Consider the following 67,440-nt stretch of genomic DNA (forward strand, 5'->3'; position numbering starts at 1 on the left):
CTGAAACTGATACCAACTGATGCGGAAACCCGAATCTAGACACAAGAGAAACACAAATTAGAAATAAAACGAGAATAAATAAAATTAGTTAAATAATAAATAAATAAATAAATAAATAAAAAGGATAGATTTGCCCTGTGGAACCCTTGGTTAACTTGTAACCAAAAACGCCAATGATTTAGCAGCTCCCTATGAAACCCCTAGAAGAAGAACCTCTAGAAACACCGATGAACGGGAAAGAAATTTGAATATTTGCAACTCCGAAATACCCTCAAAAAGTAATAAACTCAAAACTAAATAGTAAGAGAAGAATCACTCTACTCTAAAAAATTTGCCTCACACAAATTTGAAAAAAAACAAATACTATTCTTTTTTTTATTCCTCCCCCAATGTGTAGAAAACAAGCCTATTTATAGGTAAATTATAAGAGTAATTGAATCCTAATAAAACTCTTTAAAATTATCTAAGAAAATAAATAAATAATAACCTAACCAATAAAATTACTTAACTCATAAATGATGTGTCCAAACCAATGACAATTAAGTAAATAATAATATACATAAAAGATTAATCCACCAAATTTATGAGCTTTCACTATTTCAAGATTGGTCCAGTGAATTGCATTCTCGTATTTGTCAATGTCACGAACATGATGAATTAAATTTGTAGCAACAAAGTCTTGGACAAAAGCATTCATCTTTAATTTTAATTGTCGTGCCTTGTTTCGAGTAATTGGACCACTAAGAAAAACATCCCCTTGAGTGTCACCTCCTTGGCTCGTATCATTTAATAATTAAAAGTTAAATTTATGCCAAGTTATAATTCGATTATATCTATACTGTTATCAATATAAAAAATATATAAGATCAAATACATTAAAACATATCATTTTATTTAAAAATTAAAAAAACTATATGTAATTTTAATAATTGTATAAAAAGAACAAATATAATATTATTGTGACCCCGGAGCCCATACTTAATTGATTAAGCGAAAATATCGATTCAAAATATTATTTTAAATCAATTATATATAAATTATAAATGTTATGAACTATTATTTTTAACCGGACCCAAAACCCTACATCAACCATCACCGGAGCCTCATCGGCAGTCTCAACGACCACCCATCCAACACCGTCTCAACCACCATCTCAATAACAAATTATACACGATAACTCCACAAAATTATTTTGAGATTTAGTTAATCATTTCAAAATCATTCATCGGTTGATGATGAAGAATGTGAAACTCGAAATCAAAAGTAAAGCCAAATTTCAAACGAAAGTACTAGAACTCCATAGAAAGACGACCGTTTACATAAGGATTTTTGCCGAGAAAGCAAATTCCAAAAACGGATACCAAACACTAGATCTAACCTAATTTCACAATCAATCAAGTAAATACAAACAATCTAAGCTCTTTCACCTCTAATCCTCCTAGCAAGCTGGATATCCTTGGGCATGATAGTAACCCTCTTAGCATGAATTGCACACAGGTTAGTGTCTTCAAACAATCCAACGAGATAAGCCTCCGCCGCTTCTTGAAGTGCAGCGACGGCGCTGCTTTGGAACCTTAAATCAGTCTTGAAATCTTGAGCGATTTCCCTCACCAGCCTCTGGAAAGGAAGCTTCCTGATCAACAACTCGGTGCTCTTCTGGTATTTACGGATCTCTCTCAAAGCCACGGTTCCTGGCCTGAAACGGTGAGGCTTCTTCACTCCGCCGGTCGCCGGAGCGGACTTACGAGCGGCCTTCGTGGCTAGCTGCTTCCTTGGAGCTTTTCCACCAGTCGACTTCCTAGCTGTTTGCTTTGTACGAGCCATTGATGTGATGATTTCGAGATTTGACAAAATCTGTTTGATTTATGAGAAATTAAAGTAATTTTCGTAGAGAAATTTCTTATGGTCGGATTTGGATGGTTTTAGATTATATATATAAGGGGAATTCTGAAGCAGCGGGAAAAGTGAAATTTTTGAATTTTGTGCTTTGCGATTGAAGAATTTTAAACGGATGAATCGAAACCGTAGAGTAGTTGAGTTATCGACGGCTGATGAGTTTTGTAAATGTCGTGATCCGTGTGCGATCGAAAACGACCAATATGATTCGTTCATTCCAAGCGGCATTGTAAGAGAGGATCTAAGCTGTCCATTTACTGAATCATAGATCACAATCCGTGGGATGTCCAGCTAGGCAATGGGAATATGGGATTTTCAGTCTTCACCTTTTACATAATTTTCTTTAAATCTATTTGAATTTATTTCACACAACAATTTTAATTCATTGGAGGAAAATATTGATCCTAAAATTTTTATTGTGACTTTTTATAATTTAAAATTTTAATATAATTATTTAATACTATTTTATATTTTTATTTTTTTAATTTTTAAATACTACTTAGACAAATTTGGACATATAGATATCAATATTCAAATAAACTTTGACATTGATTTGTTTAAGTTTATTCTAGATTTTAATATTGATTAAGTCTTAACTCAAATTGCATAAATAATGTTGTCAATATAAGAAAACGTAGATTTGAGGGTGTTCGAGTGCATTATCCTCTAATTAATGGATTTAGAAATGATTATTAAATAGTTTTAAGTATTATGTCAAAAAAAACATATAAATAAAAATAAAATTATTTAAAAAAATCCAATTTTAATTTTTTATTATCTTTTATAGTTATACATTTAAAACTCTACTAATTTTTTGCAATGCTACATAAACAACCATCGCTAACATAGACCACCGAGACAACATCAAAATGATTAGCTCAATGAATATTAATGGCCAGATCAAAACATAAATGGCCAACAATGAAAACCGTTAGTAAAAGAAATTAATTAATGCGTATTTAGCGTTTGGAAGAATATTTGATACACAGTCGTTATATAAATCTTATGTACTATTAATAAATAATAAAATTATGTATTATTATTGAATTAAACAAACAAATAAAAGAATATATACTAGTAATTTTATTCAAACATAATTAATATAAATAAATATTAATAATTCTCGAATTTAAGATATTAAAGTTAAAATTTTAATATTTATTTATAATACATCTATTATTTATAAGATGTAATGTTATTATTAATCAATTATACACATAATTTACAAATCAAACAAGATTCAAGTCAAAACCCTAACAAAATTCTAAAACGTAACAAACAACAAAGCCTCAACAGCTGCCGACAAAATCACTCCAACCGCTGCCATTATTTTAAGGGGGAAAAAATCCTTCCCTTCACTATTTATCCATATGAAATTTACAGCCAATCAATATAATAGACTAAAACAAATTTGTTTATAATAATTCCAATAAATTCCTTTGAGGTTTGAATAATATGATTGTTCAAAATAAATTTGTTTACTGAATATGAAGAATGTCGCATTCGAACTTCAGAATCGCTTCATTTGCAAATTTTAGAATTTATTAAACGTTGTTAGCGAAAATTCTTAATCACAACTGGAAATGTTCAATTTACTAGCAATAAAATTTAGAAGGTATAGATAACTTTAAACAAACGAAAATATTAAACCTCCATTGAAATACACCTCCGTTTACATAAAGATTTTGCCGAGAAAGCAAATTCCAGAAACTAAATCCAAGATCTAGATCTTTCTAAATTTTATAATCAATCAAGTAAATACAGGCAACCTAAGCTCTCTCACCTCTAATCCTCCTAGCAAGCTGGATATCCTTAGGCATGATTGTAACTCTCTTAGCATGAATTGCACACAAATTAGTGTCTTCAAACAGTCCGACAAGATAAGCCTCCGCCGCTTCTTGAAGAGCAGCGACGGCGCTGCTTTGGAACCTCAGATCGGTCTTGAAATCTTGCGCGATTTCCCTCACCAACCTCTGGAAAGGAAGCTTCCTGATCAACAGTTCAGTGCTCTTCTGATACTTACGGATCTCTCTCAAAGCAACAGTTCCTGGCCTGAAACGGTGAGGCTTCTTCACTCCACCGGTCGCCGGAGCGGACTTACGCGCGGCCTTTGTAGCTAGCTGCTTCCTCGGAGCTTTTCCTCCGGTTGATTTCCTAGCTGTTTGCTTGGTACGAGCCATAGATGAGATGATTCGGAGATAAGAGGTAAAATCTGTTTGGCTTGCGAGGAAATTAAGAAATTTTCGCAGAGAAAATTCTGATGGTGGGAGCTAATTGATTTTGGGTTACATATATAAAAGGTGGAAGTCCGGAGCAGCGGGAAATGTGAAAATTTTGAATTTTGTGCTTCGTAAGTAAAGATTTTTAAATGGGCAAATCTGAACCGTAGATTTTGTAAGTTATCGACGGTTCCTGTGTTTATCCATGTGCGATGGAAAGTGCCAATAAGATTCGTTCTATTAAGCGGTTTTTTTGTTAAAGTTTTGGCTCCTTTCAATTTTTTATTGTTCGAGGAGTGTAAGAGAGGATCTAGGCCGTCCATTGACTAAATCATGGATTGCAATCCGTGGGACATCCAACTAGCCAATAGGAAAACGGGATTCATCCGCCACCTTTTTTTTTTAATCCAATTAGGTGGCATAATAATTTTTTATAATAACTAATGACGACCATAACAACAAAAAATAATTTAATCTTTAGATTAAAAATAATAATTTTAAGTCAAATTATTGATATCATCAAATAAAAATATTTATGAATATTTTTTTTTGTCGATTGAGTCTTAGCTCAATTGACATAAGCATTATTGTCAATGTAGGAGGACATGAGTTCAAATATGTTAAAAGGCATTAACCTCGTATTTATAAGTTGGGGAGCGGTAATGATCTTTTAAGTCTTTATTGTTTTATACCGTTAATAAAATAATAGTACTATTTAGCAGATTTCTTGCGTGACGGTATTTCTAATCATATGTTGTTTTAGAAAATTAATTGTCATTCACTTATCTTTCCATACTAGTCAATATGTTTAAAATCTATCAATTAAATCATCTAAGTAACGTTTTAAAATTTAAATTTAGATTTGACTTTAGACTTTGTTGACTTGAGACAGTTGTTAAGTAATAAGTAAGTTATGAACAAAAGTGACTGTGGAAGTGAGCACTCCTACAAGCACTGCGATAGCACAAAATAAGGGATAACAAAGTTTATTTACGTAGTTTGGTTTCCCTACGTCTGTCAAGCTTAATTTAATGAGAAGAATTCACTATCTTTAAACAATTACAACTAATGAACCTAAACCTATCACTTCCTAGTGATGATTCATCACTCTTGTGCTTTCGAAGACTAGATCTCTCGCCACTAAATTCTCTCCCCAAGAACTTAATCTATGAAAACCGTGACACAACTTTTATAATCTCAAATGCACTCTCACAAATAACGGTCATCACATTAACAGACAAGTTCTCTTAATTAACTAGTACAACAACCTATAAAATTCTCTCAATTAATATAATAAACAACAGCTAAAATAGTTGGAAACAATATTATATTAACAACCAAGGTAAAATGGACTGTTGGTAGATAAGTCTTCAATGTTTCGATCCAATCTAACTTCCTTAATTTAAGGGATTCGATATAAGTGATCCGATTCGATCTTCAAAATAAGTTCCTCCAAGTGATATGATTTTCGTTTATGGACTTGATTCAGTCCATAATATAAACTTAATCCAAAGATACTGTTCAATAAATTAACGATATTCTAAATATCGGAAGTTGTTTTGTTGTAGTGATTAAGAAAATGGACATTTAAACACATTGCAATAACTTCAAATATTTAAAAAGTTTTCAAATTTGGATGTTGTGACGTATAAAGATTTAGGTTTCATCTCTAGCGACCACGTCCTTGTCTCCTACTTTACTTTTTTTTATAAAAATTTATTATACAATTTTTTTTAAATATTTAAATTCAAATTTTCACTCAACTCTAAATGTAAATTAGATTTTAATGCGCACAAAGTTGACCCTCGACCCTCAAATTTAAATAATTATTATCAAATCAAATAGTTTAAGTTATTGAATGAGTCAAATTTGAACATCTCGAATTTAAATCCAATAACTCGAGCAGCATAAGTGTTCTTGCCTTGGGGCAATGAAATTTTTCTATTGCAAGGTATTTCACGAATCAAAATATAGAGCCAGCTTGAATCCCATGGGCCATAGAGGAGATATTTCTGAGTTTTTCCTTGAATGAGCATTCTCTATCAGAGTTGCTAAGCTTGCCTAAACATAACACACGATTAGCAGTCTCTCGTACTTGACATGAAAGCCGAAATCATCAAGATCTTTCCTTTTAGTTTAAAGTCAGCCTTCGGGGGCTCTTCAACTTTGAGTTCAACCTTGTTTTTCATCTTCCCTCCCAAAAGGTGTTAGCCTTGTCTCCTCGACATGTATCAATTAGGCAATGGAGAAAATTGCTTCTTTAAAGGTGGCTTGAATTGGCTAGTCTTTGATTATCAAGGGGCTATCTATTGTGGAGCAGGGTCCTTGATTCACGACAAGGAGTTTGTCATCTTCCTTCTCAAAGATGAAAATGAACTCAATGGAGCCATCTGAAGGCCAAGCTCGGGTCAGAATGCTTTCCAATTGCTTAATCCTAGGTTGGTTTTTTAAGGACAATCTTTCTAAATAAGGGGAGTGTCTTTCCATCCGCAGCTTGTAATCCCATTGTTTCAAGTTCATACACTAATAATAGTTCTGAGGAAATGGCATCCGATGTGTTGAGAATGAAACTAGGCTATATAGAAGAAAAGGGACAGTATGGTGGTACAAAAGAGGATTACCCTAGAAAGAAAAAGACTTACACCAAGGGATGTATGTAAATTGATGGCACAGCTGAACCAAAAGGCTAAGGGCTAGAGGGTGAAAAGAAGTCAAGCGACAAAGGTAGTACCACCCCTTCTGAAGTTCCAAGATCATCATTGTATGGAACACAAGGGGTCTAAATGTTCCCTTAAACAATAAAGAAATAAAGAAAGAATGTTAAGAGGGGTTAACAAATTGTAGGTGAAAATCATAGGACTCTTGGAAACTAGAGTTAGAGAGCATAATGTTACTTTAGAACACAAGTTTACACACAATAAAAGTACCATAAAAATCTTTGTACTAAGACTTGAATTATATTTTAGCTTTATTTAAAAAATAGTAAATTAATCAATGTAAGTTAAATTAAAGAGCTAATCAATTCTTCTATTAAAAAAATTCTATTTTTATTCTTAAAAATTAATTTTATACATCAAAATAAGGTATACATCACACACTATATCTAATTATCTGACTATTTTGTCAACCATATTTAACAGTAAAAATAGATAAAAAATAATAATAAAAGAAGCCAATTTGCTATTTAATTCAACATATACTAACAAATTTACCTATTTTTTTAAGTAAAAAAAATAAAATAAATTTAATACGACTCCTATTATAAAGACCTTCATGGTCTTTACTGAAAGAATTTGGCCACAATAAATTCGCAGATTGTTGATCTTGATGTTGATCATGATGTCTCTAACTAGCTGCCCACCCATTTTGTGGATTCTAATGAATCTATCGCATTTTCTTATCTATCTTATCTATTGTTTATGGCAATAACAATAGTGACTAGTGAATTTTGTATAGGACAGGCTACAGGCTTTGCAACTAGTTAGCATTGGTAATAACCTTTGCGGCATTATTGCCTTCCCTACCAAGTTTGTATTGAACCCATGGACCATCCTTCCATAAGTCGACTCTTGCACTTTTCTCTACTATCACCAGGTTGAATTATGATTTGATTATGGTAGGAGAGCTTCGCAATTAAGGGGCAATACTATGAACCTGTAACAGCACTAATACAACATATTCAACAAGTTCTGTTAAAACATCGATTAAAACTTCATTGATACTAAGATGTGCTAAAAGAACAATTCAAGATTATCCTTTTTTCCTCAGTTCATAAGAAAACATAATAGGACACAACGACATTTTTTTAAGGTCGAATACTAAAACACCGGCTCAATAGTGGCACGACTTAATCAGTCAAAGCCTCTAAAGGAGCGACCACCACATTCCAAGAGGCCCATCACACCGAATATGAGTTACGTAATATCTTTAGATTAGGAGCTTCTCAATGGCATCCTGCATTTCACAAATGAAGAACATAAGCAAATGCAAACGGCCATAAGTTTTATAATGGAAGAAGTTTGTTTCGGAAAGGAAAGTATACCTTGAGCTGTTGTATTTGCGATTTCAACTGGCTTCCTTCATTTGATGTGACAGAGCATGCGATTACAGGTCTTGTGACACCGCATGCTCGGCCAAGTGCTTGCTTTGAAGGAACAAATACATATGGGACATTCTGCAGGAGTTCAAACAGAGAGGTTATCATTGTAATCTTTAAGCAAAAGCCATTGGAAAATAATTTTTCCTCCATGGAAAGGAATCAAAGTCATGGCAGTCTATGTTTGTTTCCATAATAAACTTTATAATGAGCTATATGAACCATCAAAATATCATAGGAATGCTTCATAGCTCAAGAATGGAAAACATGTCATATAAAACATAGAGTGCAATAATCTTATGTTAAATTCCTATGTCATTTACTCTTCATTTTTTCTTGAAATACCCTTGTTCAACACTCATTTCCAATGCATATCCAAACACGAGTACGGGTATATGATCTTCCAAAATCCATCCAAATACAGGAAAAAACTTGAAATAAATTGGGTATACCCATGTTGGATACATATGGATATATATACTCACTGATTCCTCAGCCTATATTGGCTCATGCTTTTGCAGAAGAATCAAAGTTCCAAATCCATAGCTAGGGACATTACTAACTTGAAGCAATCAAACTATTTGTCAAAAAAACTCTCAAAGTTACATAATTTGCAAGACCGGTTCCTGTAATTAACTCAAGAAACACAACAAAACATTATACAACCATTAGCATGTCAACCATAAACATGAAACAAGCAAAGGTACGCTCCAAAAATGTTCAAAATCCGGTTATTTCATATAGTTTTATGCACAAACCTTTAGCTACCTTCTACTATCATACTATACTGTATACATTACATAACAAGAAAATAAACGAAAATATCATAAATAAATCCCATAAAACTAATTTACCTTATCTTCAGCAAGCAAAGGAAGATGCAAAAGAATCTCAAGAGGCTCAGTATCGGCAGCCATCACAACAAACTCCGATATACCTCTGTTAAGTGTCTTAGTAGCTGAAACCCAACAAAATAAAGAAACCCCCGTATCAGAACACAACCACAAAAAAAAAGGAAAAATGGGTATCGTTCCAAACCTTCATTAGCTCCCTTTTTGAGCTGCTTGTAGTTAGCAGCTTGTTGAACGAGATCCAAAATCGTGGTCGTTAATTGAGCATCTGCTAAAGGGTATGCTTTGGGGTTCACTGGTTCTCCAGTCTGCAAAAAATAAGACGCCAATTTGGGTTAATGCAAAGAATAAATATCAATTTGGGTTAGCAAACATTAACCGAATTGAGAGATAAAACGAAGTACCATTTTTGGTTTGTGAGAGACGGCTAGGGTTTTCTTTTAGAGGTAATAAATTTAGGGTTTAAGAGAGTAAGTTAATGCAAAGATAATCGACATGATTTTATAAGGTGTGTGAGTCGGGTCGGGTTACATGGTTTATGCCCATGGATCTGACCCGCATTTTTTCTTTGGATTGGGTCTGAACTAAAAGCCCAAATTAGATTTGTCCACATGTAGGGTAAGAAGAAATTTGTTATAACCAATATGTTCGGTTAACTCCATTTTATTGGTTTAATTGGTTATTGTCTGGATTATGATTAAGGTGGGTTGTCTTAAAATTCATAATTCGATTTTTAATTTAATATAATATTCTTAATTTTAAATATTATTGATATAAGATGGAGACTATGGTGATTTGAGATGATTTATTCGATGGGTGGATGAGAGAGAAAGATCTAGTCCTATGTCCTGAGTCATCTTATATTCAACACTGTAGGCCAACTTACTTCTTACTGCCATGGTTTAAGCTTTAGGCTCCATAGACGGAACTATGCATTAGGTATTAGGGAGGGGAGGAGAGAAAAAACGCATGCATGGAGATTTTGTCTATCGGAGGTTCAATAACATATGAAAAGACATTTAACACTAAAAAATAATTTAAAGAAGTCCATTACTAAGTCAGCCTTTCTCAAGGCGTCACGTGTTGTTTTATTATTGGTTTCGCACTTTTTAGAGCTCAGTTGATCTAATGATATCTCTTTCTCTTAGATATTAGTTGTTATTAGGGGCGGATTTAAAGGGGGGTTGGCAGGAACCTCGACCCCCCTAAAATGAAAATTTTCATTTAAATTTTTTATAATTTATAAAATTTTAAATTAGTAATGATAAAATTATACTTTACCCCCTCATAAATAATAAAAAATAATTTAATCCTTTAAAAATTATAAAGATATAATTATTAAAACGGAAAAATTACGATAAAAATATATAATTTAATTTCAGTCTTTAAAAATTTCTATGTTCACCTCTAACCTTAAGTTGTATTTTTGAATCCACCGCTGATTGATATGTAGAGATCTAATTTAGTAAGTGCGATGTATGTATGGTTGTTATCGAGGTAGAGAGTGAGAGCATGTAGTGGGCTTGTGATGTAACCAAGGAGGTCAAGTAGTCAATCATGAGGTCGAGGGTTGGCTCGTGATTTAGGGCCTGTTCGTGAGGTACATGCAAAAATTAACAAATTAACAAAGCCCTGAAAGACTCAATTGGAATATGCTAAAATTTCATAACAGTCTAAAATCTGATTACAGCAAGTTTATCAGATCAAAATACACAGATTTTGAATTTTTTTTAATATCCCAAAAACCCCAAAAGCAACCAAAATCTGGTAAAGATTATATATTGCATATTTCCCTGGAAAATCAACTAAAACTGTCTTTTAATTCATGTTTATGCCCCAATCTCTAAACCATCAACTTTGGAGGGATGTTCAAATCTAGTCCCAGCCACTGGCAATAACCGATCCGTAACCATACGCATATTCGTATGGAGTGGCGGCAGCATCCGTGTAGAGATAATCGACATTACTGGTTTTGACAGAAGGATCGGAGTAAAAGTTGCCACTGCTAAGAAAAGGTTGAGCATTGACACTTGCAGCAGCATGGTAACCATCAATGGCAGGAACAGCATAATTATCATTGTAATTGCTTGAAGATGCTGTGCCTTTTCGGAAGTCGTAGCCACCAAAATCGGGTCCACCGTGTCTAACCCAACCGCCGGCAGAGTGATTCTCAGCATGTTGGACTAGCCAAGATGGAACTTCCTGGTTTGATTCCTTCATTAATTCAGTCAATGACTTTGCTAGAGGCATGTTCTTGTCGCTGAAGAACGCGGTAGCCAGTCCACATCTCCCGGCACGGCCGGTCCGACCTATCCGATGCACATAATCATCTATGTTTTTTGGCATGTCAAAGTTAATAACGTGTGCAACATGAGGGACGTCAAGTCCACGTGAAGCAACATCAGTAGCAACTAGTATTGGAGTAGCACCACTTTTGAAAGATCTCAGAGCTTGCTCTCTTTCCTACAAATTTGAAAGATCAATACATGTTACGTTACTCCAACTTTTCATTACCCATCTCCGACAACATTAATCCATGCCATATCTGGACATGAATATAGAGATACACACCTCGAAATATGCATAATATAATTAGGCATATTAAGAAAGGTAGGAAATAAGGTATGAAGCTAACCATCTGCACTTTGTCACCATGCATTGCAATGGCTGGAAAACCGTTCCTCGATAACCAATGTTCCAATTCATTTGCGCCTCTCTTCGTCTCCACAAAAACAAGAGTTAAAGCATGCTGCAAAACATTAAAAAAGAATCTCTTTATCAACATGTTTAAACATAAAGGAATGCATTGGTGGTGGCATTGCTTTAAAGCCTGCAGAAGGGTAATTGTCAGGACCCGAGAATACCGGTGATGATGAGGCTCCCATATGATGATGACATTCAACTTAATATAACATAATGAACATTGTAATGGCAGCTGGAAACATTACCTTGCTATGGGGGGTTGCATTGGACCTTTGAGAACGAAGAAGATCCAAAAGATGGCTTCTTTTGTCCATTTCTTGAACTAATTCAACTCTCTGGACAATCAAATCAGTGCTGGAACCAACCCTTCCAACAGCCAAAAATATATAGTCCGAAAGGAAATCGGAAGCAAGTCTCTGCAAAACAAAGGTTGCATGAAAACAATTGTGCCAAACACGAGTATGTTCAAGTTTTTTTTCAAGATTTCTATGTATTTGGAGAGTCTTCAAGGATTATATGCATCAAGCATGGATACTTCAGCTAGGTTACTTAGATGCACCGAATTCGAGTATGTTCAACTAGGAGGGCCTTAATTCAAAGACCATGTCCCCTTACTCACATCAAGATATGCTTCAAACATGTATACTTCATACTTCAAGATTACCATGTATGTATCAATTATGTTACATGGACTCGTGTGCAACAGACATACTTGAACTTGGATGCAACAAACATGAATATATTCAACTTGGAGGGTCTTAATTCAAGGACCATATCCCCCCGTACTCAAATCTGGATGTACTTCAAACATGGATACTTCATACATCAAGATTACCACGTATCAACCATGTTACATGGACTCGAGTGCAAACACAAGTGTGTCCAATTTTTTCAAGTTACATGGACTTGGATGCATCAAACACCGATATGTTCTTAATTCAGGGACCATTTCCCTATACCCACATCTGGATATAGGTTCTAACACTGACACTTCATACATCAAGATTACCATGTATCAACTATGCTATATGGACTCGAGTGCATCAGACATGGATTTGTTAAAGTTTTTTCAAGATTTTTATATATTTAGAAGGTGTTCAATGGTCATATTCCGATATCCAATGAAAAGCAAATAGAGGCATAGAATTAAAACCTGTATATCATCTGGGAATGTAGCACTGAAAAGCATGGTTTGCCTTGTTCCAGGTGGAGGCATGTCCATTTGCTCAACAATCTTACGAATCTGAGGCTCAAACCCCATATCCAACATTCTATCTGCCTCATCTAAAGCTAAATATTTTAACATCCCAAGTGAAACCCTTGCTCTCTCAATCATATCCACCAACCGGCCAGGTGTAGCAACCAATATATCAACACCTTTTTCTAAGCTTCTCAACTGAAGAACCAAAAAAAAAAAACACCAATATTGTGGCCATTGCTTATCAGATCATACAGAATGATCGAACCAATCTGATGAAAATGAATAATTATCAAGACTCAAAGAAAAAGCACCCAAATCCCCTTTTTCTTTATCTATATTACTCAGTTTACGATGTTAAGTTTACCTATATATGTGCATGCATGTAAGTATGTATATATGTGTATATAAAGAATACCTGCTGATAAATAGGAGTCCCTCCATATGCAACAGAGATTTTAACACCAGTCATATCAGCAAATTTCTTTGCCTCTTCGAATATCTAATAACACACCATTAAAAAATAAAAATAAACAAATGATTAAAGAAAGGCAATATTATTTCTTCATAAATAAAAATAATATAATATTTTCACCAACTCCAAGTAAGAAAAAAATAAAAGCAAAGATCTCACCTGACAAGACAACTCTCTGGTAGGAGCTAAAATAAGGGCAAGGGGACACGCCACCGCCGCACTTCCGCCACCGCTACCACCACCACGACGACCGGAAACCAAGGATGGGTCCTTTAAAACCCCAGAAATGATGGGAAAACAGAAGGCAGCCGTTTTGCCTGATCCTGTTTGAGCACAAGCCATCAAATCTCGACCGGCTACCGCTATGGGTATAGCGTAGCGTTGTATTGGCGTTGGCTTCACGTAATTGCACCTCCTTATATTTTTCTTCAAACCATCCCCCAAACCGATTTCCGCAAATGTCGCCACCGGCGGCGGTATGTTGTCGCCGCTCGCTTGTACCGGAATGTCCTCGTAAGCTTCCAAGTTGTTGTTAGTCTCGTTTGTTCCTTCTAACGCGTCGTCAATAACTTCAAGCTCGTCGAACTTTTCATCTTCCCAGTTCGGGTTCCGGTGACCAGCGAACCGTGGTCCACGGCCACGGCCTCGACCGCGGGTGGAACGAGCGGGTTGGTGAGAGTTAAAACGTGAGCGAGTTAACTCAGGGGTAAGAGTAACATTGTCAAGAAAGCCAGCATTGTCATTTTGAGGTCTCAAATGGGGAGGAAGGTACCTTGGTCTAGTTGGGCGAGTCGGTTTCCAAGTTGACTCAGGAAACACACCATTCCGAGTCATCCTTTTTTTCGTTTTCACCTTCACCTAGCTTAAAAGAAACCCAAAAAAACCCCCAAAAACTCAAAAACACCCATGAAAGCAATTTAAACGCAGAGAAACATGATGAAACGAAAAGGGTATCTTGATTTATATAAAAAAATAAGAAGTTAGCTCTGGTTTTCTTTATTTGTTTCTTTCCCAACAATGAAAACAAATGAAAAGAAAAACACTGTAAAGAAACTCTAATGAAACTCTCTGTTAACTCTCTCTCCACTGTCCGCTATTTAAAAGGGTACTGAAGGTGGAGAAAATGGTGGATTTACGAGAACAGAGAAAGGAAGGGTTATTATTATTTTTTATAAACGTTCCATTTCCATGTGAAGAAGGGGTTACGTGGGAGATGAAAAGAAACAGAGGAGGGGTTTATAGAAAGGGGAGGGAGAGAAGAATGCGAAAACTGTAAGCCTTTTTTTCTTTTCTTCTTTTTGGTGAAATGAAATATCTATGGAGGCTATCCACGTTTCGAGGTACTGTTGATTTTTGTTCATTTCATTTAAAAGGTATAATTTTAATTTTGGTCCCTATACTATGCAGTTATTTGCATTTCGAGATCTCGTTGGTTGTTAATTGCCAATTTTTGTTCTTTTCATTTAAGAAAATATAATTTTTATTTTGATCCCTCTTTTAGGCAGTTATTTGCATTTCGAGATCGTATTGGTTAATAAATGATAATTGCTTATTTGTGGTCTTTTTTTCATTTACAAAGGTATAAGTTTGATTTTGGTCCTTCTATTATGTAGTTATTTGCATTTCAATATCATATTGGTTGATAATTGCCTGACTTTTTTTTAGGTGATAATTGCCTGATTTTTTATTTTTTATTTTTTAGGTTTAAGGGTGAAAAAAACTGTCAAACTTAAAAAAAAATTAAGCCTCTAATTTTTTTTACATTTAATTGGGTACTTGAAATTTCAAAATGCATCAAAAAGACTTCAAACTTTTTCAAAAAAAATATTTTAGCCCCTACTCTTTTTTTCACTTAATTGGATACTTAGAACTGTCAAAATGCATCAAAAAACTCATTTGACCGTTGAAGTTAACCACCCCTAACATTTTCAATTAAAGCCACCACATGTCACAATCACGGCATGACCTGTGGTAAAAAATGATAAAAAATAAAAATCAATAAAAGTTATTATATTTTAATAAAGATATTAAAATATTAAAATTATAAAAAAATTATAAAAATAGTAAAAAAATTATAAAAATTATCATACCAAAAGAAGCATTTTATAATTTTTTATAAATTTTATTGATTTTTATTTTATTAACATTTTTTGTCACATGTCACACTGTGTTGCGACACGTGATAGCTTTAACTGAAAAAAAAACTAGGGGATCGTTAACTGTAACGATCGTTAAAGTTAGTTGTTAAATAGCCTTTTTGATGCAATTTATAATTTTTTTTACATTTTTTATAAAATTTTGCAATTTTTTACGCTTTTTTTATTTTTTTTCTAATTTTAATAATATTTTAATATTTTAATATTTTTATTAAAATTTAATAACTTTTATAACTTTTATTGATTTATTTTTTTATCATTTTTTTTGTTACATGTCATGTTGTAGTTGTGACACGTGATGGTTTAAATTGGAAAAAATTAAAGACGGTTAACTTTAAAGGTTAACTATTAAAGTTAATGGTCAATGAGTTTTTTTGATGTATTTTGGCAATTTAAGTACCCAATCGAGTGCAAAGAAAACAGAGGCTTAATTGGTTTTTTTTTTTTTATGTTTGAGAGCTTTTTTGATGCATTTTGAAAGTTCAAGTACTTAATTGAGTGAAAAAAAAAACAAGGGCTTAATTTTTTTATTTTTTTAAGTTTGAGGGTCCTTTTTATGTATTTTAAAAGTTTAAGTACCCAATTGAGTGAAAAAAATAAAGACTTAATTTTTTTTGAAAATTTTTTAAAATTTTTTACACCTTTTTATTTATTAAAATAAGGATTAAATGCCAAAAATTTTCTCCTCAAATAATTGAAAATCAATAAAATATTGCACTCAATTAATGTTTTATTTGAAGTTAGCAATTAATTCAACTTGTAAAATATAGTTTTTTTTTCCAAGTTTTGGATAGGTTGTTAAATGATTATATGGCAACCATATTCAATAGCTATTATGTGTTTGAAATTGAATTTTAAAATTTAAAAAATTAATAGTAGAATTAATTAAAATTATCAATCATGTTTACTAGTGTTTAAATTGCATAACAAGTGCTGGGTGTAATGGGATAACACATTGCACTTTCAATGGGAGAATTTCAGTTTAAACTTTAGTGATGACATTGTTAAAAGAGACAACTACAAGTTTTAAAATAATTATTCTTCATGTACAGTAAACAAACATAAATGTACATGGGTCATATAAAAAAATTACATATTTAAAAGCAACACAAAAGCAAGTTTCGTCAAAGGTAATATTTTATTATAGTAGGATATCGTGGGATCGTTTTTAAATCAACAACTGTGGTTGAAAGATAACAACGAGAAGAATATAGTCGCTTGATCAAGCCATATCAGAAACTAAAAAATTATGTTGGTGACTTGAAACCTGTTAAATAATTAACGGATGTGTTGTTTTTTTCCTGAAAATCAGTTTCTCACATTTAGTATTGAAATAGATTAAATTAGTTAAAATGTAAAATTACATTTCTCTATGCAAATTTTTTATGACATGACTAACGATGAATTGATATTTCTTTTTCTTATTTTTTATTTCAATCCTTAAATTTTAAAAAATCTCATAACATCTTATTATAATGAAATCTTTAAACAGTTATTACTTCAAAAAGGAATTTAAAATTGTTTACATTAGTAAAAGGATGTTTTTTTTTGTTATTTTTAATATTTATTTAACTCCAAAAATATTTTAAAATATTTCGTTATAAGTTCCGATCATATCTGCTTTTTTAGACACAATGTCTAGAACAACCCGTAGTCCCTCCTCAACCTATAAATAGGACGATAATGCGCTTTAACGCATCAAACTCACGTCCTCCTACATTGACAATAATACCCATGCTTGTCGAGCTAGAATTTAATAGATAAATCATTTTAAAATATTTAAATCCAATTTAAATTATTCTACAAGTTAAATTGATTAAATAAAAAATATATATATAAAATAAAACGTGATACAATTTTTATTTATTTTGTTTATATAATATTTATGTTATTTAATCAATCGTGCCATATAAGGTATGTAATAATTTCATGCCATAATATGTAATCTAAAAATGGGTAGTTGAAAAGAAGTATGAAAATGACCTGAAAACCTTTTTCTTAAAAAAATAAAAACAATAAATAAAAAATAAATTGAAAATTTTACTGCCATCAATATGCCAATTGCTATAGCACATTCACAGCTACCCGCTTGAATGAATTAGATTATTGAATTTCGATTTGATTGATTTGTTGAATTTAAAATAAATAATCATTAAAAAATTATAAAATTAAAAATACAGTGAATTTTAATTCAACTGGATTAATTGTTGATTCGTTCAATCTGTATCGGTTCATGAATCAATCAATTTTGTCTTTATTTGAATTGATATTTCAATTAATTTTCGACCTAAACGACCAATATATCCAATCATGAAATCAATGAATAAGATAATATATAAATTGTCAATTATATTCAATATTGTTAAATTATTAGTAAGTTTTACATTTTAGTTAATTAACTTAAAAAAATAATAAATTGATCAATGAACTGTTCAAAAGCTTTTATTTAAATCATTAAACTGTTAAGAGGTTTTCTTTATAGCAAGGTCTAAGCGGTGATTCAAAGATTGGTATGGTGAATTAGTATCTATTGATAAGTAGAATAACATACCCTAGATCTAAGTCGATGTGACGATCAGTGTCCCAAATTAGAGAAAAAATTGTTTGAATTTTGATTCGTAGATTCATAATGTTTAAAGCTATTTTATGAAGAAAAAAAACCTAAACTCAGGAGAGAATGGGGAAAAGAACTTTCATTGATGCAAATAGTGTGGACGAAGAAGATCATATAACAACGAGCGTAATGATCCAATAATTTAAATGAAAATATTTGAATAGTTCAATGTTGAGTGACCAAAACATAAACTCACTAATAGTTTAGTGACCTTCTATACAATTTACCCTTATTTAATTTAGAAACTTAAAAAAATCTATCCATATCGTAATTACGTAATTTTCTACCTCGTAAATATGTTAAAAGTATTTTATATTTATATAAATTTTAACATGTTAATAATTTCTATTATTAAATTTAATACTTGATATATATACATTTGTATCATATTTATATTTTGGAATAATAATGGCAAAGCACTGCAACAATCTAACTCCATCCAGCACGTCTCTTCCGTCACGAGTGTTGTTCCACCAAATCATATGGAACATGAAAACTAACCACTCTTACTAAATTGGTTACTCCGATAATACATCTATCACTTATCATTTATACACTGCAATTTATTCAATTTAAATCACGTTGTTAATCTAATAAAGAATTAACGAGTGACAAATTAATCTATCATGAGACAATATATGACAAGAGAGGTCAACACATATTTATATCCTCGTGCCTTGAGCAAGTGACTATCTATTCCACTAATGCATACTTTCTTCAAACCCCAAACTTATTGTTATCAGGTTCATTGTTTCTCTCTCCTTCTAGCTTAATCCCTACATATTTATTTTACAACTCTATGCCCAAACAAATTAAAATTAATTTTGATTTTCCTGTCACTTTTCAATATCAACAATTGGTATGATGAACGAGACAAATATGACTTAGACTTAGAATAGAATCGAAAGTTCTTATAATTGAGCAACTAATAAAAGACACATTTACGATTACATCAGTAGCGAAATAGTGTATCCAACCATGAATGTAATGAAATATATATGATAAAAATTATTACCATCTTTAAAAAGTACAAAATGCAGTAAATATTAATCATTACTTTAAGACTTAAATGCTAATAGAATTATCGCAAAATAATTAAAAAAATCAATTTTAATCATTATTTTTCATTACGCTTTTTAAATTTTTAAAAATTTTAAATTAATAACATAATATTGTACTTTAATTACCTTAAAAATAATAAAAATTCGATTTAATTTCTCAAAAATTATAAAGATATAGACCATTCAAATGATGAAATTATATTTTTATTATTATAAAAAATAAAATTTAATTCTAGCCCTCCTAAAAGTTTTCTACTTTCGGATGATTTCGTGACAATTGATACGAGATTAATGTGACAAAGAATATGATATGATCGCTTAATTAATTTTAATATTATTTTATGAAGATTTAATTAGTTTTTAATTATTTTTACAAATTTTCAGCATTTAAACGTAAAAAAATAATAAAAAAATATAATTTTTTTACGAGGACATTTTATTAATTAAGCCTAAAAATATTCCACAAAAGTGGTAGAATTAATTAGCACCCTCACGAAAAAAAGAAAGTGGTCTCTTTCGAATATTGCCCAAAAGCTTAGCTTTTCAATACATAAATCTTTTAAGAAACACACGCCAATGGCAGCAACGGAAAAACATCTGGGCCACCATGGATGTGGAAGCAAACCAAGCTAAGCAAATTATCAACGACAACAACAACGACTGCGCCAAAGTAAACAGTAATTCGACCATCGATGATTCAATCCCTCACTCTTCTCTCTCTGTTGATACAGCACTTCCTTTCCCCCTTATGTCCCCTCGCATCATGTTCGTCTTCTCTTCTCTTTTCTCCTCTGTTTTTTTTAATTTTCATTTCGAGATCTTAGTTAGGCTTATCGTAGGATTTGATTTTCATTTCTTTATAGGCCGGATCTTCAATTATTATTTATTTTTGAAATTTTCACTTCGAACACTTAGTTAAGCTTATCGTAGCATTTGACTTTCATTTCTTTACATGGCGGATCTTCAAATTTTTTTATTTCTTGGCTTTTTTTTTTAATTTTCATTTCGAACTCTTAGTTAAGCTTATCGTAGCATTTTATTTTCATTTATATGGCGGATCATCAATTTTTTATTTCTAATTTTCATTTCGAACTCTTAGTTAAGCTTATCGTAGCATTTGATTTTCATTTCTTAATATGTCGGATCTTCAATTTTTTTATTTCTCTCTCTCTTTTTTTTTTAAATTTTCATTTTGAACATTTACTTAAGCTTATCGAAGCATTTAATTTTCATTTCTTACTTAAGCTTATGGCGGATCTTCAAATTTTTATTTCTCTGTTATCTTTTTCCATTTCGAAGTTCGAACTTTCTGTTAAGCTTATCGTAGCATTTGATTTTCATTTCCTCGTATGCCGGCTCTTCAAATTTTCATTTCTTTGTTTTTTTAAAGCTAAAGAATGACGTCATAAGTTTCGCATTCATCATCATGATTGTTATTGTTATTATTTGAGTCTTATTTGCTGGTTAATGCATTCTTGCAGCGAGCTGTGTAAGGATCTGTTTAGGAAATGGGCGAAGTTGGATGATTCTTGCTTCTCTGTCGAGACTGTATCCGGTGGCATCACAAATCTCCGTGCGCACTTTCACTTTTTTTGGTGTTTCTTAGATATATGTAGATAAGTTTGTTAGATAGTTAATTTATTAGCAGAGATCTGTGTTTCTCAACTCAATTTCCTGCTTTATGTGTTTGATTGACTTTGTGGTAATTTATAGCCTAAGAGTGAATAGTTTAATTTAATTTAATGCAGTGCTAAAGGTGTCTGTGAAGGAAGAAAGTGGAGATAATGTGGCTGTAACAGTTAGATTATATGGACCTAACACAGAATATGTCATTGACCGTGAACGTGAGTTGCAGGTATTTCCCTTTGCTTTTGGCTACTAATTGCCTTTGGTCAAAATTGCACATTTCAGCTTAAGGATATTGTGTGTATAATACTATGTTATTTTGACTCGAGTGTGAGTATACAGTATGGATATGTATCTGACATGAGTGTTCTTTTTCTCATGTATTTATAATAACATTAGAGGGCATATCCTTGTACTTAAAGAAAAAGGAAAAGGTGAGGCAAAGCAACAGTATAACCTTCAAATTGCTAAAATCTTGCTTTAAGTGTTATGTTTCCGGGGGCTGAATCTTCTTCAAGAATGTTTTGGTCACCTTAGAAATCAATGACCTAATGGAGAAATATCTAATTTAGCCAAAGGAATTGTTGGCTTATGATTTTGTTAGAAATAACTTGCTTACATGCGCATGATTAAGGCGGGTCAATGATATATTATATAATTTTCAAGTACAACAGAAATTCAAAATGATACTATTGTATGTCTTCTCGATGTACTTACTAACTAAATTCTTTTTGGTTTCATTATGGCCACCTTTCTAGTCAAGCTTTTTCGTGCCATTCTTTACTTCATAATTCACTGATTTTAATCATGTGTAGGCGATCAAATACCTTTCAGCTGCAGGATTTGGTGCCAAGTTGCTTGGAGTTTTTTGGAAATGGCATGGTTCAATCATTTATAAATGCGCGCACATTAACTCCTTTGGGTAAGAATTAGAGAGTTCACCTGTGGGAGTAGCACTTGCATATGAAGTTTTCTTCTTTGGACATTAGCAATTAGAGAGGGTTTATGCCTTCAAGCATATTAATCTCATGTTCCATGCTGCCAGCATCTTTATGAAAGTTCACTGCCTCCTTTGAAGCTTTTTATTGTTTTCTTTATTTCAACATTATTGATACCTGGCCTATTCTCATATTGCAGTTATTGTTTGGTCTACAAGCTCTGTTCTGATACAATTTTAACATATTGCTTGGCAGACATGAGAAAGCCAAAGCTGGCTGCTGAAATCGCTAAGCAGCTTCGTCGATTCCATCAAGTGGAAATTCCAGGTCCTAAAGAACCTCAGCTATGGGTTGACATGTTCAAGTTCTTTGAGAAAGGTTCGAGAACCAACTTCTTCTACATGGTATTGTTTAACAGCTTTTGCCGCTAAAAGAAATTTGATATGGGCTGTCTTCCAGTTGCAGCGGCTTCAATATGTGTCTTCTTTGTTTTGTTTATTTCCAAGTTTTGGCTTTTAAGAGATCACTGTTTGTCTTGACTGATTAGAGTCTGCTATTGCCAATGGTCTTCAGTAACGTGAGGCTCATTTAGTTTCTTCTCAAGATTATTACCTAGCAGGAAATGGTGCGTCTCTAATGCTTGGTGCCTTCTATTGCAGCATGTGCGCTCCGGTTTGAAGATCCTGATAAACAGAGGATATATGAGACAATTTCGTTTAAGGAAGTGCATGAGGAAGCTACACAGCTGAAGGTAAGATTTCCATTTTACACGTAGTCGATTCTTCTGGTGCCGATAAAGGGAAGGTGTTACATGTTTATTGTCTCCGAGAATTTTTGCTCACATGCTGTTCGGTTTGATTTCCGATTATATGTTAATTCTTGTAAGATCAAGCACTTTATCCCTGTTTATGAGAGTGTCTCCTGATGATGGACCAGGAATTGACAGAGCTTTTCAGCGCTTCAGTGGTGTTTGCTCACAATGATTTACTTTCTGCAAATTTGATGCTTAATGACGAACAAGGTATGCAATGATAGTTCTGCATACCTATAAGTTGTCCCGATATCTTATTGAATGTTGACTTTTCCGTTTATCTCATCAATGTGCAGATAAGCTCTACATAATAGACTTTGAGTACGGGTCATACAATTACAGAGGCTATGACATTGGAAATCACTTCAACGAATGTGCAGGCTATGAGTGTGACTATAGCTTGTAAGCTACAATTCTTTGTGTTTTATTTTGCAACAATGATGAGTTGTGTGGATTGGCACCTACTAATTGTTGAAAATGGTTTTACCATAGGTATCCTAGTAAAGAAGAACAATATCATTTTCTCAGGCATTATTTGCAACCCGAAAAACCATACGAGGTAAATAGGATATTGACTGTGTGCATTTATCGTTTGTACAATAAGTTTGTTTCACAAGAGTGCCTCTGAAATAGAATATATTGTCATGACCATAGTAGGAGTGAGGATGAAAAATTTGTTAATCTAATGGTGTTACCAACCAAAACCATTTGATAAATAAATTTTCCATCTGCACTCTTTACCATCTATTGTACCAAGCAAAGCCTAAACGCACCGTTACTTGCCAGAGGACTCTTTGAGTTTATAATAGATGACACATCTTGTAGCCTGATAATAGTAGATATCTAATTTGGTGTGTGTATATATATATATGCTGCATTTCTGGTTTGAAAAAATCTCTACATTCAAAGCTCCATTGTTAATCACAGGTATCAGAAAAAGATCTTGAGGATCTTTACGTTGAGGCAAATACATTCAGGTTAGCTTCACACTTAATTTGGGCTTTATGGGGGCTAATCCAGGTACTCTTTATTCCCACAGTTATCTTTTCAAGCCAGAGAAACCGTGCTATATATCTCAGTCTCATCTTCCTTTTTTATATTTTTTCCTGTTAACCATAGGCAAGGATGTCGCCGATTGATTTTGATTATCTTGGTTATTTCTTCTGGCGGTACAACGAATACAAGAAGCAGAAGGAGAAGTGCTTCTTCCTTGCACAGTCTCACTTATCGGGATCTCGAACAGTATAAGATTGTAAGTTTACACGCTAATAACAAAAATTCTGTATGTCTTGGATTTGTAAAGTGTCTCGATTCCATTTGTTTGTATTATTGCAGAATTATTTTATATCCATTTATAAGAAACAAAATCAAGAAGACAAGATTGAAAGAACTAAAACAAATTTCTAGGTTATCCTAGTTTAGTTGAGCATTTGTCTCAAACCATGTTACCAGGATACGAGTTTGAGTCCAATACTGTTGTATCTTTCAGAAGTTTATTCATGTATTTAGATTTCAGAGGGTCATATCTCCGTACCTATGTCGTGAAATATGTTAAGACACAAGTGTAAGATACAGATACTTCTAGGATATGAAGAGTCGGAGCATTATAACTCTTAGTGTCAAGTTGGTACAAATTGTTGGCAATTCCGTTTGATCATCTCCGCGTAACGGGATTGAAGCTTGGTGTGTTCATTTGTTTATTGTCAGCTTTGTGTTAATTTGATTTCAATCCGACTGATCTTGTGGATTACATTAGCAGTAGTTTAGCCTCACTGAAGAACCAACCCTAATTCATGCTTTTGGTAGACTTGGTATTGACAATTTGAGTCAATGATGTTCGAAAGTGTTGTGTTTATTTGTCATCTTACATCTATGTTGTGTTTTTCCGTATCATGTCTGGAATTGTCACGTCTAACTAATGAGTTTACCACGGAAAACTTGTGCTTGGGTTCATTGTTTGAGCTCAATGGCCTGAATATGACATTTTGGAGTACAGATTGCTTTAACATTCGACTGCTAATTCGAGCATTCATTACATTAGAATGCAAACAGGAAGGCTCATTAGAAAGAGTCATTGGCTCAAATCATTGACGACAGTTCATTTCGAGCTCTGACCCGAGTTCAAGCTTGAGTACAAATACAAGAATCTAGCTTAAGCCCTAACAAGGCAAAATCATACTCAAATGATTGTATTTCCTTTCACTTTTAAAGAGGCAAAGAACAAGTGAATAAGCTGCCTCTAATGGCTCCGTATCGTATAAATGAGATATCTGTGCCTCTAAGGGTGCGTTTGGTTCGCTGTATTGGATTAGAGATGTATTGGATTAGAGGTGTATTGGATTAGAGGTGTAATAGCAAATCAACTGTTTGGTTGACTGTAATGGAATAGAGGCGTAATAGTAATATTGTGTTTGGTTGAATGGAATAGAGCTGTAATAGCATAGTGGAAAAAACTAAAATGACTAGAATACCCTTAGCATAAATTTGTTTTGGTAAATGATTATTGTTATTGTTATTTAAATTTTAATAAGATTATTATTATCAATAATAAATATTTTAATCATATTTAAACATAATTATTATTAAATATATTTTAATTAAAATATATAATTTAATAAAATTCTTAATAATTACCAGAAATTTGTTTTGGTAAATTATTATTGTTATTGTTATTTAAATTTTAATAAGATTATTAATATCAATAATAAATAATTTAATCATATTTTAACATAATTATTATTAAAAACATTTTAATTAAAATATATAATTTAATAAAATTCTTAATAATCAATATTCTTATATAAATTTACTAAAATCATAATATATGATACTATAAAATATAATTTAACATAATTATTATTAAAAACATTTTAATTAAAATATATAATTTAATAAAATTCTTAATAATCAATATTCTTATATAAATTTACTAAAATCATAATATATGATACTATAAAATATAATTTAACATAATTATTATTAAAAATATTTTAATTAAAATATATAATTTAATAAAATTCTTAATAATCAATATTCTTATAACAAAAATTCAAAGTAATTTCCGACGGCTAAAATGTTAAGACTACAATTGTAATAGCATTACATGTTAGATCAGTAAACCATATAATAAAAGTATTGGCATATCAAACACTGCCTAAACCATGGAAAAATGACAAAAAAAAGTAACTGATTCCAAAGTATCTTAACAAATAAGCATTCTGGATTCACAACAACTACCACAGGCAAATGCAAAGATGGGAAACCCCCAGTTGGGAATGAGAAGTCATTGCTTGTGCATCTTCCATTTGCAATGTATTGTTTGGAGCTTGTTGATATACTTGAACCAACAATAGGACCATTTCCCATGGCTTTGGTTGAGTACACGTTCATGTTACATACTTTTTTGACTTTCTTCTCTTGTACCTTTACAAGTTTGAAATGACATTAGAAGTACCCAACAGGATGACAAGGTTAAATTTGTAGATTTGCTATGTTGCTGCTTTTGGGATATTGATATTCATTGGGAAAAAATAGTGGAGTTATCACAATAATAATTTGTGTATAACTTCATAACTGTAAAATTCAGAATAGAAAATATGCCTTTACCTACCTTCCATAACTTTATTGTTCTGTCATTTGTCGACAAAAGAAAAAGAGCACCATTAGATGACTGGCACCACCTAATTTTGTTAATTTTCTCCTCAATTTCCAAGCTCTTCAGATAGTCAAACTGTATTAAACCAAGGGAGTACACGTTTTCAATATTCAAGTCCAGAAAGTTTTTAGCATGTACTCCCAATAATCATTATGTTTATGTCTACCACAAACCAAGCATAAATACCTCAGGTTCGTGGCTTTGAAACTCTGTTTTATAGCGAAACTCAGGATGCCTATTGATTGGATAATCCATCTTCTCTAGATCTCTTCGATGTCCAACATGCTACATATTATAAAACGGTATGACAAAGTGTGAGAATAGAACACCGGAGAATCACAGTAAGTGAAACAAGCAGGTTCAGAAATATTAAAAAGAAAAATGGTCAGAGAACGTACGTCTTGAGTGTCAGTCCTTTCAAACAAAACCACCCGACCCCCACGATCACCAATAGCAAGGTGATCGCCATTTCTATTGAATTCAATTACAGATATGATATCAACTGAAAAAGAAACAATGGCATGTAAATGAAGTGAAAAGAGAACTCATAAAGAATGATTTATTCCTAGTGATGACAATTGAGAACTCATCACATCGCATGCATCAAAAAATGACAACTTAAAGATCACACCTCAGGTTTCTCCCACATTATGCAGTGACAAATAATTTGAAGATAAAGATCCACGACACTTTAAGACATACAGATGCTCCAAATTTAAGAATATTAAGTCCTAATCTTCCCAATTTTATGGAGGTTAAGCATGTAGTAATTGCACAGTTCATTTTTCAACATTTCCTCTATTTTTCTTTTGTTTACTTTTGCTTGGTGATAATAACCCCAGTCATACGCCCTATCTAATTGAGATATACTATCCTATCAGTTGAAGTTGCATCTAGATAATGTAACTGGCACCAATAATCTTCGCATTTTATAGTTTTTATTGAAGACATTTACAAATTTCAAACAAGGAAAATATGGTCTTAAACACAACATTCCCTGTTAAACCAATCCAAACAGCTTTGAATAATCACTATGAAATCAATCATGGTATTACCCAATAAAGAAAAAAATGAGGTGTTCGAATAACATAGATCTTTAATTCCCTTTAAACGGTTCTCCAAACCAATAAAAATTGTACCAATACCTTATCCATTTGAATTTACATTCTATCTTAGTTACCATTATTTTATCTAGATTTTAGGTGAGTATCGAATATGAATATGCAAGTATACTCAATTTTCTTGAAGATCATATCCTATAGTTATGTCCAAATAAGTATCAAATACTATCAGATCCACTCTCCAAACTCCAGCAAACACAATTAATTTATTTACTTTGCATGATTCAAAGCAGGAGGTGGTTTCCATTCAATATGTCTTAATATGTACAATAACAATAATCCATCAACTATGTATATAAACATTATTGAATCACATTACTAAGAAACTAAATAAATAGGAAAATAATGCGGTGTATAGGACGATTTGTAAGATTGCACTTTGTTCTAATATTTCTAATTTTATTACATATATATTAATTTTTCTGATGATTCTTCAATTGAATTTATACAAACAAAGAGAAAGAGATATCACTGAATCACCGATCACGTAGGGTTCATTTAGAACAAATTCGAAACACACTGTTATGGAACAAAATAGAAAGCCAGAAGAAAAGCAGAAAAAGAAAGGAGGACAGAAACAACAGAGAATGCAGAAGAAAATAGAAAAAATAGAGACAAAATAGCAAGGACGAGGAGAAAGGAAGAAGGGAGACGAAACAGATTTAATTCATCAAAAAAGTCTTAAAAAAATACATAAAGAGGATTCAAATGAGAAACACAAATAACTATCGTTTGAATCGAACACAAGTTAGATAACAAGAAAGCATAAAAACAAACTGATCAACCAATTGATCAACCAAAATCAGCAGCAGCACAATGAAAGCAGTGTAATAGGGTAATCGTTCAAGATTCATACCTCAACAAAAACCAAACGCCGAGACCGGAGAGAAAAAATGAAGCAGTAGATTTCGGGTAAAGAAATGGGAGACCGAGAGAGAGAATCGGTAAAGAAATGAGATGAAATGATGAGGACAGAAAAAAGAGAGGGTGGAGGACGATTTCGGGTAGGGAGGGAGGGTAAAACAGAGACTTGGGGAGGGAAGCCGGACGTACTCGATTTGGGAAGGGATTAGAGAAGCAGGGAATTTGGGGATTAGGTCGGGATTGTATTACGCGCGTAATACCTATTACAGCGAACCAAACGCCGGAATAGGGGCGTAATGTAATAGGCGCGTAATCGGGGCGTAATGGATTAGCTAATACACTGAACCAAACACGCCCTAAGTTATATAAATTTGGTTTAAAAAATCATTATTGTGTCGAATTTGAACTATAGGACGAGTTAAAATTCAAGTAGATTTGATCAACTGCAGCAGTAGTGCAGCACCTCCCCTTAAACATTGTTTGTCCTAGGGAGAGCAATTTTCAGTTTTAATAAACAAAAAACTGATCCATTCGGTTTTGAAATAGTCAAATGAGGTAGGTTTATCGATTTTGATCTCAATTTAATTGGTTAATTCAGTTGGTTATTAATTTTTGAATCTTCAAATCAAACTAATCCAAAGGGTAGACTTAATTTATATTATTTTAAAATCATTTAAAATATATTTATATTTTATATTATATAATACATATATAACCATGTAAAATTAACCCAATAATCCTAAATCCAACTCAACAACTCAAAAGTTGATTAATCGAAAAAACCGACCAAAACAAAATTGATTTGGTTTGGACAATTTTTTCGACTGAAGTTATTGGATTGATTTTGCTCTCCCCTAATTAGCAATATATACATATATACATACATGTATCATTGGATGCGAGATGAACACCATTACTTAATCATTTTCAATCTGTTTGATAATTTATGTTACCCGAACTCGGGGCAAGTGTTAGATACAGATATGTCGGTATTTCCAGGGTGTCAGATACGTATGGATACAAAACGAAAAATCTGAATAATATAGCATGTTGCAACTAAACAACAAAGGGAAAATGAATGATAAATTCACACTGTAATATGAAAACCAAACTCTTCATTGTAAAGGACAATGCTATCCTATCACTCAATGATGTCTCAATATCACCAGATGAACACGACAGCTTCAAAAGTAAACGATACCCGGAGCCTCTGTATTTGATCATAGTGTTTTGAAAATCCTAAGATTCAATAACAAATTGCATCAAAGCATCATCGAGGAGGCAATTTCAACGTAAAATTGGACTGGTCAAAGTTGACTCATCATCGGCACCAACTAAGGAGCTAGCATCCATTTTTTACATTGCATCTTCGTGTAAATGAGTACTATGTCTTTAAACCGGATCACTTAATCTATACGGAAAGAATCATTTTGCTGCCTTAGGGTCTCGATCATTATATGAGGGTATACAACTACACCGGCCATAAACAACGTGAACTGCAGAAATACAAAAATCATAATTATGCCGTTTCAGCAAGTGAAAATAACAAAATAAATGATGCAAAACGTACCAGAAGCGGAAGGGTCAAGAAACCCCAAATAGGCCATAAAGCAAAGCAGAGCCTGTACGGAACAAAAAAATGTTAGCATAAACGTGAGAAAAAAGACGTATTTATGCCACCTAACAAGTCTTATCAAGAAATAATACAATTGTTTCCCTTACAAGCAAAACGAGATAAGTCCGAGCAAGGTAAGAAATGGCAAAGCATTTATGCTTAACAACTCCCACTTCTCATCGAATCTCCTTACGCTCCATGTTAACATGCTCATGTAAAAGAAAATGGCAACGTTCAATACGGTGCTAACCAAGCCAAGGTACAACGGCATTCTGCAGAGGAATTAAAGACTATTAAGTTGGATCACACCCGTGAATACATATATACATGCAGTACTGTTTAGTAACCCTAAACCGAATATGAGAAAAAATAAAATCATTTGGGGCAAGCTACAAACGGAGCCGTCGTTGCAGCTCGTAACAACAGCATTATCGGGAAAAGTTAAGCCATCTTGGTAATGAATGCATGCATATAAAAAATAATCATGCTATCACAAAATTTACAGAAACCATAATAAATCAGAAAGACACAAAAAACAGTCATGTTTGATTCAAAACATCGGAGATAGCAGGATAAATGTTAAGAACCGTATTTGCTGCACAGGCTTACACGGTGATGGCATGATGCTAGTAAAATTAAACTAAGCAGAATATTAACAAACTAGATAAAAATCTATTTCCCTTTAATTTGTCTAGAGTTACATCCATCATGGAGCCCCAGGTATCATCACACGCAAGGAAAGCACATGGATTATTATAAACAAATAAAAACAGAACAAGTGATGTCTATATATCATCAATCCATCATGCAATTATCAACTGAAAGCTTTCATCTCAAAGAAATCATATAGATAAGAGTGTTAACATATACAATAAGACTTTATTCAATGACATATACGATAAAGCGAAGCAAACACCATTCATGCACAATGAAAATACTAAACAAAGCATACGTTCAACAAAGTACAAAGCACTTCAAATGGATACTTGGAGCGTAATTCAACTTGTATTTCAACCATTTTAGAGGTTCAAGCACTTAAATCAAGTGAACCACCATTTCCAACAATCTAAATAGCCCTTTGAGACATTGAAATTATTGGTTTTATTTTCAAATAGTTTCTCCCATTGTGGTTTACAATTATAATCAGATCAATAAACTCCAAGCTAAGTTGCTCGGACTATTCATTCTACTTGTGTCTGACACATGGATATAGAGATATTATACCGAATCGGACACTCACACCCAAGTGAGTCCAAGTAACTTATCTTCCAAGCATTTTGAGGTAAAAGTACCATGGAGGCCCAGTCAGATTGCATTTTGCCCCTTCTATTAAAAAAATGAGCAAATTAGTCTTAGGTTAGATTAAAGAGCAAAATGGTCCTTTCTATTAAAATTTTTATCCATTTTTACGGTAAAAAACTGCGTGATTGACAGAATAATCAAAAAGCAACACGCGACGATCCATGTATACATAATTCTAAATGTACATGGACCAATTTTTAACAATAGAAATTGATGGAATTTTTAACAGAATGAACGGTTTGCTCTTTGATCTAACCTATTTTTGCGTAAAATGAGCAAAATGCAATCCGACTCTTAGTACAAGGGACTCTTCGGTACTTTTACCAGCACTTTCACATTGAAGCAACCAAATCAAACATAATAAAGGACCTTGTAAAGTGCCATAAATCATATTTAAAAACATGATATTAACAATTATTCAACATACAGAACAAAGATTCAACCTTCATAAACACACATAACCAACAACAAAATCTCATAAACCATACATTAAAAAAAAACAATAAGACTAATTTAAACCACAAAAAAAGGGTAAATTCAATTCAATCCAATCAATTTACCTTCTAATTCTTTCATCATGCAACAATAGATATATCAAATTGGAGTGCCTATCACCAAAGTAGATAATGAACAATGCTGAAGCAACCCAAAGCACATTTTCCAATACCTCAGTCCAAGTCTTAGCTCTTGGAATTGAAGGTGAAAATGGTTGTAACCTTGAACAAGCATCATCTTCAAGGTCTTCATTGCTTGATGCATATCCTTGACTATGCCTTTGCCTCATGTATCCACCACCAACTGGTGTCCCACCAGACATTTTTATTTAATCACAGTCTAAAACAAGATTAATCCCTCTTTTTTCAAGAATTAAAAGAACCCCACTTTATGGAATTTGGATTTTTTTTTCCATAAAGAATCTTACTGTTAAACCCTACTCTAAATGTCAAAATCACAATCTTTTTTTGAATTGAATTGGAATTTGAATAAAAAAAGAAACCCAGAAGGGAAATGAAATTATTCAAGAAACCCAAAGAGAAAATCAGAAAATTTAAGGCTTTTTTAAATCATATAATAAAATTCAATAAAAATCTTCAAAAATAATGAAAAAAGAAAAAAAAAACGAGATTTGCTGCAAGCCGATCGACAAACCCCACAAAATCTCAAAACCCCAGATACAGATTCAGCTTCTCTTCAATACCCAAGTAACAGTTTCCTCTGATTCTAGTCATCAATGCCAAAGAAAACAAAAGCGGAAATGGTGTACTAATAAATAATAATAATAACGATACTTTGGTTTTTTAGGTAAAATTATGGGTCGTTTTGATGACAAAAGAATTTTTTTTTTTTGATTCTTTTAGTTGTCTAATTTAATAAAAATAACTATTTTAATCATTTCTTTAACTTTTTTACTTTTTTAATATCTGAATTTTAAATTTAATTAATATTAGCGTAGCTATACCACCTCAGTAAATTAATAAAAAATATTTTTCCATCTATTTTGAATGATTGGATAAAAAATATAAATTCATAAAAAGAGATGAAAGTTGTTCTATTAAAAGCAAGTTTTTTTACACTAATAGATAATTTGTTATATTATTTTCTTTAATTGATAAAAATAAGGTTTATTTTTCAAGGGATAAATATAAAAATATACATAAATTCGATTTAAATAGTAAAATTTTTAAAATCATTAATTATAAAAATTTATCAATATTAATATAAAATATATTTTTTATTTTTTTGAATAATGAAATGAGATTTTAGATAGGTGAAATTAAAATTTTTTAAAATCGAATCATGGTCTAACACATGAATAATTGTAGTGGCTATAGGGACAAAGTCAAAAAGTACAAATCATGGAAGTCAGTTCTGTATTGGTACCACTTGTATCGGATGGAACATTCTGTCTCAGTAAAACAACGGAACCCTTAACCTTAAATTCTATTTTGTTGTAAATTTTGATAGGTATTAAATGTTTAGTCATATTTCGATTAATTTCGTCTCTTCCACTTGGATTTGAAGTATTTAGCGGTACCAAAGCAAGAGATTCGATTAAAGCTCTTATTTTTTTTCTCTTTCGCCTTCCGTATGCTCGACATCAGTAAACCACTCTTAAGTTCTTGAACTGCTCGGAAGAAACCTCCTCACTACAAAAGAATTTGGTTTCTCACAAATTTTTTTATGACTCTTAGCATTGAAACCGCGAAAAGATAGAGATTGTGGTTAATATTTTATATTTGAAGTTTATTTAATTTTATTCGCCTAATGTTTTTAAATATATTTTATATATGTATATTAAGTTTTTTTAAATAGCAATAAATCTGAAATGATACATTGAAATAGATCAATACCAGTATGTATCAATATCAATAGAAAAATAATATATCTACCGATACGGTATTAACTACCTTGATACTACAGATAGAGTCTTAGTCCTTACAAAATTGTAAAAATTTTATTTTAATCCATTTAAAAATTCTAAAACTATAAGTTAATATGATAGTAAAATTACCTTTTAATTTCTACAGCAGATAAAATTTTAGTTTAATCTCTTTAAAAATCTTGAAATAATAAGTTAATATGATGGTAAAATTGTACTTTGATCCCTTTAAAAGTTTATAAGTTAATTTTAGTTTTTAAAATAAATTTTTGGGTTCTTTTGAAGAACATACCAAAATAATTTTAGAAATATTACAAAAATTGGTGTAGTAATAATGTGGTCTTGAAACTTTATTAGAAGATATCGTTTAATTATTTAAAAATAATTTTATATTAACATTAGTATATTATTATAATTAAATTTAAATAAAAATAAAAATTATTATTATTATTTTTTAAAAAATAAAACAGAACAATTAAATAAACTAAACCAAACCGAAATCGAGCCTAACTTTATTTTATAGGTAGGCCATGAACACCTCTAATTCAATCTAATTTTCTTCCCATTGTACACAAGCAAGAAATTAGAGCAATGATTTACACTACAAAATTTATGTTCAAACCACATGATAGTCTCATCTCTTTCAAATCCTTGAATGGCTCTCTGCATGTTTCAAAACTGGTACACCATTTGCTCAGTGTATCAAAGTTCTTTGAGTATGCCAGTTAACTACATGTCGAAAGAGGGTTATACGTTACGAAAAACGAATACGAAAATCGGGCTAAGAAATACGGTAAAAATACGACAGTAAATACCGGTACCTGTGCTTGTGAATGGTCTTTAGCTTTACCACCACATATGTGTTCCATCATCCCAGGTGGACCACAAACCTGAAGAAACAACCGAAAGTGATTAGGCTGAAATGAACACGGACCCGGACGAGAGCTGGAATGATGGTTTATTAACAGGGTCGGAAAACCGAAGCCTCTGCTTGTTGAAAATGATATCAGTTCTTCACCGAGGCAGAGCAAGAAACGGCAAACAATGGGAGCATGTATTTACTATTACTTGGATCCGAAGTAACGTTAAAGAAATAGGTTCCATGCACAAATGGTTGAGATTTCAGGATATCGAGAGCAGCTTACGAAGATAAGAGTATCATCACTAGGACCAGGTAAGCCTTTTGTGACCATGTCCTTTGAAGTGTAACGGGTACCGCCTTTCCATTTCTTCGTTGGATTGTCCACAGTGTAAAATACCTGGGAAATATCGAAAACGGAAATGGAAAGAAACAAGTTACTATTTAAACGAAATGTCTACCTCCAGAGTGACTATTTCGTCATGACAATAATCGGTACCTAGAGATTTGGGTGGCCAGCTTCGAGTATATCGAGCTTCTGCTTCAGCAGTATATCATCTGGTGAGACATTGGCATAAAGCAGTGAAACTTGTTGGATCGAAAGTCCGAACCATGCTCAAATTCGATCTACAATAAGCGCCATACATACATGCATGCATACATACATACATACATATATATACCTGAGTGTTGTCATTAGGATTCTTCACAATTGCGTCAATAACCTGAAGCATCGGAGTTATGCCTGTCCCTCCTGCAATCTGGAAAAACAGCACCATGATTGAGTCCCAACGGAGATTGGACATATTTATTTATTGAAAGCAAGAAGAAATGCCGTTACTACATCAGATTTTGTACAAAGAATCTAATGCTTTCGAGTTAAGTGTACATTTTCCATACAGGTTTTGGTTCTTCGAGGGAAAATAAACCGAAAATCTAGAAAACCAGCTCTAACAATGCCAATGTGTTTCTTCATATTGGTAGGGTATCTGAGCTTTTCAATGGGCCTGCAACAGATAAATGCAATTGGTTTAAATATGGGTGTCTTGAGAGATCTCTACGATAACTACTATATGTAAATACCTACCCTTTCACTTCAAGTACGTCGCCCGGTTTTAAGGTAGCAAAAATCTGACTCATTTTCCCTTCTGGATAGACCTGCAAAGTTTGTTTTTACAAGCAGTTTGACAAAGCAATTCACATGGCTTGGTGTCGCAAATACGAGACAAGGACATCTTTGGAAGTGTGAACTGATACGAGGACAAAGAGGTGAAGACGTAGGCATTTATTGCCCCATATCTTTATTAACAAGTCAAAGTGCCCCATAGCATCTGGATCTGATATAGGAGTATACCTGATAATCGATGTTATTCCGATACGAATATATGAGCAACTAATATATGTTAACTTGCAGAACAAGCAAGTTTAAATATGATTTTGCATGCAGAAACCGTATCTTAATCTTTCGATTTCTGCATCAAAAGCAAGTTCGACTAACGAAAACAAATGCATATAATCCTTGTATCTGGAGTATTTTCATACGAGACAAGGCTTTTAGAACTTATATTCCCTAACAAGAAGATGATATTCACCACACACACAAAAAAAAAAAAAGGAAATGGGACTTTGAACGACTAACGAATAACCGATTTAGACAATATCAGACATGAAAAGGGAAAGTCTAAATCAGACCATTTACGAGTTCAATACATAGGCTAACGGTCTTATGACGTATTTTGTTTTTCCTTCAGCATTTTGTCCTAATGGCGCCCTGCAATAGCAAGAATGCATCAAAAATACTGAATGTAGCGGCAGGGTACTTCTAAGTCTCACCTAATACATCCTCTTAAATGCAAAACCGTAAGGATTCAAAATAAGAACCTTCGGTCCGGTTTGTAAGAAGAGAACATGCCTTGTAAGGATGCATGCAGCAACATCTAAACCCAATTTAGCAGCAGGATCAAACGAAAACCTGCCATTTCGAGAAGAATGTTAATAACGATGGTAGGCGGTATCTTGCACAAAATCGATGAGAGCTATCGAAAAGACCCTTAAGTGCAAAACAAGGGTATTGCATATGGCAAGTTACTACATATATATATGTATGTATATATAGATTAAACCATTACAACATGTGAAAAAGATCGGTTAAAAAGAGAAATATACCTGAACAAGTGACTGTTGTGACTAACCCTTGCAGTATCTTGCAATTCAAGCCACTTATCGGACTTCAAAGCTGAAAATTGCATAAAAGATCTCCTAAGTCGGATCAAAAGAAACCAAAGCAAGTTTTTTGACACGAGTACTTGGATATAATTCTTTAAAGACCCTCCAAATACATGGGAAAAACTTTAAAACATCGATTTCATACACATTCCAGTACCTTCAAGTATCATAGAATTTAATGGTTCACAAATAATGAGCAAGTCTAGTAAACTTGTGCTCACCAACTTTTGGACCCGTCTCCTCATTGATTTGATCTAGATGACCCTACATATACAAAGTAACAACAAAGTTGCTCAATTAGGACACAACAATTGTAAATGAGTTCATATCTGTTCGCGAATAATCGTAATAACATTCGTTATGTCCGCAACTATGATAAACTAATAGAAAAATGCATCCATGACTGTCAGGGGCGTAAATAGAGGTAGGCAATGGCCTTCACTCCAAAGATGATAAATAAGCTTTTTAATCTCTTTGAAAAGAACATTGTTCTGGCTTCGCCTCGAACGACTAGAGTCTAAATATGCATTTCGATATTCTAAGCTTCCTATAAAACAATTCAGAGTCCTACATACATTGCAACAAAGATACAAATCAACAAAACCCAGATTATAATTTAAAAAAAAAAACTCACCAAATTTGACTCTGATTCTGATATATAGTAGTAAGTGGAGAATCCACCAGCCATAGCTGTAATTGCTGAGAAGCTAAATACAGCAGAGCCAGACTTGGGTTTACCTACAAATGCAGTGTTGAAGGAAGCTGAAGTGGATTTGGCCATTTTTTATTTTTATGTCCATTTTACGGTCGTCCATGTTTGAAGTCTGTGATTGTGACGGCTCTTTCCATGTTTAAAGTCCGTAACTGTGACTGTTCTTTCCAACAATATCGTCTCTAAGGTTCGAACATAGGTCCTTCCGTTGTAGTACAATGTAACTTATCATTGCACCCATCCATTTGTCGGTAAATTCTTTTATTAGTCATGCTTGTTAGGTAAATTACTTCATTAGTCATCTGATTATTAACTTATTTTTAATTGATACAATATCACATTTAGTCCTCAATATTTACATATTCTATCAATTTAATTCTAATTCTAAATAATTCAACAAAGTTAACCCTCTACATTTATAAATTCAATCAATTTGATCCTCAAACACATTTTCATCATAAATTGGAATTGATAGAATTAGTAAATATGGAGGGTTAAATTTTTTTTAATTCTTTAGAGCTAAAACTAATTTGATATAATGTGCAAGTGTTGAGAACTAAATATGTTATTATACCAATTAAAAAAGACCACATTAATTGAGGGTGACCAAAACAGAACCGATTGAAAATATTAGTGACGAAATTAAAAGTTCTTGTATTTGGTGGTCAAACAAAAACACGATAATAATTAGATAATTAATGGTGTAACTTTACCCTTTTACTTTTTATGTCTTTGACTCTCGGTACTTAGAAGTCATAAGGCCTCCATTAAATTTAAAGTCAAATCAGGTTCGAACCCTGTTACGAGAACAAGCTCTTGCACTGCTATATTTTCCATTCATAAGATTCAAATCCAAAATTTTACTCTCAAAAGAGTATCGAGTATGTAAAATCTTATAGATATATGAAAAGGGTTTAACATTTTGAATATATTAATATCATATGTTTATCCGTATTCGACAATCCTATGTTCCTTCCGTCGTCTGCAACAGTTGGTTCGTGTCAATTACTCTTGGTGAAAGCATTTGACAAGTTTGAACTTCAAATCTCGAAATCTATAATCCATTTACTCGTTCGCAGGTGAAAGCGATTATACGAACAAATTTATCGAGAAAAGACATCTTCCGAGTTGAAGATGAGGTGAACACTTATATAATCAGTTGAACTCTAATACACAAACATTGTAGAATTCCCAACTCTTTTCTAAGATCATGACATCGAAGTATTAATAATGGTGATAAACTGAGGGAACCTTGAACCCCGAATGTCGATTATATGAACAAAGCAGTCATACTTTACAGGTAGGAATATCCAAAATTGCTTTCTTATCTGAAAGGATAGAAGGATAAACTTGCCTTTTAACAGACGCACTAGAACGAGGCATACGGCGGATCTTCTGCAGCTTTCGGAAGAGAATTGGCACGGCTATAGTTTCAAAACAAAACCGCTAGGCGGTTTTTTCATTTGAGCTTTGGCGCCGGTTGGTGGATCTTGATTAGCCCAGGCCGAGATGAGATGATGGGTGATCGCGAACGGTCCCGGAACAAACATGGGAGCGAATTCCCCACTTTTCGCAAGATAACCTGCCGATGAACTCCATCGCTTTTTAACTCCTTTGATCATCTGATCTACCTTAGCTGCAGCCAATCTTTGCGCCTTCTTGTATTCGGCAAATCTCAATGCCTTCCTTACATCTTCTCGGCTGTGCCACCGAGCATCTACGTAGACATAAAGTTTCACTGCTATTATGATTTTAAAACCTAATCAAACAACTGCAAACGACATTACATTTCAGCATGTTCAAGTACCTTCTAGTTCTTCCTTATCCACATTTATTTCGTGAGATTTCGCATATGCGAAGAACCCGACCATCAACTGGCATGGAAGACTATTTGGACCAACTGAAAACAGATCAGATTAGTAAGTTCAAAAAGTAACAGGCATGAATGCGGATAAAAACAGGATAGAAAATACAAAAGAGAGAATTTTCGAAGACCATTTTCAGACCGGATTTAGTCCTATGGTAGCCTAATGTCCGGCTGGATTACTAAACTACCATCGGCGTATAAATGGTTTGCCATTAAGTATTACGAAATACAAACATCATATGACAACAGAAAACGGAAAGCACGTTATGCATATAAACTATCTTTGCAAAAGCAATACCGGGCCATGGCTGAGAACTATGATAGACAACTTCTCCAACTTCGATACCCGTCTCTTCATACGCTTCTCGCCTCACCACTTCTTCTAAGCTTTCCCCTGGCTAAAGACAATAGAACATATCAAGAATATAATCACGAAAAACAAGCATCTTGAAAAAGAACTTGGAGAGTTACCAGAGCAGGTTACCTCGATGAATCCGGCTAAGCAACTCCACATACTAGGTACGAATCGGGACTGTCGACCTAAAAGCACACGATTGTTTTCTCTATCGATGACCAACATAATTACAACCTATATTGGTCAAAGAAAACATTAGTTAGAAACATCAAAGAAACAACACCCTGTGAATCCATTAGTTAACATTTTCAAAGTTCTTAGCAGTCAAATTCCGCTATTAGTCCTTGCACCAAGTGTAGGGACTAAAATGAACCAATTCAAATAGTATAAGAACTAAAAATGACCGAATTAGAGAATAAAAAACTAAATCCACAAGGACTAATAGCAAAATTTGACCATTTTTAGCATATAATCAGGATTTGCCTTACTGGATCAAGACGAAGGTAAACAATCCTTTTGCATGGTTCATTGAAGCTTCAAAAACTCTAAGGACTAAAACTGACCAAATTTAGAGTACAAAAAACTAAATCCACAAGGATTAATAGCAGAATTTGACCATTTTTAGCATTAAATCCACAAGGATTAGTAGCAGAATTTGACCATTTTTAGCATTAAATTCACAAGGACTAATATCAGAACTTGACCATTTTAAGCATAGAAAGAGGATTTGCCTTACTGGATCAAGACAAGGGTAACAATCCTCTTCCATGGTTCATTGGAGCTTTCAAAAAGAATAAGAACTAAAACTGAGCAAATTAGAATACAGAAAACTAAATCCACAAGGATTAATAGCAAAATTTGAGCATTTTTAGCATTAAATCCACAAGGATTAATAACAGAATTTGACCATTTTTAGCAATATAAGAGGATTGGCCTTACAGGATCCAGACGAGGGTAAACACTCTTTTTGCATAATTCATTAGAACATTGTTTCATTCTCCCAGCTTCTTTGGGCACTGTTTTATCACCACAATGTCCACAAAATCTTGATTGATTATGCCATTCGAGCAATGCCCTTCCCTAATAAAAATATTTAACAAAGCTTTCAATGGCATCAATTCACTTATATGAACACTAAAAATTACCAAAAAAACATGATGCAATTAATGAATAAAATTACTTACATGACCAGCAATGGCTAAATCACCCATAACCCACGAATCAGTCCAATCAGTAGCCATCATCAGTGTCCTAAGTTCCACAAAGCAAAGCTGTTTCCTATTACTCAATTCAGTAGCCAACTCACCATTTTCAACCACATCCATAGCCCAATAAACAACGTGTTCTTCAGCTCTTGAGCCTAAATAAACCAAAGATGACTCAGTGAGTTGAACCCCGTGTTTGCCCAAGATGGTTTTACAATCAGCTAAATCGATCCACCCAAGATGCCAACTAGGTGCAACACCATCCTCCTCTTCGATAGAAGATGAAACCAATGGCCTGCCCTTTTTGAAAAGCAAGACCTTGAAAAATGGGGAATTTGGAGGGTGGGTTTCTGGGTTTTGGTGGAGATGGGATTTGAGGGACTCAAACGATGAAGAAAGAGAGAGTGGGTCATGGAGTTTAGGGGTTTTGGATCTTAAAGGGTTGCCTGCAAATAGATGGGAATTAAGGCTAATTGCCATGGCGGGCGACCAAAGAAGAAAAGAAGATGATTACAAAGGAGCTTTGGAGTGATGAAAATTCAAAGTTCAAACTTGCCCTGTTTCCGAATTTATTAGTTAACAAAAATTAATAATAATAAACCGAACTTTCCAGGAAAAGATGGTATGAAAGTGAAGTATGTATTTTTATTTTAAATTTCAGTATTTTTATTTAAAAAATTAAATTTAAATGAAAATTTTGAAATTTAGAATGAAATTGTTGATGTCGTATTAAATTCTAAAATTTAAAATAAAATTATAGATTTAGTCTCTATATCTCAATTTGATCGATTTTAGTCTTTGTATTTTTTGAATTGATTAATTTTAATCTTTGTACTTTTCGAATTTTGAAAGCTTAATCTTGACCCAAAGAGTACTAATTAAATCTGTTTGGTTATATTCAATCACTAGTTTTATACCGTGCATACAGTTAAATTTAGTCCATATTTTCTAACTAAATCATATTAAGTCTTAATACGATTCTAATTTAATTGAAATTTTAGCGAGTAATATATAAAATTAACAAACTGAAATGACATTACATATACGATAATATAGAAATTAAAAATATGAAATTAATTTAGACTAAATCCGTAAGTTAATGGCAGAATTTACCTAAAATACCAATTATAAGGTTTATTTGTTATTATTTTTGAAATTTATTTATTTTTAATTTTTAAGAACCGACATATTTAATTTCGTATTTATCGACTTTCGAGAGCCCAAACCAATAAAAGTGAACACGAAAGGCTCTCGAAAGAGAGGTTTGCCTATATTTTCTTCCCCTTTTCAAATCCCTAATTACCCAAATTTGAAATCTTTTAGTTCTTAAATTTCGAAAAAGAAAAAAGGTTGGATTTAGTTTTAAGAATAAATATAAGCCTCCAAATCTAATCGGAAGTCACTTTGTTGAAGTAGCTGGTAATTACTTAATTCAAAAAAAAAACTCTTAATTTTTCGTTTTAATTCGCGTTTCGAATGGTCTGATTTTGTATCCTATCTTGTTATTCCTTGATCGGGTTCTCGATTAAACTGTGAAAGGCTTTTTTTGGGTGGGGAAGGTTTTGAGCTTGATATTTTTTGTTGTATTCGAAGTTAATTTTATTTGTTAATTTTGGTACTGGAAATTTAGTAATTGAAGAGCTTATACTGTGAAATGTGAATCTAAAGTCCTTAAATCTTCAGTCCTAGGCGTCGGGTTAATCTTGCTTGGCCGGGGGGGGATGCTGGAAAATATAATGGCGGATACTTTGTGGCCATTTTGGGGTTTCATGTTGGCCGTGCTTTGTTTATGGATATTTTGATCTTGTTCTAGTCTTAAAGAGAGTAGTATGACTGACCCAAATAAGCAAACACATGGAAAACAGCATTAAGGTTTTTCAAATTGCTGAATTTGGTTTAAGGACTGGTGAATGAGGAATAAGATGTTGCAAGGAATGTTGAGTTAGCTTAAGATATGGTGCCATATAATGCTGTCAAAAGTGGGATGTTAGGGAGAGTTTGCATTTGAATGGAAGTGTTTTAGGCTATTTTAGTTGTTTAAATCATGTAGGGTTTTTTTGTGAACCAATCTAGTGTCCGGTGAGTTCAATTGAAGTTCTTATAATGTGAAATGTGAAGTTAATTCTTTCAATTTTCATTGTTATAATTGGTGGGTATTTGAGATAACATTGTTGTTGAGTTTCTGTGCCTAGGATTGATAAGTTCTATATCACGTCGAGTTACTTGTTTGGCCAGAAAATAAAGATATGTTGGACTATGTAATGGCGTATGGGCATTTTGTGTTTTATGTCGGAAGTGGCTTTGTTTATGGATATTTGGTCTTGTTCTAGTCTTAAGACAGTAGTATGACTGACCCAGAGAAGCAAACTTGAAAAACAGCATTATGTTAATTTTTTCTAAAAATTGATTTTGAGCTTCAATTTGCAATAGAGACCTATTTCCTGAATTTGGTTTAAGGCCTGGTAAATGTGGAATAAGATGTTGTAAAGAATCTTTAGTTAGCTGAAGATATGGTGCTATATGATGCTTTGAAGAGTGGATTGGAAGGGAGTTTGTATTTGAATCGAAGTGGCTTAGGCTATTTTTAGTTGTATAGGATTATTTCTTGAACCAACCTGGCTCTAGTTTCCAATTGGAGTTCTGAGAATTTATCCATGGTTAGGGAATTTTGCTCGAATTATTTAGGAGACTAATGTTTGACCTGATTTGTCATTGCTATATAATAATGATTTTGATGTGGGGGGAGCAAATTAGATTATGTTCAGTATAATCTTTCATCGGAATGTTATTAACTTGGCCTGGCATTAATGTCTTGGTCTTAAATCGGGTTAGCTTAATTTTGTTGCTTATGCCATTGGCAGCCAATGGTGACTTTCTTGTTAGCTGTTAGGGTCTAGTTCTTACAATGTTAGCCTTGTAAGGATGATGTCATGAGAGTGGTCACTGTTCTAAAATCTAATTGTAATGGAGTCTTAAAATAATCTCTTTTACAATTTTAACTAACAAGATCAGTCCCTTCTATAGAGCCGTTGAATGTAGGCTACTTGGCCCATAGAGTTTGTTTTGTGTGACATCTATTTGCTATTGCTAGACCTTAGACAATGTTAAGATTAATTTTAAACATATGATATCCTCCCCCCCTTTTCCCTTGATCATCTATGATATATTTGTGAGGTTTCTTTTAATCCATTCTCATACATTGTATCTTTGGGTTTCTGTTTTTTCTTTTATTCTACTCATATGCGTCTTAGCTCATTTCGTTTTCTGTTGAGTTTTATCCTTTTGTGTATAGCATGTAAAAATTAATGTTGATGTTTTTCTTTTGTGCTGGTACATTAGAGGTTTCAACATGCCAAAGAGAAGAGAGCGTTCGGTGTCTTTTGATGGGTATCAGAGATCTCCCTTTCCGTATAGCTCCAGCTGTAGTCATCGATTTTCACCGAAACTCTCTTCAGAAATCAAGGAAAATCTAAAGGAATGGGAAGAAGCCAGGTGCCCTGTTTGTATGGAGCATCCACATAATGCGATTCTCCTCATATGTTCTTCCCATGAGAAGGGTTGCCGTCCATACATGTGCGATACAAGTTATCGCCACTCTAACTGTTTCGATCAGTTTCACAAGTCATTTATGGATTCCTCAGCAACAACACCACCAGATCCTCAACTAGAAGAAGCTCAGCTTGTAACTAGAACTGTATCACCAACGGCAGCTGCAACTCTAGAATTAACTATCACTGATTTGCCGGAACAAAGAACCGATGAAGGGCCCTCCACCCCATCTATTGTCTCACTTGAGAACCCAGTGCTGTCAAAATTAGTGTGTCCTCTATGTCGTGGTCAGATAAAAGATTGGGTCGTTGTAGAGCGAGCTCGCCAAGTCATGAATGCTAAACCTAGAAGCTGTTCTTCTGAAACATGCAATTTCGCTGGTGCTTATAAAGACCTAAGGAAGCATGCAAGACTCGAGCACCCTGCTGTGCGCCCATCAGAGGCTGACCCTGAGCGACAACGAAATTGGAGGAGGTTGGAACGCCAGAGAGACCTCGGGGACTTGCTTAGCACACTGCAATCTTCATTTGGGGAGGAAAGGGCTGATGATTACAACAGCTTGTCAATTGACGATGGAAGTTTACTTACCGTCTTTTTCCTCATTCGAGCATTTGGACCAGGGTCTAGCTGGTCCGGCACATCAAGGACGAGAGCTCAATCGAGTATTAGGAGGAGATCGACAAGACACTGGGGAGAAAGTTATGATGGGGAAACTGGATCCATTGGAGATGAGGACAATGATGAGTCTTCTTCAGATGGTGGTTCGTTTTCTTGGCGGCGGCGGCGTGTAAGGAGACGGACAACTCCTGACAATCAACAATGACTACCATTCCTTGCAGTGGCGTCATGTAAGGCGACAGTGGTTTGATTTCTTGGCAGCGCCATGTAAGGGATCCTTTTTGTCGTCCAAACATCGGAGTTTCAATCGCAAAGTGTTTTCCATGTTCATATTAATCTACATCTTGTAGTTGTTTGCTTTGTTCGTCTTCATGGCTGTAATAATTTGTTTCTCATTCAACAGCAGTTGAGGGATAATTGTTTCTAGTTCATTTGAGAACTGTTATGATATTCACGTAAAGATTTTCATTGAAATGAAGTGTTGATTGACATCAGGTCTAGATTCGATCATGAATACTCCTTTTACCGTGTTTGTGTGCTGGGTTTGGGAAAAAATATCATTGATATCGGCTGGATTTGGGTAAAAGTATCTTGAAGGTCATTGTATTAAATGTTAGATTGTATTTTGCCCATTTTACTAAAAAATGAGTAAATTTTTGTACATTAAATTAAAGAGCAAATTGATTGGTTATTTCGTTAGTCATGTTAGTTTTTACCAATAAGATTGGATGAAATTTTTAACAAAAAATATCATTTTGTTCTTTAATATAATGTACAGAGATTAATTTACTTATTTTTTAGAAAAGAGGGCAATGCAGAGTCTTTTATGGTGTTTTTATTGTTAGATTTATGTATGATATTGGTATACTCTATGTTTGCCCAAGCTTGACTCAGCTCGAAATACAGTTCTAAAATTTTGCCTAAATTTATTTTAAGTTTGCTTATATTATATTTTCAAGATATATATTATTTTTAATTTAACATTTTAAATAGTTTTTTATTTAAATTTTAAATTTAGACAATTTAACATATATTTTTTAATTTTACATTATATTCTATTATTTTATATTTAATTTTATGTGATATAGATTACGTAATATATAAAATAAAAATATTTTACAAAAATATATAACATGCTAGGTTAGCTCGAGTTTATTTTGAATATTGAAACTCAAACTCAATCATATTTTAAATAATCTTTTTTTTTTGGCTAAAACTCATTTTTAAGCCTCATTCTTTTATTCAAATAATTTCATATTTTAAATGTACTCTTGAGTTTAGACATAAATCTACCTTTCACAAAAAAAAAAATATATAAATTTACGCTTACTAAGATTTGAATCTACACTCTACACTATATAAGTCATTTGTGGGCTACTATTTTACCACTTAGGTCGGGTACTACACTCTATTGAACCCACTACCTCTTTAGGTAGTCTTAGGCACTCAAAACTTTTGTCAAGAGTTGAGAGGTAATACTTAATACTAGCCTGTCAAGAAGTCCACTTTGAAATTCTTTTCGGGAGGAGTTGACTTTTCCCTCAAACAAAGTATAACCACAAGTTCAGATTTTATAAATAAAAAAATAATATTGTGAAAGATTTATTCTCATTAAAAAATCTAGCTCGATGAATTTTATGGAGAGCTAATGTAACAATCAAGCTCCACTCTTTCGTACCAAAAGAAAGAAAATCCCTTGCGGTAAACGTTTTTGTGCATCACATGCACATGCATTGCCCCCTTTAATTCCATTCCAAGCTGCTAATTTTCAGCTAAGCGAAATACGGTAACCGTTGAAACAACATGCAAATAAATAATTAATTAATTACAACTTGTATTTATGGGTTAATTACACCATAAGTACTCAAACTACATCTCAAATTTTAAATTGTTTTCTAAAACCACAAACTGTTTTAATTAAATCTTCAAAGTATTATATTTGTATTAGTTAAAGTCTTTGCATCAACCCGACATCAATTTAAGCGTTAAATGTCGATTTAAATCTAAAGAACATAACATCTTTGGAAAACACCACTCTAGCTAAAAGAGTGTTACGAAATAACACATCTAAAGTAGAGATGTATATGGGTTGGATAAGATTCGGTTTGGGTTTATGTGTGATATTAGTATATTTTATGCTTACCCAAATTTAATTCGGCTTAAAAATTTACCCAAGCTCATTCATATTTGTAAATGACTAACTCAATGCCGTCTTAGGCCCGACTATATTAGTTTTAACTTGATATTTTAGATGATTTTTTATTAAAATTTTAAATTTAGACAACTTAACTTATTTTTTAATGTTTACATGGAATTCTGTTACTATATATTTAATTTTATGATCTAAATTACATAATATCTAAAAATAAAATAAAATATATTACAAAAGTATAAAATAAGTTGGGCTAAGCTAACTTTGAACCTCGTACTTTATGCTTAGGCAAGTGACATGGCACACGGACATATCTAATCTCAAGTCTTAATACGTCTTTTCTATTAAATAATTTCTAACGAAAACAAATAATGTGACTAAAATTTAAAACTATTTCTTTTATTTAAAAACACGCTAAATTAATTCATGTTGTCAATACGACAACTACATGCATAAATTTTGACCACATGTTAGATATGCTACATTATTCAAGGCCAAAGTCGTACAATACTAATACTTTTATAACCCAATTAAGTATTTAAAAATTTAAGGATTAATTTAGAATTTAAGCAATAGTTTGGGATGAATAGTAAATTAACCCATTATTTATATCATTACTTGGATCTTGAAGCAATGCCAATTTCAGTTTCCAATTTCCAGCTGAAATCCAGGCTTTGAACAATATATATATATATATGCATGTATAAGATCTTTTGTTCTTCAATTCAATCCACGCTTTTTTTATTTTATTTTTATCAACGGTGAAGAATATGCAGAGATCATCGTCATTATCAAACACTAATCGGCTAATCTCCGACGAAATCTTCGTCAACTTGCCGCCGTCTACCATGGCAACGTGTCAACTTCTCAAAGCCACCAGACATCCGACGATCGCTTACCGGAGTACGGTGATCCGATCACCGGGACTAACAAAAAAGAAATTGCTTACAATCGCCACCACGACATGACGGGAGAGAAAGTGATTCACCTAATTCCGGTCGTATTGTTTCTTTGTGCTTTCACTCTCTGGTTTTTCTCTTTACCTGCAGATAGTAAAATATGATCGGAGAACGCCACTAATTGCTTAATTATGTAATATTTAAACGTTTAAATTATATGGAAAGTCCCTATATTATGTATTTTTGGTATATTTAGTCCCTCCATTATAATTTAATTTTTATATATAGTTTTTTGTACTTTTCCAAATGTGTATTTTTAGTTCTAATACCAATTTTCTTTTCAAATAATTTGATGGGATTTATGATTTAAAACATATAGTGACGTGGCATGTGTTCTCTCTCTCTTTTTTAAAATGCGTAGGCAGGTCCTTGGCTCCTAATATGGTAAATCTCTCATTTAGTCCCTTCAAAATTGTGAAGTGATAAGTTAATATAATGATAAATTTACACTTGAATATTTTAAATTTTATAATTCATTTTTGGTCCTTCCTAAAGCACTTGTTTTAATGTGTAAAAAAATGTTTCATTGTAAAAGAAATGTTAATATGTATATAGAAAACAATCCCATGTTTTTAAATGTAAGTCATATCAAATTATTTGACAAAATTAACACGAAAAAAAGTTAAATTTACGAGGATTAGAAATGATAAGTTCAATTATTGTACGACTCTCTGCTCGTCCTTACTCCGGAGTGGGTGAATCATGTTGAACTCCATTAACCCTTTTGTGTATCAACATATATAAATAATTTGGTAAAAAAAAAACCTTTCTCAAATTTGATATTGAGCAATTGGTATCTTTCAAGAAATTTGAGTAATTTAATCTTTGTTAATTTCGGAAGTGAGTAAATAATGATAATTAATCATAGCGTTAATGTTTTTCATCAATTGTACATATTTTCATTGGTAATTTAGTCCTTAAAGTTTACAAATTCTATCAATTTGGTCTTGATTTAACAAATTTAGCCCCAAACATTTACACACTCTACCGTTTTGGTTGGTTTAACAAATTTAACCCGCAACATTTACACATTTTGTTAACACTTACACAAAATATACGAACATCAAGGGCTAAATTTGTTATGATATCAATCAAATTATCTACAATAGACAACAACTATTAACTCAGTGATTAATAGTCTTTAGTTACTCACTTTCGAAATTAACAGAGATAAAATTACTTTAATTTCTTAATAGAAACTAGTTTGCTCAATATCAAAACTAAGAGAGATGAAATAGCTGTTTTTACCAAAAAATTAAAAGAAAACAAACCACACCCAACCTCTAAAAAAAGTCTAATCCAGGCCCATAAATATACATTCATTAAGGAAAAATAAAATGTTAAAATTTAGTCCCTATACTTTTCAAATTTTAAAATTGAAGTCCAACTATTAACATTGTTAATTTAATTTTTTGTTAAATTTGTTGCTGTAACATTTTGGAATAAAAAAATCTCACTTGATAGCCATGTAATTAAAAAAAGATGTTCTAATTAACTTGAATTCAACAAAAAAAGAATTTAACAGGATTTACAGTTGGACTTGAATTTTGAAATCTAAAAAATAGAATGACTAAATTCCTGAAAATATAAGTATAAGAACTAAATTCCTAATTTTTGAAAAGTACAAGGACTGTAGGAAAATTTTAACCAAAATAAAATCTGATATTGGTGTAGTTGAGGAAGCATTAAAGAAAAGAAAATGGCACAGGTGGGTTTGTCACTGAAATGGGCAGCATATTTCCTGAGGTGTCATTCCTTTGGTCACCTATATATACTTCAATTTTAAGACAGTCTGACTCTGAACTATCAATCTAAACTATTTTATTATTTCATGCATCATTCATATTTAAATAAATTATCATTTTATTTTAATAATACAATCATATTAGTACACCAAATTTTAAACAATCAAAAAAGTTTTTATAATTTTAAGTTAAAAAGTAGAAATTTTGAATTTTTTTTTATTTTTTAGAGTTTAAAATTTAGGTTCAGCTGTTATCGTTGTTAATTTTTTTGTTAAATTCAGATTAATTACAATATTATTAACAATTAGACCTAAATTTTTTATTCTCTTTACTTTTAACTGTTAACACTATTACAAAATATTAACACTGTTAACTTTTTTTATTAAATTCAGGTTAATTACAATGTTATTAACTAAATTTTATATTGTTAACTACTAACACTATTACAAAGTGAGTATTTTTTTTTTAAAATATTATACGGGCAAATATGGTATTGTTAACAGTTATACCTAAATTTTGAAATTTGAAAAGTATAGAGAATTTTGACATATTTTAATCATAATTTTATGGTTGGACTCGAATTCAGTGACTTATAAGTGTATAAGGCATTTATATGCGAAAATACAACAATGCACAATGTGTACGGTTTTCCTCATTAGGCACCTGATGGGGCATTTTCAATTTGCGAACACATTGCCTCTTTAAGCACTTGAATTTACAGATGAGTTGGGAGATAAAAAAAAAACCCCCCACTATAGACAATACTAACCTGCTAAGAGGTCAACTGAAAAATCTACTTAGAGCCGGCGAATCTCTTAATACAAAATTATTGATTTTATGTAATAATACCCAAAATAGTTTTAGATTATGGCTCTATTGTTTATACATTATTGAATTATTGATAGAATAGTAAACAATTTCATATCAATTCTTCAATTCGTGTTGGATTCTTGAACAACCCCTTTATCTCAAATAAAAAAGAAAGTTGTGCATTAATGGGGCTCACCAAATCCTCTGCCATTGTCTCTCATCACCATTGTTACTCCCATGTGATGATGCACCCCATCATATACACCATTTTCTCTTTTCCTTTGGGCCCTTTACTGGATTCTTCCTCTTACTTCTTTTCTTTATTTTTTTGCAAGTCCCCATGGAAAGGAACCACTTCCATCAATGTTTTTTTCATGCTAAATTGCAACAAACATTGAAGGTAAAATAATAAATATGTAGGAAATTTAACCATATAAGTAATGGTGGATTGTGACATCTTTGGGAACCATATGCTAATTTTTATATTAGATTGGTTTGACACTTATAATATATAGTTGCATATAAGAGTTATATATATAATTCGAATTAAGTTTCTATAGGAAATTTTATGTTAGAAAGGGGTTATGGGTAGTTTTAGGTGTTGTATCAAAAATAGCAAATATGATAAGAACCTATAATCAGATTAATGTCAAAAAAAAAACAAAAGAATTGAAGTTTGAGTGAAATTAGGTGAATAGAAATCCAACTTTAGTTTATTTTCATGTAATTATTCTTAACAAGTGACATATAAGAATATAAGCTCTCAAAGATCCTTCTCTATTGTCAAATAGGATGAATTTGCGTGGCGAGGTATTCATAATGTTTTAAAAATAGGACCGACAATTGAATTTGTCAAAATATTTTATTAGTTCAATTGGTTGGATCAGTTTAACGGATTCAACTATTGATTTTTTATTTCGGATTTTAATTTTTTATCAATTCTAAACAAATTACTCAAAAGTCAGTTCAACCTCTTTATTCAAATTAATATACTAATCGATTTCTAATACAATTAATCCGACCCACTGATAATAGCTCAATTTCAAACAACATAAAGATATTCACAATGTCATGCAATGCTACTTTCTATGACATAGAAATGAGCAAACAGTGAAGGCAACCCCAAAATAATTGTGACAAATGACAATTTGTCACTTCCTCAATTCTTATTTAAAGAATGGAAAAAATGAATTTTTGGGCATTTAATTTGGTCCCAAAATTTTAAATGTGACCATCATATGACAGTGCTTCTACTCTGTAGATGTTTAAGTATCCCCATCTTTTTCATAACTTCTATTACATTCATTTCAATTCTAGTCTTACCCAAATAATTAAATAATTTTTTCATTAAAAAAATTAAAATTAATTGTATGAATTGCATAGGAAGTATTTATTTGTACCGATGTAAAATTAAATTAATTTTACGTGATATTAAATAAGAAGTTATTAAGTTTAAATTCATACCCGATATGAATTAAATTAAAATTAAAATCAAGTTCCCTAGCCCCCTTGATGTCGTGATAGTGTAGTGACTGTTAGTCTAAGGTATTACTGGAATTGACCTGTCGAATGTGATAGATTCATGAATGTCATTAGCGACCCTTCTCGATATATATTTTGCAGATAAGCTCATTAGGTGTGATTCTTATGCGAGACAATGAAATCAAGTTCTTCTGACGAAATTGTGTGTCGCCAGATTTCTATAGCAATCAACTGTTTTAACAAGAAAGATCTAATGCGACAACTAAACCTCATTCTAGCATGAGCATAAAACCTTTTTTAAGAATCGTGGTTCAACTCATAAATAACTCTAACTGATATTAAAATACTAATAGTATAAAAAATTATTATTTCCTATAGGTTAAAATAACACTAACATTGCTTTTGCCTCTAGTAAGCATGAGGGCTTCCAGCTTTTCCACATTATTATATTTAAGATAAAATAAATTATAATTAGCATAGGAATCACAACTGGCAAATACCCAAAAAATTAATAACATTAATAATGAATAATGAATAATAATCCCAAGCAATCATATAAATGGCAGAATATACAAGAAAATATATATACATATATATTTAAAAATCTCACATGTGGATTATGTTAGAGTTTGTGTGACTAAAATCCCGTCACTTGTTAAAGAAATAAATACAGTAGCAAAATAAGGGGATATGTGGGGGCGAAGAGCCGGGGGTTGAACCATACAGCACAAGTTGAATCCGTATAGAACTATTCTTCTTCTATTTGACTTTGATTAAAGCAGGTTTTTCCAACCCTTAAATAGATGTAGTCGAATTCTCCTTGTATCATTCGTTTTTCAAGATTAGGGAATTTCTCGCCCTTTGCCCATGAACTTTTTCCAAAAAGATTTCCACGTAAAATTTGTATGTTTTTTTTATTACTTTACGATCGTTCTACCACCATTATCAACGTTTATTATAATAGATTATAATCCCATACAAAAAAATAATAGAGTAATTGAGAGAGATGGTGGCATGGTGATGGGGATGTATATATATAAATAAAAATGGGCAAATTATATTAATCATCCCAAGATGGGAAGGCAGAAGGTGTTTGCTATTTGGTCCAAGAGAAGCCAGACAAGTTCACAATTTAATCAAAAGCCAGCTCAATTACATAGGCATAAAATATAAAATTAAAATGCAATAAATGGAGACAAATTGGAATTAAACTAAGGTAAGGTTACATTTAATTAATTCATTTGCCACTACAAATTAACTGTTTACAAGGGGTGATCTATAAAATTTATTTCATTGCCCTTTGCTTGTATCAACAATTGGAAATCAAAATATATATATGCACATAAATATACATTTAGGTTAAATATGCTCCAAGTCCTTTTACTATTTGCAGATTTGAAATTTAATCCATCTACTGCTTAGATTTCAAAATTTAGGTCTAATTATAAACACCATTAAAATTCTTCTGTTAAATTCATTATGTAATATTTTAAAATTAAAAAATCACTCACTTAATAACTATGCAACAAAAAAATTAACATTGCAATGAATCTGAATTTAGCAGAAAGTATGAACATTTTAAATTACTTGTAACCTCCCTAAATCCTAACTAATTGAATTAGAGGATATTATGTCCTTAGATGCGCTCAAACTTACAACATCATTGATGCCAATTGAACTATACCCAGTAAATCGAACTATAAAACAATGAAGTGAGAAAATAGTTAAATATTTTAAATTATTCATTATATGAGGTCTCTCATAAGCAAAATCAAGACGAGGGGGTAGAGAGAGATAATTAAGATAATTAAGAAAATAAATTATTAAAAAATAATATTAAAAATCTGACAAACATCATAAAAAAAGAACGAAAAAACTAATAATTAATTAACAAAAATTTTAAATTATATAATAGAATGTTAAATTTGTCTTATAGTAAGGTGGGGGGAGCATATGCTTAAGAAACAACACAAATGAAGAATTAAAGAAGGATTAAAAAAATTAAAGAGTAGGATTAGGAGGGGGATTATCTTTAATTAATAATTACTTATATAATTCGGGTTTTAATTAAATCATGGGGGAAGAGTACATAAAAATATTATTTATATTTGGTTTTATGTGATTGGGGTTATTTCTAAACAGTACATAAATATTATTTATAATCTATTCATGTGGTTAGTAAAGCATATACGTGATGGCCTGATGGTTAAGGATGTTTACTATCCCAAATGTGCTAATTGTGTTTGTTGTTTGCGCTGTACTTGACCTTATTTTAAACCCTTTTAACATTTCGAGGTTCAATTTTGGTCCTGACACCTAGAAACCGATTTTTAAATAACTTTAGCATGATTTTAAAGTTCTAAAATTGAATTTTATCTACTTTCTAAGATTTTGTAAAAAGTTTATAATTTAATTTAATTTAATTTCTTACTAAATGGAATGATCATCTCATATTTGAATAGATGTGTCATCTTACATTCGAACCTGGCCCATCTTTCATCTGTTTTTTCAAAAGAAAAAATCCATTTCATTTAAAGCGGAGTGATTCAAAATTCATCAAACAGTTCGCATTTTATCTTCTCTAACTTAAAACATCGTATTAATATATGAAATTTCTTGGAAGGGCATGTCCCATTGAAATCTACCCAAAAACCACATGATTCTTAGGGACCATCAAAATCCTTAATTAGAGTCCCTTTGTTTATTTTTCATTTTATTTAATTTTAAAGATCAAGATTCTTAATGAAATTAATTAAAGGTCCTTTAAGGTGCATGAGGAGACAATTTATATCTAATTAAACCCCAAATCCCCTAAGCCCCATAAAAGAAGACAAATATTAAAATATTATTACCAAAAAGAAAGTGCATTTGCATGCTGGATTACAGTCACCTTTGCTTAAAAGAACAATTTCATGCTTTTCTTGGGTACGTCAAACTGTACTTAAAACAACACTCTTTGTAAATGACTAGGAAACTTCATCTTTGATCTTTGAAACCCATAAATCTTTTACCACTTCCCATAAAATCCTTCTCTTAAAAAAGAATGTTTGGGTCTTACGACTTACAATATAACTTTCCCATTTTTTTTTTCCTTTGAAGATCTTGAAATTAGATCTTTAGTGATAAAATTTACGAGATATCTACACCTAAAACTTATATTCAATAATAATTTTACTATAAAAATTTTATTTTCAACAATAAAATGAGATTTTAAGTTGATTTACATTGAACTCTTGTGGTTGGTTTGATAGTTTAGAGTCGTTTATTCATAGAATCCTCCCGAGCTTGAACTTTTTGAGGAGCAAATGGTAGTCTTTTATCTGGGTAACTCTCTTTGGATGTAGCAAGTTTTAGTCAATAGGCAAGAAGAGGTCTAAGACCCTAAACCCTTTCATATAATTTTTGGCTCTGGTGATGAAAGCTATTGAGTTATGGGAAACTTTTATGTTAATAAACTACAATGGAAATTAAGTTAATGTCGATGCTTAAATTCTAAGTAATTCTTTGAAAGTAATTTATTATCAATAAGTAATTATATCAATTGTAATAAACCATCTATTGATCGCCAATTATTATTATTTTTAAGCAATACAATAAGAAATATTTTTTTTCATAATTAGATTTTACTGAAAATTGAAAAAGAAAATCATCAATCGCAATGCAATATTACAAAATTGTGTTACAAAATATACATATAAATACACAAGAGAGAAATAACGGGACATGAACGAATACACAACTTATTAAACTAGACGAATAATCCTAACCTTAAACAGGAATCAAGAGTTTTGTGCTAAACCTTCTTTTCGATAAGAAAATTGTGATCATGGGGTTTCAAGTGAGACACACGAATGAATACTACACAAAAGATGTATTGATGTGCTATGTTACTCAAATTCTTTTCTTTTAACTTTGTGTTCGATAATTCTTATGATTATTTAAATACATGTAAGATTTAGTAAATTAAATATACCCGTGTGAGACATATATTCAGAATGAACACTAAACTCTGAGTTCGAGTAACATAATTAGGACCCTTTAATCATCGAGGTTGAAAGATGATTGGGGCTCCATATTGTGGATAAAGTAGCATGAGAACCGTTGGAGCATGCTGGTAAGTTGGGGCCAATCGGAAGGTAAACCGTTGAAGTATAATTGAAAGGGCTAACTTGGCCTGTAAAACGGCCAAGTTTTGTCCAATGCATGTCCGAACCCCAAGACCAAACGGGATGAAACCGATCGGGTGTTTTGCTGCACGTGCCACACCTTCGGAAAACCGGCTTGGGTTAAACTCGTTAGCATCGTTGCCCCATATGGCTTGATCATGATGAACGGCCAAGATTGGTATCAAAAGTTCAGTCCCACGTGGGATCATGTAACCCCCAAGCTCAGCATCTGATTTGGCTCGTCTTATTGTGGCTATCGTTGGCGGATACAACCGAAGTGATTCATTTAATATCATAGTCAACTGCATACCAAAATTTACAACCCAATATCAAAAATATTTTTTAGTTAATTAAAATATACCACCAATCCTTATATATATATTTTTTATATTTTCAATTTAAAAATCTTAATCCCACTAATAACATTGTTAGCATAAAGAGACAAAGACATTAAATTTTGTCTTCTGAATTGAAAGAGGGAGAGGCGATACCGTCTTAAATTTGACAACATCATCTTTGGTGGGTAAGTCACGTGATCCGCACGCCTTTAACACCTCATCACGTGCTTGCACCTGCCACTGTGGGTGCATTGCTAGCAAAACAGTTGTCCACGTCAGCAAATTGGATGTGGTTTGTTTGCCTGCGAAGAAAAAACTCTTGCACTCTTCAATTATGTCATCCACACTCATATCTGGACTTGAATACGAAGATTCGATCATTAATCCCAGCAAATCTTTCGCTCCGTCCTCTCTTCTTCGATTCTCTGATTTCCGGCTTTCGATCAATTTCATTAACGATTTTCTAATCTCTTTGTCCAATTTCCAGCACCTTATATTTCGTCTCGTCGGCATAAACCTAAAATTTAAGAATCAAAATTTAAATTCTAATCTAAGCACTCGAGAATTTGGTCTAGAGGTAGAAGCTGCCACTTAGTAAAATAGTATAACTTCAATTTTAGTCCCTCTTAGATCGTTTGAGCCCTTTGATTGATGAAAAAATTTTCATTTTGGCCTTAAAAAATTTATTGGTTTGCCCCTAATTTGGTTTTTACCTATAGCCAGGGATGAACACTTTCTGAAATGTCTCGGCAGCGAGTACCATTTGTTGAGCTTGTAAACAAAAAATAGCCTTCCCGTCTTCGTAACTAGTACCGAACACGGTACGCGTAATGATGTCTTCCGTAAGCGTTTGAAACCACTCGCAGACGTCGATTTCAACGTCCCTAGAGCCATTGGCCGACATTGCGGACCATTTGTCTAGCATATCGGTCATTCGTTGTGTCATCACCGGCACAAGCAACTACAATTAAAAGAAAAAGAAAGGAACATTAAGTTAAAAATGGAATACAGGTTGATTCAGTTGGGTGAGTAATCGATAACATTTCGAAATTCGAATCTTACTTTGAGATTTTCCATATGGAAAGTGGGTGTAATTATTTTGCGATGATGAGCCCATTTTTGACCTTTTAGACTAAGGAGGCCATCACCTTCAAGCTGTTTAATCAAAGGGTGGGCTTCATTTTTTTCATACAATTCGGACTTGGAGATGAAGATTTCCTTTATCAGATCAGGATCCGACACTGTGACCCGAACCGTGGGTCCGAACCAGACAATAAATGGTGTACCTGCAAAAAACATGGAGTTAAAAAAGTTGATGAGGTTTTGTTGGGTCAAATTATGATTTTGGTCCTTTTACTATGCTCAAATTTGAATAGATAGTAAGCAAAACAAGTTAATATTAAAGAAATTAAACAAGGTTTTTGGTTAAATTTTGATTTTAGTCCGTCTATTATGCTCTAATTTGGATGTAAAAAAAAAACGAGTTAAAAGTGATGAACTAAACAAGTTTTTGTGTGTTAAATTGTGGTTTTGGTCCCACTACTATGCTCAAATTTGGATTTATAATAAGAAAAACGAGTTAAAAGTGATCAAACTAAAGAAGGTTTTTCTTTGGTTAAATTCTGATTTTGGTCCCTCAACTATGCTCAAGTTTGGAATTTAACCTTTGAATAAATACGATTTTGAGAAACATAATTAAAAAAAAAAAGGAGAGAGAGAGACAAAATCGTTTATTTGAACATAGTTGAACAATCAAAACCATAATTTAACTCCTTTTGCAACAAAAGGAATTTGAAGTTGGAGCTTGGAAGAACAAAGTTTGCAGAAGAGGAAAAAAACGATAGAAAATTAAAAAATGGCAGCCATTAATTCAAAAGGAAAATTAAGCTTATAGATTTATAGTGTAGGAACCTTCAAAGAGAATACAAAGAACAAAACAAAGATGACATATATATATGTATATGTATATAAACCAAGGTGACAGACAAGTGCAAAAACACTGCAGGTTTATATATATAGAAAAGAAGGGATGAAAAGAGAAGAAAAACAAGCTTCAGATTCAGGAAAAAAAAGTGAAAATTTTGAAGAAATCGATCAATTTTGATGATAATAATCAAAACCCAAAGTGTTAAATCACCTTGAAAAACCATAGAATTACAGTACATATATATATAAATGAATGAAATAGTTGATTAAAATTACCATAGATTTTCTTCCAATGGTGATAAAAAGAAAGGACCCTTGGGAGAATATTATGAGAGAAATCAGGCATGGGAGTTGCAGAAGCTTTCAACGTCATCCCCACAAGTTCTTTAACATTGCCGATGAAGAAATGGTAAGGTGGGCCTTTAATCCCTTGTTTTAAGAAATGGCTTTCGATCTTCTTTGGTTTCCACCATAACAACACCACCACTTTCATCATCATCACCACCATGAGTAACGCCATGGAAGTGACGAAAACAATCTTCGATGGCCACTGTAACATTACTTCCATGGAAAAAAGAGAAAAAGAGAGAGAGAGAGAGAGAGATTGGTGTGCTTTTTTGGGTGACCTTTGAGTTGGCTATAGGAGAAAGAGAAGAAGAAGAAAAGTGATTTTATAAGGAAGGCAAGGCCAACGGCGTAGGGGACGCCATTGGAATCATATAAAGGATCAACGTGAGGATTTTGTATTTTTTTTAAATTTTATAAATATAAATATGAACAAATGTTACCTTCGGTAAAATTACTATGAAAGTGCCTATACTAGGGGTTAGATTACGTTTTACCCTCATTTACTCAAAAAATGGGTAAATTAATTTTTGTATGTCAAATAAAAAAGCAAACAAGTCATTTTTGTTAAAAGTATCATTCATTCCTACTATTAAAAATTGACGTAACTGATGAAATAACTAGATAGTTACACGTGGCATGCCACGTGTACCTTTTTGTTGACATACAATGACTTGTTTTTAATAGTAAAGATAGATAAAAATTTTAATAAAAGAACCTGTTTGTTTTTTATCTAACATACAAAGGCTTATTTACCCATTTTTTGAGTAGGGAGAAAAAAATGTAATCCAACTCTTAATATAAAGGCCTTCATGACACTTTTATCGTTACCTTCTTGATTTTATAGAAGGACAATGTATTGTGTGGGTGTTTCTTTGTTGGGTTTAGTTCGGTATCGTGGAGTTCAATTGAAATTCTAAAAAAGGGGTATAAATAAAAAAAATTAAAAATTGAGGTTTAATGAGAATTTTAGAAAAATAGGGGATTTAATTAAGTTTTTTAAAATCTTGAGTGGATCAATGAGAATTTCTAAAAAATTTAAAGAGTTCAAAATTTCAATAATTTTAAAAAAGTTAATGAAATTTTTCTAAAATTTTGAGGGACCAGCTCCTATTGTGTTCCACCACTGATTTAGTTTCTCTACTATAATTCGATTATTTTTTTTATTTTTTTTAAACATGTGATGAAATGACATATGCATCTCGACATTTTTTCGTAATTAAAAAATAAAAGTTAAAAAGAAATACATAGTATTTGTTCAATTGTAAAAAGAAAAAATGAATGGCGTCAAATTATTTGATGAAATTAATGTAATAAAATTTGTTCTTTGGATTAGAAATGATGATATTATAGTGGAAGAACTAAATTTGTCAAAAATGTACAGTACAAGGACTTTCTATAAAATATAACCATTTTCTTTCTATACATATTTTTTTTCATTTTCTATTTAAACATAGTAATTTGTCTATTAAATGATGTTTAGGATATATTATTTTTACACAAAACATGATAAATAAATAAATAAAAATGAAATAGTTTTGGTTGGACCATCTTTCAATAAATAGAGTTAAAATAAAAATTTACCATCATTGGGTGTAAAAATTTAGTTAATGCTAGCATATATATTTTTCGAATAACAAGGTATTGGAAAGTACATTCTTTTGTAAGAATGTCCCTTTATTTTTAATTTATTATAATAATGCATTTAAAAATGCACTTTCATCCACTAAAATTTCAATTAAAATAATATTTTTCTTGAATTATGATCACTAAAACTAAGGTTTTAATCAAATATTATTATAGAATAAATTTTCTTGAATTAAATAATCAACGAAACTCGGATAATTAATTTGGGTCTTGAATTTGGTAACTACTCTCACGTTAAGGTTTGAATTTTTTTTTTCAAGTCAGTCCTTGATATTTCTTTGAAAACCTTAAAATTCAAATCACAATGTGAGAACAACTTGAACTTGACAGTTAGTTGGTCCTTGATATTTTATTGAAAACCTTAAAATTCAAGTCTCAATGTGAGAATAATTGTCAAGCTCAAGTCCCAATATGAGAACAGTTACCAAATTTAAAGACCAACTTGAATAAAAAAAATTAAACCACAAATACTGATTTAACCTTAACTAATTTAAAAATAAATCTACTGATTGAGTCTTAACTCGACTAGCATGAAGATTGTTGTCAATACAGGAAAATATAGGTTCAAATGTGTTGAAGTACATTATCAAGATATATAAATAAACATCCATTGTTGTTGAAGTAAATTCATAAAGAAAAAAACACAAAAAGGCAAAATGAAGGAAACTAATTAATTAATACCGTACAAGGAAGACCCAAAGTGTTAAAGCATATCACATGTTGTTGAAGCCAAAACCTTCAACTTCTCTTTGATTTCTCCATTGTTATCATTATTCCAAAATAAAAAGGTTGATTATCGCAACTTAATTCCGATTTATGAAGATTAATCATTTTAAAATTTGTGGTTATTTTTTTAATAATAATATTTTTAAAATTTAAATTTAAATTTTCTTTCTAAGAATGTAATCTGTCTTATTATTATATCTAACACTTGTTAATTTCATGCTCTAAACCAAAGTCGAGTAGGAGCATCGACTCGCTTAGTTAAACAGTAAAATTACTTTGTAACTCTTCTTAAAAATCAAATATTTTATTTAAACTTTTTTGACTTTGGTTCAACGAAATATACATTTTTTGTAACCTTAAACAAAATTTCTTGTATCACCCAATCTAATACATTTGAGGTTTCTAAGATATTTGCATAACAAAGTCGAGACCCTAAAACTTTAAGATTTCATATTCGAATTCCACATTATATAAATATGTGCAGGTTCTCACCGGTAGCGTAACTAGAGTTCAAAGGCCTTCCAGAAATTAAAACATTCAATTAATTCAAGTTTTTTTTCCCTTTAGTTAAATGAAAATTTTGCACGATGGCTTTGAAAAGCAAATAATTTAATTCAAACATTTTCAATACAAAATTTTTAGCTTCCTCCCCGTCTCAAATTCTGTAATTTTATTTCGACCTCCTTAAACAAAATTTATAGCTCCGGTTTTAGGCTTCTCTTATATTTATAACGATTGATTCTATTAGAACCACTAGCATAATTTCAAAAAATTTCATATAATTATTTTCTGTTTATTTTACGATTATAATTTTTTAATAAAAAATCAGAAATAGTGGCATGAAACAAGGAATTTAAAAAAAAAAACAAAGTACAACAATATCTTCCCTGTCTCACATAGGCAAAAAAAAAATTAAAAATAAATAAAAAAACAAACTTTTTCAAGTTTTTTAAGCTTAGTTTGTTGGGGGAAAAAAGCCGCCCTTTTTTGCTTCCCACTGCATGTCTTTGTTTTCTTGTTTATTTTTTAAGTCAATCCCTTGTAACCAACGATTGCCAACCTGTGTCTTGGGTGTATATTTATTTTTAGGGTTTATCTATTTCTCCTATTACTTGACCTGTTTACGAGCCGAGCGGTTTATCCGGCATGTAAAGGTAAAGTCTTTCAGCATCGAATTTTTAAATATTATTTTAAACAACGATACATGAACTTTTATAGCGGTCCGAGTGATTGCTGACGAGATTTTGAACCATAAATGCTATTTTTCAAGATGAATTGTATGAACCGAGTGAATTAAAATTTTAAGTTAAATTCGAGTTTGGTGTTGAAAAAAGTACTATAAAAACCCCTGTATTATAGGGACCGGATCAAATTAGTTCAAATTATAATAGAGTTAATATTTACTGTATAAAAAAATATCTTAAATTTTAGTTTTTTTCAATTTTAGTTCAAATCCAAAACAAAAGATTTCATTTACAGAACGACAAAAATTTTAAAAAATTTAACTTTGTTAAACTGTAAGTGATATTTTAAAAAATAAATAAATATAAACTCTATCCTAATTTAACCTTATTTAATTATTTTTTAATAATGTAAGGATTAAATTAATCTATTTAACACTAAAAACACATTCACCGTTTGATCATCCATATTGTATAGCCCTTCCACATGTTCATTGTGAGCTATGTAGTAACAGTATTACAGGATATATATATATATACATATATATACAAGTAAAGGATTAAGTACATCTGTACATGTGAACCCTTTATTGGGTATGTGTACTTAATAAAAAAAGTAAAATTACCATACAAGTTCTTCTATTATAAGGATTGAATCAAATTAGTCCTTTATTATTAAATGGATTGATTTAATCCTTAAATTATTTTAAAAAATCAAATAAAACCAAATTTTAATAAAGTTACTGTTCTTAAAAGCTTTTATGATTTTACACTTTAAAATGGTAAATTTTAATTTTGTTAAAACTTTACTTTATTTGATTTTTTTTAATAATACAGGGACTAAATTGATTGATTTAATAAAAAAAACAGTTGTTTTAGTTAATAAAAAGAAACATATTCTTTTACCATAAACATATTTTATACATTATTTACTATATATGGTCATCTTTGATTCGTTAAAAGTATAAATAACAAGTTATGCTCTCAAATTATTGGAATTTAATTTTTTTTAAAAGAATTCAAATGGATCACATTAATTTGTATTTTGAGGTTTCACATTGTTTTCGGGTTAGGTCATATCAAGTTTGGGTCAAGTTCGATATTAATATTTTTTATATTTTTTTTAATTTTAGCGTTGACCGAAATATGATATTAAAATTTTGTTTAACCCCACTCATGTTTGTAAATAGCTAATCAAATCTCATTTTAGGTCCGCTCATATTATTTTTAAATTTTTGAAAAATATTTATATTATTTTTAATTTAATATTTAATAATTTATTGTTTTTCATTTATTTTGATTTTTAATGTATTGTATATTAAACTAGATAATATGGTATCTTACAAACTTAGAAAACCAATCAAGTACGGACCTTGAATATTTGAGCTGGAGTCCGACCCATATTAACTTTTTTCACTCAAACTCATTTTTCGAGTCTAATAATTTTATTCAAACCCTAGCAAATCTTTTACAAGCCTTCAAGCAGTGGATGGCCAAACCTTCCATTTAGGCCTCTTAAATTTTTAAAGATAAAATTGCACTCTGGCCATCCAAAATGATAAAATTTTAATTTAATATTTTAAAATTATAAAAATATAGACTATTAAAATGATAAAATTATATTTTTTACCATCATAAAAATATATAATTTAATTTCGACCCCTCAAAATTTTTTTAATCTCGTTCCTTTGGATAAATAAGGTCAACCTTACCTAGTAAGACACCCCATTATATAAAAGAGCATGTATAGCATATGTGAATATATATATTATTTATGTTGCATCTTAAGCAATAAAAACAAAAGAACTGAGTTCATCAAATTGGGAATTGAGTAGTTATGAAGTCAGAAGAAATTGAGGCCCACAAGCACTATAATTAATTGTGAATAATTGAATGTATTTCATATCTATTTATTGTTATCAAATTAATGAGCTCACTTCACTAATTAATCATCCAACTTGTTCTTAAATTCATTCTCTCATTCATTGGTGTTAGAATAAAGGTCCAATTAAAGTATTTAATTAAAAGTCGTCATTACATCAATAGTTTAGTTTCTAACCCCAATTTCAAATCTCAAAAATTTTCGATATCTCAAATTTATCATTCAATTAAAGCTTCGGAAGATGAACTTGGAAAGTCGATTTTTGCAATTATCTCTAAAAATCGATATTTAACAAATTTGAAAATTGGATCTCAACATCTGCAACTCTTCATTAGTTATTTTGGTTCGACTTATCTCACAATTGGTCCTCAAATCATGTTGTTTTTTCCTCTTAGATACCCAAAGTTTTTTTTTTGTCGAAAAAAATCCTTAAACTTTCAATTTCATCGTACTTTGCCCAAAAAGTATATGACATCCAATAAAAACATGACACATGACACATTCTTATTGGCTGGTATCGTGATTTAGGGTAAATAAGACAAAATTGATAATTTAGGTACCACTTCTGATAAAAATTTTGTATAATTCGAGGGCCAATTTTATAATTGAACCATTTGAGTTTGGGGATGTAAGTCTTAAATTGGTCCACATGGGAAACAAGGGTGTCTATTTTAGGGTTTCACAATTGTGGTTTGTGGGGGAAATATGTTTTACTTGGACCCAACATTAGGGGTACCCACAGAGGCTCCTTTCTTAATCTTGTCTTAATACACCCAAGACATGTTGGGGCCATGTGCCCCTCCTTAGGTCCCTACAAAATTTATTACATAACTCAACCGTTACAATATTTTTCTTTTCTAAAAAGGTCTTTCTTTCTTTTCTTTTTTTTCTTTCTTTTTTTAGTGACAAATGTGTTGTCTTGACTTAAAAAGAAAACACAAAAGAACAAAAAGTTAAGAGGTTTAAATATATGTTTAGATTAGACAAACTAACCAACCTTTCAAACCCATTTCTCTTTTTATTTTATATATTTTTTTCTGATTTTTTAAAAATATTTTAATATAGCGAGATTGAATAGATTTTATTTCTTGTTTTTAGAGTTTTCAAGTATAAATATGATATAATTATAAATAGATAAAAACTCAAACTCAAATTAGACAAGACCCGCATATGGTAATTGGAGTGGTGCGACTCGAAACTGAGTAGACTCAACTTCCTCTAATTAGAATGAACTCAAAATTTTGTATTGAAAGCCGAGATAAAATTGAAAATAATTTTGAAAAGGGGCGAAATTAAAAATATTATGTTGAAATGACTTAATTGAAATTTTCCATTTAACTAACGTGCTAAAAAGGGAGTAGTTGTGATAACTTCAAATTTCGAGTCAGACATGTCATATCACGGAAATGAACAAATGTTTGCTGCATTTAGTAAGTGGAAAATTGTGAAATTTCCCTTCTTAGGTGAGCCGAAAAATTACAATTTAAGACATTAAATGGGAAGTTAATTTGAAAAATGGGTTTACTGAGGGTTTTCGATACAATTTCTTTTATGGAGCTTAATTTCTGATCATTTGATTTGACGTACTAAGATTAAATAAGTCTCATGCATGTCAATATGTATCTTATTTCAGAGTCAATACGTGTCTCTTAAGTATTAGTTCGCTTGCATGATGGTACGAACTCATACAGCTGAACTACATGATTTGACTAAAAAAGATCGGATCGATCTGAATCGAATATCGAGTCAATTATGATGAACACCATAACAGATTCAATTGAAATATTTAATAAATATGTATTTGAAATAGTTTAAAGGTTCAATCCTCATGGAACTTTTACCTATGAGATTTTGTTTAATTATATGGTTGAAATAAATAAAATATATAATATATAGATATAAAATTTAATGACAAATCAAAGTTATAAATTATGTAATTTGGCTCATGGATATAGCAAAATAATATAATATCATTATTTATGCATAAAAAATGAATAAATTTGGTTATATTTTGCTACTGGTGATTGTAGTATGTGTAAGTTACAGATTTTTCAATTATAATATTCGTATATTTGAAATTTCAATATTAACTGACATGATAGCAATTAAATCATTAAGTCAAATTTTGTTATTAGTCTCATACTATGAGTAAATTGTAACTTTAACCTTTGTTCTCCAATTTGATTATTTTTAGTCCTTATATTTTTCGAATTTTGATATTTTAGTCCCGACTCAATTGTAGTAGTTGAATCCATAAACTAAAACAAAGTGACTTTTTTTGTGAGTATTATGTCGAAATAACAAGCTAATATACTATTACACATGCGATAATATATTTAATGCGTAAAATTTTAGAACTAATATAAAACTTTAGTTGAATGGTAAATTTAAAGTTTTAGAAAAATAAGTAAATGTTTTATGATTATAAAAAAAACTAAAATTTTAAATTTTGAAAAAATAAAAATAAAAATAAAATATATTGACCGAATAAGTAAAAATAATAACAAATTTTAATAAATAAAAATTACGTTTGATACAAAAATACGGAAAATAATTTAATATATATTATTTCTACAAAATCATTTAACACGTTTCTGGACATCAACAAAGGAAAAGCCTGCATAATGGTGCAATTTGCTTCTTCTTCTTTTTTTAGTATATTTATGTTCATTTTATGGTTTATATACGAGGTTCGTAATTGTTCATCCTAATAATGTCTTCTTTAAAGTTCGAACTTGAATCCTCTTTTTAAAAGTATAATGTGTCTTACCATTACATCTAGATCACTTGTTAGTATTTTTTTAATGATGCAAAATAAATAATTTATAAAAAAAATGTAATAGATTATTTATAAAAAATGTAATAGATTTTATAAATAAATAAATAAATGTAATAGATTATTTATAAATAATGCAAAATAAATAATTTTTACTTAAATACCATAAAACTAAGATTATTTATAAAAAAATGTAATAGATTTTACAGTGCCATGAAGAAAGGTGGGTTTGGCACCAAATCAACATAGTTGGTGACGATTTAGACAAATACAAAAGCTTGTGCCTAAAATTGCCACCAACAATATCGATTTAGGTGTTGAAATATTTTTTTT

The 67,440-nt window shown here is 31.7% G+C and overlaps 9 protein-coding genes and 1 pseudogene across 11 annotated transcripts; 2 read left to right on the forward strand and 8 right to left on the reverse strand.

Moving 5' to 3' along the window:
• Positions 1-1,274: 1,274 nt before the first annotated feature.
• On the reverse strand, positions 1,275-4,169 carry LOC107907772 (histone H3-like centromeric protein CSE4). Its single transcript, XM_041100089.1, has 2 exons — positions 3,669-4,169; positions 1,275-1,863 (listed from the first exon to the last, which is right to left on the reverse strand). Exons 1-2 carry the CDS (start codon positions 4,074-4,076, stop codon positions 1,414-1,416), a joined length of 858 nt encoding a protein of 285 aa, XP_040956023.1. The 5' UTR covers positions 4,077-4,169; the 3' UTR covers positions 1,275-1,413.
• Positions 4,170-7,802: 3,633 nt separating this feature from the next.
• Positions 7,803-9,567, reverse strand: LOC121219998 (NHP2-like protein 1). The gene is made up of 5 exons (XM_041098999.1): positions 9,467-9,567; positions 9,250-9,370; positions 9,066-9,169; positions 8,158-8,289; positions 7,803-8,069 (listed from the first exon to the last, which is right to left on the reverse strand). The coding sequence occupies exons 1-5, from the start codon at positions 9,467-9,469 to the stop codon at positions 8,043-8,045; spliced, it is 387 nt and encodes a 128-aa protein (XP_040954933.1). The 5' UTR covers positions 9,470-9,567; the 3' UTR covers positions 7,803-8,042.
• A 1,136-nt stretch (positions 9,568-10,703) lies between these two features.
• Positions 10,704-14,775, reverse strand: LOC107909218 (DEAD-box ATP-dependent RNA helicase 52C). Its single transcript, XM_016836679.2, has 6 exons — positions 13,598-14,775; positions 13,382-13,465; positions 12,919-13,161; positions 12,011-12,181; positions 11,698-11,811; positions 10,704-11,525 (listed from the first exon to the last, which is right to left on the reverse strand). Exons 1-6 carry the CDS (start codon positions 14,270-14,272, stop codon positions 10,938-10,940), a joined length of 1,875 nt encoding a protein of 624 aa, XP_016692168.2. The 5' UTR covers positions 14,273-14,775; the 3' UTR covers positions 10,704-10,937.
• Positions 14,776-19,771: 4,996 nt separating this feature from the next.
• Positions 19,772-24,322, forward strand: LOC107909219 (probable ethanolamine kinase). Its single transcript, XM_016836682.2, is given in 12 exon segments — positions 19,772-20,034; positions 20,751-20,842; positions 21,018-21,124; positions 21,711-21,758; positions 21,760-21,817; positions 22,089-22,211; positions 22,493-22,584; positions 22,770-22,854; positions 22,941-23,046; positions 23,137-23,203; positions 23,572-23,664; positions 23,764-24,322. Coding segments are annotated over 12 exon segments (1,158 nt in total). The 5' UTR covers positions 19,772-19,876; the 3' UTR covers positions 23,893-24,322.
• A 1,398-nt stretch (positions 24,323-25,720) lies between these two features.
• Positions 25,721-27,007, reverse strand: LOC121219999 (serine/threonine protein phosphatase 2A 55 kDa regulatory subunit B alpha isoform). The gene is made up of 4 exons (XM_041099001.1): positions 26,698-27,007; positions 26,486-26,584; positions 26,255-26,374; positions 25,721-26,067 (listed from the first exon to the last, which is right to left on the reverse strand). The coding sequence occupies exons 2-4, from the start codon at positions 26,552-26,554 to the stop codon at positions 25,756-25,758; spliced, it is 501 nt and encodes a 166-aa protein (XP_040954935.1). The 5' UTR covers positions 26,555-26,584; positions 26,698-27,007; the 3' UTR covers positions 25,721-25,755.
• A 2,194-nt stretch (positions 27,008-29,201) lies between these two features.
• Positions 29,202-32,557, reverse strand: LOC121202976 (uncharacterized). The gene is made up of 4 exons (XM_041099002.1): positions 31,762-32,557; positions 30,007-30,171; positions 29,855-29,906; positions 29,202-29,780 (listed from the first exon to the last, which is right to left on the reverse strand). Exons 1-4 carry the CDS (start codon positions 32,016-32,018, stop codon positions 29,691-29,693), a joined length of 564 nt encoding a protein of 187 aa, XP_040954936.1. The 5' UTR covers positions 32,019-32,557; the 3' UTR covers positions 29,202-29,690.
• A 1,531-nt stretch (positions 32,558-34,088) lies between these two features.
• Positions 34,089-37,447, reverse strand: LOC121220388 (NADH-cytochrome b5 reductase-like protein; annotated as a pseudogene).
• A 1,033-nt stretch (positions 37,448-38,480) lies between these two features.
• On the reverse strand, positions 38,481-41,457 carry LOC121220000 (nudix hydrolase 19, chloroplastic). 2 transcript variants are annotated; one of them, XM_041099003.1, is made up of 6 exons: positions 40,785-41,457; positions 40,540-40,680; positions 39,730-39,834; positions 39,544-39,643; positions 39,186-39,278; positions 38,481-39,095 (listed from the first exon to the last, which is right to left on the reverse strand). In XM_041099003.1, the coding sequence occupies exons 1-6, from the start codon at positions 41,283-41,285 to the stop codon at positions 38,803-38,805; spliced, it is 1,233 nt and encodes a 410-aa protein (XP_040954937.1). In that variant the 5' UTR covers positions 41,286-41,457; the 3' UTR covers positions 38,481-38,802. The 2 variants fall into 2 exon arrangements, with proteins under 2 accessions (XP_040954937.1, XP_040954938.1); XM_041099004.1 differs by lacking the exon at positions 40,540-40,680 and having other exon boundaries at positions 40,785-41,369.
• A 564-nt stretch (positions 41,458-42,021) lies between these two features.
• On the forward strand, positions 42,022-45,466 carry LOC107909222 (uncharacterized). 2 transcript variants are annotated; one of them, XM_016836691.2, is made up of 2 exons: positions 42,022-42,224; positions 44,136-45,466. In XM_016836691.2, exon 2 carries the CDS (start codon positions 44,155-44,157, stop codon positions 45,175-45,177), a length of 1,023 nt encoding a protein of 340 aa, XP_016692180.2. In that variant the 5' UTR covers positions 42,022-42,224; positions 44,136-44,154; the 3' UTR covers positions 45,178-45,466. The 2 variants fall into 2 exon arrangements, with proteins under 2 accessions (XP_016692180.2, XP_016692179.2); XM_016836690.2 differs by having other exon boundaries at positions 44,145-45,466.
• A 10,379-nt stretch (positions 45,467-55,845) lies between these two features.
• LOC107909224 (cytochrome P450 734A1) lies at positions 55,846-59,272 on the reverse strand. Its single transcript, XM_016836692.2, has 5 exons — positions 58,827-59,272; positions 57,687-57,910; positions 57,338-57,585; positions 56,778-57,141; positions 55,846-56,588 (listed from the first exon to the last, which is right to left on the reverse strand). The coding sequence occupies exons 1-5, from the start codon at positions 59,116-59,118 to the stop codon at positions 56,163-56,165; spliced, it is 1,554 nt and encodes a 517-aa protein (XP_016692181.2). The 5' UTR covers positions 59,119-59,272; the 3' UTR covers positions 55,846-56,162.
• Between the last annotated feature and the right edge of the window lie 8,168 nt (positions 59,273-67,440).

Source organism: Gossypium hirsutum, chromosome D08 (genome assembly GCF_007990345.1).
Source record: "Gossypium hirsutum isolate 1008001.06 chromosome D08, Gossypium_hirsutum_v2.1, whole genome shotgun sequence".
NCBI lineage: Eukaryota > Viridiplantae > Streptophyta > Magnoliopsida > Malvales > Malvaceae > Gossypium > Gossypium hirsutum.

What these genes read in the sequence shown, in the direction of transcription:
- LOC107907772 (XM_041100089.1), bottom strand. Translation starts at nt 4,076, where the DNA reads ATGGCTCGTACCAAGCAAACAGCTAGGAAATCAACCGGAGGAAAAGCT. An exon ending in GGATTAGAGGTGAGAGAGCT is followed by an intron (nt 1,864 to 3,668) that starts TAGGTTGCCTGT and finishes AATTTCTCATAA; the next exon opens with ATCAAACAGATTTTGTCAAA.
- LOC121219998 (XM_041098999.1), bottom strand. An exon ending in CAAAAAGGGAGCTAATGAAG is followed by an intron (nt 9,170 to 9,249) that starts GTTTGGAACGAT and finishes GTTGGGTTTCAG; the next exon opens with CTACTAAGACACTTAACAGA. An exon ending in CGCAAATACAACAGCTCAAG is followed by an intron (nt 8,070 to 8,157) that starts GTATACTTTCCT and finishes TGTGAAATGCAG; the next exon opens with GATGCCATTGAGAAGCTCCT.
- LOC107909218 (XM_016836679.2), bottom strand. Translation starts at nt 14,272, where the DNA reads ATGACTCGGAATGGTGTGTTTCCTGAGTCAACTTGGAAACCGACTCGC. An exon ending in CCAGAGAGTTGTCTTGTCAG is followed by an intron (nt 13,466 to 13,597) that starts GTGAGATCTTTG and finishes GTGTGTTATTAG; the next exon opens with ATATTCGAAGAGGCAAAGAA. An exon ending in CATTCCCAGATGATATACAG is followed by an intron (nt 12,182 to 12,918) that starts GTTTTAATTCTA and finishes TTTGTTTTGCAG; the next exon opens with AGACTTGCTTCCGATTTCCT.
- LOC121219999 (XM_041099001.1), bottom strand. Translation starts at nt 26,554, where the DNA reads ATGGATTATCCAATCAATAGGCATCCTGAGTTTCGCTATAAAACAGAG. An exon ending in TTCAAAGCCACGAACCTGAG is followed by an intron (nt 26,375 to 26,485) that starts GTATTTATGCTT and finishes GGTTTAATACAG; the next exon opens with TTTGACTATCTGAAGAGCTT. An exon ending in GAACAATAAAGTTATGGAAG is followed by an intron (nt 26,068 to 26,254) that starts GTAGGTAAAGGC and finishes AAACTTGTAAAG; the next exon opens with GTACAAGAGAAGAAAGTCAA.
- LOC121202976 (XM_041099002.1), bottom strand. Translation starts at nt 32,018, where the DNA reads ATGTCTGGTGGGACACCAGTTGGTGGTGGATACATGAGGCAAAGGCAT. An exon ending in GGACTTATCTCGTTTTGCTT is followed by an intron (nt 29,907 to 30,006) that starts GTAAGGGAAACA and finishes TGTTCCGTACAG; the next exon opens with GCTCTGCTTTGCTTTATGGC. An exon ending in TCTTGACCCTTCCGCTTCTG is followed by an intron (nt 29,781 to 29,854) that starts GTACGTTTTGCA and finishes GTATTTCTGCAG; the next exon opens with TTCACGTTGTTTATGGCCGG.
- LOC121220000 (XM_041099003.1), bottom strand. Translation starts at nt 41,285, where the DNA reads ATGGCAATTAGCCTTAATTCCCATCTATTTGCAGGCAACCCTTTAAGA. An exon ending in GCTTAGCCGGATTCATCGAG is followed by an intron (nt 39,644 to 39,729) that starts GTAACCTGCTCT and finishes TATTGTCTTTAG; the next exon opens with CCAGGGGAAAGCTTAGAAGA. An exon ending in TAGTTCTCAGCCATGGCCCG is followed by an intron (nt 39,279 to 39,543) that starts GTATTGCTTTTG and finishes ATCTGTTTTCAG; the next exon opens with TTGGTCCAAATAGTCTTCCA.
- LOC107909222 (XM_016836691.2), top strand. Translation starts at nt 44,155, where the DNA reads ATGCCAAAGAGAAGAGAGCGTTCGGTGTCTTTTGATGGGTATCAGAGA.
- LOC107909224 (XM_016836692.2), bottom strand. Translation starts at nt 59,118, where the DNA reads ATGGAAGTAATGTTACAGTGGCCATCGAAGATTGTTTTCGTCACTTCC. An exon ending in CCATTGGAAGAAAATCTATG is followed by an intron (nt 57,911 to 58,826) that starts GTAATTTTAATC and finishes TGTTTTTTGCAG; the next exon opens with GTACACCATTTATTGTCTGG. An exon ending in TCCATATGGAAAATCTCAAA is followed by an intron (nt 57,586 to 57,686) that starts GTAAGATTCGAA and finishes TTTTAATTGTAG; the next exon opens with TTGCTTGTGCCGGTGATGAC.